At 45.4% G+C, this 71,640-nt stretch overlaps 2 protein-coding genes across 3 annotated transcripts in view; both read left to right on the top strand.

The window, feature by feature from the left end:
* The first annotated feature begins 30,011 nt into the window (after window positions 1-30,011).
* MEDAG (mesenteric estrogen dependent adipogenesis) lies at window positions 30,012-48,100 on the top strand. The gene is made up of 5 exons (XM_027557481.1): window positions 30,012-30,401; window positions 40,926-41,035; window positions 42,959-43,071; window positions 43,515-43,800; window positions 46,275-48,100. Exons 1-5 carry the CDS (start codon window positions 30,124-30,126, stop codon window positions 46,397-46,399), a joined length of 912 nt encoding a protein of 303 aa, XP_027413282.1. The 5' UTR covers window positions 30,012-30,123; the 3' UTR covers window positions 46,400-48,100.
* A 5,553-nt stretch (window positions 48,101-53,653) lies between these two features.
* TEX26 (testis expressed 26) overlaps window positions 53,654-71,640 on the top strand; it is a 24,041-nt gene continuing 6,054 nt past the window's right edge. Inside the window, exons 1-4 of one of the 2 annotated variants that reach the window (XM_027557479.1) lie at window positions 53,654-54,011; window positions 58,295-58,379; window positions 63,750-63,915; window positions 66,405-66,555. In XM_027557479.1, the coding sequence (XP_027413280.1) occupies window positions 53,834-54,011; window positions 58,295-58,379; window positions 63,750-63,915; window positions 66,405-66,555 (580 nt within the window). In that variant the 5' untranslated portion in view covers window positions 53,654-53,833. The remainder of the gene's footprint in view (window positions 54,012-58,294; window positions 58,380-63,749; window positions 63,916-66,404; window positions 66,556-71,640) is intronic. The other variant, XM_027557480.1, reaches the window with a different exon arrangement.

Raw genomic sequence — 71,640 nt, 5'->3', positions numbered from 1 at the left:
TCACATTGCAAATACGAGCAGCAGAGCCGGGGATTTAAAAGTCTGTCCTGATGGGAATTTGAACTGAAATATTCTGCCCACTGCCACTTTATAAGCTGGGAATCATCAAGCCGCTACAAATACCTTGAGGGGGCCTTGCAGTTGCTCAACATAAATCAGCAGAATGACAGGCAATTGACTTTGAAGACAGCTCTCACATGGCTGAGTGGCTGGAGCTGCTGGAGACCGATGAGGGCATTTTCCTGTAAACATGACTGTGATTAGCACCGGAGTAAATAGCCAAACGGGCTCTGTCAGACCCCAGCCTCCTGCTCTGGATTTTTCATTAGGCAGAAATCATCGAGTGATCCTGTGTAGCCAAGTTGGTGATTCTGAGAAAGAAGCTTGTGCTTTAATACCTGATGAAACCTTTTGATTTCCCCGGAAGGTAGGTAAGATCACTTGATCTAGCTGTGTTTTTCTGGAGCAATAAAATGTGTGTGTGTGTGTGGTGTGTGTGTGGTGTGTGTTCAGTTGCTCAGTCATGTCTGGTTCTTTGCAACCCCAGGGAATGCAGCCCACTGGGCTCCTCTGTCCATGGAATTTTCCAGGCAAGAATACTGCAAGTGAGTTGCCATTTCCTTCTCTAGGACATCTTCCTAAACCAGAGATTGAACCTGCGTCTCCTTCATCTCATGCATTGGCAGGCGGATTCCGTACTACTGAGCCACCTGGGAAGCCTGGAGGGAAAAAATAGGAGTATGGAAACCAGACCCTTCACGGCAAAAGGAATTCGGCTTGCGGTCCACACTCCACCTAACAAAGTTCGGCACAGCTCAGATTTTGGGCAAGTGGAAAGTGCCCCTTTGAAAGTCTGGCCTTCCTACTGCCACCTGAGGTCACCTACTCACAGCCCTGGGGAGGTCAGGAAGATGACATCAGTAGCTAAGCTGGCTGGGGGCCGAGGCCACCTGCAGTGTGCAGGACCCTCCCAGGGAGGCCGGCTGACCCTGCTCCAGCCAGGCTTTTGCCAGTGGAGGCAGAGAGCCTGGGGTTGGCATACCAACTGATTTTTCAAAAGAAGCCAGAAATCGGGATTTTCATGAAACACTATGTGTGCCAAGGCAAATATGCCTACAGGCCAACAGCAACCTCTGGTGAAAAGGGAAACCCTCCTACACTGTCAGTAGGAATGCAAATCGCTGCAGCCACTGTAGAAAACAGTGTGAAGGGTACTCAGAAAACTACACGGAGTTGCCACACGGGTCCAGCAATGCCACGCCGTGCATATACCTGGGCCAAGCTATGACTCGAAAGATACACGCACCCCTGCGTTCATAGCAACACTATTCACAATAGCCAAGACGTAGGTGCAACCTAAATGTCCATCAATAGATGCATGGGTAAAGAAGATGGGGTATATACACAAAATGGAATACTGCTAAGTCACTTCGGTCGTGTCCGACTCTGTGCAACCCCATAGACGGCAGCCCACCAGGCTCCCCCGCCCCTGGGATTCTCCAGGCAAGAACACTGGAGTGGGCTGCCATTTCCTTCTCCAATAAATGGAGAGGGGAGAAGGGACCATGAGAGGACTGAGCCCCCAGACCAGAGGCCCAGTGGAAGGGGGGACTGGGAAGAGACCTGACAGGGTGCATCTCAGAGAGGTGGTGGGAGGAGCCCACAGAAGGAGTTTCCTGGGAGCCATCAGAGAAACAGAGGACGTGGTTCTGTCCTCGAGAGGTTTCCAGTGTGATGAAAAAGCCTAAAGAAGCACTGGCAACAACCCAAGGACTTCAAGACGGTGGGTCCAGAGAGGGTCCAGAGAGGAGTGTCACTAGAGCCCGGACACGACGCCAGTAGGTGCTCCTGGGGGCTGAGCGCGGTCTGAGGTCATGGAGGTGAGAACAGTGACAGCAGAAGTTTGGGGAGTCCACACAGCTCAGTGGCCCACACTGTCGGGGGGGCGGTCTGGGAGGGGGCCCTGGGGGGCTCTTTGGGGTGGAGTCGTGCATGTGCCTTCTGTCTCAAGGGCACTCCAGGGTGGCATTTGCTTGCTCCCTGCTGATCACTCTGGGGCCCAAATGGTGAACAAAGTCTATAGACCCCCATCTCCCAGGAAGGCAGCAGTCTCTCTCTGCCTGTTTAAGACTGACAGCAGCTGCCACGGAGGCTGAAGGGTGGTGGGGAGCCCAAGCGCTGGGAGGAGAGCTGGGGCCTTGGCGTCACTGCTTGGTGCTCCGTGATGGTGCAGGGGCCGGGGCAGGGGCCAGGACTGGCGGGAGCTGAGGACCCCGGCATATGGATGAAGGAACACGGGGAGGGATGGAAAACACCAGAAAACGAAGAGAGATGTTTCAGAGGGGAGGTAATATCTCGTCACAGGAGGCAGTCGTTACATTTTTGCTGAAAGGGAGAGGAACCCACTAGAAGCGGCCCTGAGCCTGCCCTGGCCCTTCACTCTGTGCGGCTGGGACCCTGCCTCCCTGGGGAAGTGGCAGCTGGGGGACACCGTGCTTTTGGGAAAATCTAGGGGTCTTGCATGGGCACACTGGATGGAGACACAGGCCGGAACCGCGTGGCAGGGACCTGCCCTCCCTGAGTGTCGGCCACACCCACGGAGGTCCTGCCAGGCAACCCCCATCCTTCCCAGGCTGCAGTGAGGTCCCAGGTGGGGAGGCTCCCCAACCAGCCTCTGTTCTGTGTCTCCCTTTGAACTTGAACCCCACAAAGGCAGAGCCACAAGGACACGGCAAAAGGAGCATGTGCCACTGCAAAGGGCAGGGGACAGGCCCCCCGGCTCTTCTTGCCAGGCCACCCGTCACGTCTGAAGCAGCCGTCTTTGTTCTGCACGTCCTGTCTCCCTTCTCCCACATGAAACTGCTCAGGAGCCACGTCAGCTCCCAGTTCCGACTCGGAAAATATAGCAGCACACAATATGTTGTTTTGGCAGAAAGCTATGAATCTGAGTATGGAATGTCTGTCACGGGGGCCCATCCAATTAACTCACTTGTCGGGAAATCAGAATAAATCGTTGAGAGGAGTCTCTGCTCAGACCTGTATTTCTTCCTCATTCTCCTGGTTCAGCAGGTGTGGTCCCCCAGGCCAGGGCGATTCAGGGCGGAGGAGGACAAATACACATCTTCCCTGTGGTTTTCCGCTTCGAGGGAAGAAAGGGGCACTGTTTCCTTGCATCTCAGACCCTGGAATTCTGGTGAACGGTTTATGACCGTGGTGGGGGCAACCCGAGTCCCAGGCTCACTGCTTTTGCTCAGTCTGAGACAAGGCCTGGGCCTGACCCCAGGAGGTTTTCTCCCTCCTTAGTTTTCCCTCCGTGGCTGGTGGTCTTGGCTGTAACCAGAGAGGAGGGTGGGATGGAGGGGACGGCCAGCCTGACCAATGTGCCTGCAGGGGCTGGGACCCCTGGATGTTCCCTTGAAGGGGACACTGGTCCCACCCCCACCCCCCAGTTTGGGAACTGATGTGGCCCCCAGGATGGGTTTCTCAAGTGGCTCAGTGGGGAAGAACCTACCTGCCAATGCAGGAAATGCCAGAGATGTGGGTTCGATCCCTGGGTTGGGAAGATCCCCTGGAGGAGGAAATGGCAACCCACTTTAGTATTCTTGCCTGGAGAATCCAAAGAAGAAGATCCTGGCGGGCTACAGTCCTTGGGGTCGCAGAGTCAGGCACAACTGAACGCACACGTCTCATGTGACCCCAGGGTAGCCTTTTTTTGCAAGAGGATCTGCTACACAGGCAAGGAAGCTCTTGAGAGAGAAGGCCTCTGAGCGCATGCAGGTCATTCTGTGTGGGTTCCCCAGAACCCCGGGCCGGTGCTTTCCCAGTGCCACGGTTGCCCCGAGGTGATTTCAGGGTGTTCAGCAGACATAACTCTGCACATAGACCGGCTTCCTTTGAGCTTCCTCCCAGGGCTCTTTGTCTTTACATCCTTGCTAAGGTGGAGGTGAAGTCCAAGGCCGCTCAGCCTGGCGCCTGCATCCCTGAGTTCTGAAGAACCTAACGTGATCGAGTGTCCCACAGCCACGGGGGCAGCCCTGGAACCAAGCTTCAGCAGCCTCACGGCGCCTGCACTACCTGTCCCCAACCTGGAGCTTCTGAAAAGCGCCCTGCCACCATCCTGGGCCACCTGTCCCTGGCTTCAGCCCCCCGCACGGCAGCCTTGCCTTCCCAGCATTCACACACTCGGGTTTTACATCCCTGCTCCCCCCACAGTGGTGCCAAAGCCCCATCCCAGGCAACCAGGCGAAAGTATTTTCTTGACCTTTGCTCTTGGAGGCAAGAACCCTCCCCCACCCCCCACCATACTGAGGACCCAGAAGAAGCAAAGGGCATCTTGTCAGCAGCGCTGCAGCCCAAATTCCGCATTCTGGGCATCAGTCAGAAGTCAAAGGCTCCTTCTTCAAGGGCTGCAGACTAAGTTAGCCTTTGTGCTGCGGTGTTGCTTCCATTTCAAAGTCTCCACCAGCGAATCGCGTGAGTCATTCCTGGAACCTTCAGGAGTCTCCATGGTGACAGGCTTGAGTGGGCCCAGGGAAGCCAGCATTCACTCCACTTTCCAACTAGTTCCTCTTCTCTGATTTTTTTTTCTTCTTTTCTGTTCTTTTTCAATAGAGACTGTGGCTGAGGCTTTAGCTTTTTTGTTTCTTAAGCAAATCATAAAATGGGAACTCTCAAAGGTCCTTTTCTATTTTGTCAAAAAACGTTCTGTATAAATATGTATTCTTGTCTCTACCTGCCTTTGTTGAGGCCATAAAAAAAAAAACAAAACAAAAACTATACATTTATGGGTTTTTTGCTTTTTTTTTTGTCTAGTGTTTTAAGAAAGGGTCTGATTTTCCTGTTTATCTCAATGAAAAAAGGCTCTGGACAAACCTGGAACAGAGAGGCTAGCAGCATCAGCCCCAATGGGTAGAATGCCTTCTTAGTCCATAGGCCACACAGCAGAGGTCGACCAGAAGTCTGAAAATACCACCTAATCATGGTTTCTAGAGATGTGCTTCCAGTTCTTCTTCCGTGATGCTCAGGGCAAACGGTACTGTAGGCCCATTAGGGAATAAGCATGGACATCACTATCTTGGTCATAAGAATTTTAGCAGGAATCTAGGGGATTTCTTTTTTTCAAAAATGACTAAGCATTAAAACTTATCCCCAGTGTAATGAGCACTGATCAACCTAAATATATTCATATAATTTTGTGGGGTGCAAATCCTGTGTCATAGCAGTATGTCACCTGAACACAATCACATCTGCAGGTGGCCATGAGTTTGCAGCACACGACCGCCGGAATATGGGCACCTGAATGCTGCTGCCTCCATCGTCCCCTCGGCTGTGGCAGGACACTCAGCCCCCTGAAGCTCTCCCACCATCTCTGGGGTCTCCAGGGCCATCGCCTGTGTGCTCTGCTCTGTAGGTGCAGCCAGTTTCTGTAGCGGTTACCAAAGGCTCGGTATGCCAAACCTTTGTAGGATGCTTGGCAGGGGGGGATGGACAATGGCCTTCCCTGCTGCATCGGCCCGACGGGGTCCTGAAGCGAGGCCACTCGGACCTCCACATGCCAGCCTTCCAGTCACTGCTTGGCCTTCTCCCATCACTTTGAACCCAACCTTGACTCCCGGAGCCCCGCTGAGTAGAAGCTGTGTCTTTGGAACTAGAATTTCTCTGACCGTTGAGGCTGTTCTCATGGGTCTTGCTGACTAAGTCTTCCTCTGGTTTCTTACATTTGGGGTTGGGGGGAGGGGGGGCATGGTCACAGAGACTTTCCAAAGGGTAGTATCAATAATAAGCCCTGAACTCTGTCTCAGAACTGTGCGTGCACACATGCAGCGTTTCATAGACAAACTCTGAAGTTTACAGATGTGGGAAGTCAATGCCTGGGCCTCTGGGTAAAAATCCTGCCGAAGGAGGAATTTTCTAGCAAGAATTTTCATAGCACTGCTTTGGTCTCTGGTCCAATCCAACTCACCAGTGTGCCAGACACCCCCAGTGCAGCTGAACCCCTGCTGTGGGTGCACCCAGGCCTTCGCTGAGGATCTTCACACATGCACATGAATTTCCAAGTCCCTTATTCCACATATGCTGTCTATAAATAAGCATGTACAAGAAAGCATTTCCTACTCAAGCCTACTCTTCAGGGCCTCTTGTAAAGATGCGTCTGGCTCTGTGTGGAAAGGCAGAAAATCCAGGCTGCATGCCAAGCCCAACAGCCCAGGACTCCAGCATTTGGGGTTGGAGGATCCAAAAGATACATGTGTGGGTCCTGAACTGGCTTGGATTTTTTTTTTTTAATCACACACACAATTAATTTTTCTATTTTTCTGCCTGTTATTTTCTTTGCCGTGAAAAAGCTATTTCTAAAGTAAATTTTTTCTATCCTCTCCCTGCCCTGAGTGGACTTCCCTGGTGGCTCAGACGGTAAAAGCATCTGCCTACAATGTGGGAGACCCGGGTTCGATCCCTGGGTCAGGAAGATCCCCTGGAGAAGGAAATGGCAACCCACTCCAGTATTCTTGCCTGGAAAATCCCGTGGATGGAGAAGCCTGGTAGGCTACAGTCTGTGGGGTCACAAAGAGTCGGACATGACTGAGTGACTTCACTTTCACTTTCCCTGCCCTGAAATTTGTCCTCAAGCTCCAAATGTTGGGAGGGTGCTTGTATCCATCTCCCAGGACTGCTATAACAATGACCACAAACTTGATGGCTTGAAACAACATTTATCCCCTCACAGTTCCAGAGGGCAGACATCCAAAATGGAAGAGCTGGCATGGTCGCAGTCCTGCGGGAGGCTTCAAAGAATATCCCTTTCTTCTTCCAACTTCTGGTGGCTCCAGATGTTCCCAGACTCCAGTCTCTGCCTCCATCTTTCCATGCCTTCTCCTTCTTGCTGCCTATCTCTCCTCTGTGTTTCTCTCTCTCTTTTTAAAGTTTATCATTTCAGTTTTTTAAAAATATCTATTGATTTGGGTGTGTTTACTCTTAGCTACAGCACGCAGGATCTTGGTTGGGTCATGTGGGATCCATCATCGCAGAGCACAGATTGTCTAGATGTGGCACACAGGGTCCAGAGGGCACTGGCTTAGCTGCCCCAGTGCATTCAGGATCTTAGTTTCCTGACCAGGGATCGAACCCAAGTCCCCTGCCTTGCCAGGTGGATTCTTAACTACCAGACCACCAGAGAAGTCCCTGTGTGTTGCTTATAAAATCATTTACCACTGGATTTAGGGAACACCTAGCTAATCCAGCAGGCTACAGTCCTTGGGGTTGCGGAGTCAGACACAACTAAGCAATTAAGCACAAGCACAAGCTAATCCAAGATGACCTCATCTAAAGATCCCCATCATAATTACTGATTACCTTTGCAAAGACCGTTCTTCCAGAAAAGATCCTATCCGATCCCTTTGGGGCCACCACTCTAGCCCCTATGGTATGGTTCATTAACATACCCAGGATCTCACGGTACCTGGCCCATGGTCATAGCCCAGGCATCTATGCATTTGTGTTTGATGGTCTGGAATTGAACTTGGCACCCAGGTATTCTATCTGTCTGATCCTGAATAAAGATGGTTTGTGCTGGGATGAAGCTTAGCGTCTTCAGCCTTCCTTGACTATGAAAATAGCTACTGAATGAATTAGAGCATATACTTTCTTGCTTTCCCTGAGTGATTTCTGACAGAGTATTTGATGCCATTGTTTGCACCTACTACATTTAACATGTGCAGGAATTATCTGGGAATAAAATAAGTTTGCAAGCCTTTTTTTTTCCTCCCCTGAGGGTCTTCTCAGATCCTTAGCATCTGAAAATAAGTTGAATTTTATTTATGAGAGAACCTTTTCTGCATATATTTAATAACATTTATTAGGATAAAAGAGCTACTCATTTAGAAGAGTGGAACTGTATATTTTCATGTAGCTGATCTCATTGGTCATCTGGCATTTCACTGACACCTAATATTTGAGTTCGTTTAGATAATACACATAAAAAGGAAGTGATCAGCCTTTTCTTTCCTTAAAAATACATAATATATGCCATAACAGAGCATAAATGAATATATGATTTCCCCCTACCCTGGAGAGTCAAATTTTAGGTTTCAAATATACCTTGACGTCTCGCCAACCTCCCTACCTGGAATGGTTTTATTTGACAAGGTTAAAGTTGGCGGTGAGAAGTCTGGCTTTGCCAGCAGGAACTGTTGAAAACAACGTCTCCCTATGAATATAATTCCCACAGTACATACCCTGTGATTTCACGCGGCTGGTCATATTTTATGAAATGTTTGGAATCTGGAATCCAAAATTAGGGCAGGTCCAAAGTCATTGTTCCCTACTCATAGTGTAAATGAGTTCAAGTTGCTTTATTTGTGGTTTTGGTTACACGTTCTTTTAAATATAAGACTTTAAGGGGGGCTTTATTAATATTTTTGTTATCATTTACTCACCTTTCAATGAACAAACAACCAAAGAATCAGAAGAGAGACGGAGAGAAAGCGGGTTCATTGCCTCAGTTGTCACATCACGTGCTTGGGGAACAACAGAAACACACAAGCCAGACGGCCACCCGATCAAAGCACACTGCCCCGCACAGTCAAGTTTAAAACAGGAGTGTTTGTGGTGAGGCTTGAAGTTTAAGATGCATTAACATCAAGCCTTTCAACTTCACATAGTAATAAACCCCAGCAACAACACAGCATCAATCAACTAAATAAGGCTAAAAAAAAAGCTCACACGTACCCCCAAGGGAATCCCTGTAGACAGATTCCATGTCCAAGTTGAAAGGACGATTAGAATTGCCCCCTCCTTGTCCTGCCCTCTGCTCTGTGAACACTCTGCAATTTTCTTTCTTTCCTGAAAGTGTTTTAGCTCATCTACAAATAGTCTGGCTCCTCTGCAAAAACTGGCCAACTTGTCTACCACAATTAGTAAGTCTCATTGTTTCAAAGTTACTGTGTGTTTGATTTTTAAGCTCCCTGACAACTCTATGTGGTTTCAATTAACTTCTTGGAATACAGTTGTTTTAAGCTCAAAGGTTTCTGGATAAAAGTTAGCACTATCAGATTGTGCCAATATGTGTTATAAGCCTTTGGTAAGCTTTTTCCTTGCTCTAACTGGCTGCGGATAGACAGAAGGCTATTTATTTATCAAAGCCTGGCTTTTCCTGTATATCTTTCTGATAGATACCAACTGAGATTATTTTGTATTAAGTTGGGCCCAGACCAAATAAGGTGTAGGAAGAACAACTGACTCTAGCTTTCAAAACTATTTTTGGTTGCAATCACTTACAAGTTTGATATCTGAGACCCATCTTCTTTACAATGCTTAGCTAGTGTTTGTGACACAGGTTTTTAAAAAACACAGTTTCTTGAGCACTTTCAATGCACCAAAGTGTTGGGCCCTACCTGTAGGCTCTTTGAACTTGCCAGATACAGAGTAGCCATATGATTCTTTGTCCATGAAAGTGGATGGGAGGTGGGATGCCAAGATAGCTGGTGTAAACCAGGACATCCTGACAAACAGATACACAGGGTGCCTGCAGACAGATTGAAGTAGACCCCCGCTGGGTCACTACCAAGGGCTTTTGAAGGCCCTGTGTGGGCTAGAAACATTGCCAACCTTCACCTGCTGGTCATTCTCATAAATCCAGGCATCTTCTCTTCTGGAATCATCCATTACTTCCTCCTTGGTCCATGGGTCTCAGTAACCACTTCTGGATCCCAGGACACTTGCACCAGAAGCCCTCCTTCTCCAGAGAGTGTTCCCAGACATCTTTCCTGTCTCCATCCATGGAGATACTAGATCCTAGTGATTGTTTGAGACCTAACTCAGTGTTGTCTCCTGTGGGCAGAAGCAGGCAGGGAGTGTTGTGTTACCTAAGCCCCCACAGGGCTGTATTTGTGTCCTTCTCGGCAATGGCACCCCACTCCAGTACTCTTGCCTGGAAAATCCCATGGACGGAGGAGCCTGGTAGGTTGCAGTCCATGGGATTGCAAAGAGTCGGACACGACTGAGAGACTTCACTTTGACTTTTCACTTTCATGCATTGGAGAAGGAAATGGCAACCCACTCCACAGTTCTTGCCTGGAGAATCCCAAGGACGGGGGAGCCTGGTGGGCTGCCATCTATGGGGTTGCACAGAGTCAGACACGACTGAAGTGACTTAGCAGCAGCAGTAGGACACTTGTCTCTTCAATTTTGTTACAATTTATGCGCAGTATAGCATTCTCTGATGAACCAAAAGGAGGGACCAATCAGAAAACCTGAACTCTGCATCCCTCCCTGGATTTGAGTCCCTCCTCTTAGCTGCTTCTCATCTTAATTCTGATCTTTTTGGTGTATTCTTTTCTAAAGTGAGATAAAAAGCAAGCATACAAGAAGGTTGAAAGCTTTGTTGAACTTGGCATTTGCAAGGAATAGACTCCCATTATTGCTGGATTTGAATGCTGGCTTCTCCAAGAAGAGCTGTGCAATCTTGGGCCAGTCACTTAACCTCTCTGTGCCTATAAAATGGGAATAATAATGGTTCCTACTTCCTAGGGCTGTAATGAGGACTGAGTCCTCACAGAACAGAAAATGATGATATTAAATACCCAGTATGTTGCAGGAAGGGGGACCCTTTCCAGGGCCTGACAGCGGGCTCTTATCTAACATTTCAAAATGAATTGTCCAAGGAAATGCACATACTGACAAAGCAAAAGACTATATTGGGGCACCCAAATGGACTGCAGGAGGGTGAGGGAACCCAGGAGGACTGCTCTGCCATGTGGCTCGCAGTCTCAGGTTTTATGGTGATGGGGTTAGTTTCCAGGTTGTCTCTGACCAATCATCTTGCTTCATCCATATTGATCTGACTCAGGGTCCTTCCTGGTGGCACATGCACTGTTCAATCATGATGGACACTGGCGCAAAGGATTCTGGGAGGTTAGTAGGACATATAATTGGCTGGTGCCTCCTCCCTCCTTCCAGCTTCTCCTGCATTCTCCCGGTGAGTTTCAGCACTGTGTTCCTTATCGGGACCTCCTGTTGTGAGATAACTCATGCACGTGGTTATCATCATGCCTGGCCAAGGCAAGTGGTTTCAGTCAACGGTTCCCTAACAACTATCTCAGCTTTTGTTATTGCTCAGATTGCATCTTCTATTTCTTGAGTCTTCATTCATATTTTCTTAATTGCATTGTAACTGAAAGAAAATCAAAGCTATCAACACATGTAATATAATGAAGTCTGATGTCCACTGGAGAATCATGGCCTTAATAACCCAAGGGCACCTGATGTGACATAACAGTGAAACTGAGGGTTGGTTACAACAATGAAGCAAAAGCAGACCAGGCCACCTCCTACCCTGTCACCTTGAGGTCAGAGAGTTGAGGTGCTGGGTGTCTGCCAACATGTAGAGTAGGAACATGACAGTTCCTACCTCACAGGCTTGAAGCAAAGGTCAACTGAGTTAATGCATGTAAAGCGGTTGGCAGGGCATCTAGTGCATAAAGGCACTCGGTATAGATTGGTTATTGTTCCCAGCATCTGTCCTGGAACTCAAGGTGACTATTGTTTGGAGACGTGTCAGGAGAAAGTGTGCTCATATACATCCTTCAACCGTGGGAGAACCTGTGTATCTCCACCAGGAGAAATTTGACCAGAAACTGAGAAAGCAGAGCCCCTCTTTTTATTACAAACACTCAGCATCTCCTCCTCTGTGAACATCCCCTGAAGGGATGCCAACATCGATGGCTGGAGAGCCATCAGGTTGAGACAGATACAGGAGTGATCATCAGCAACACAAGAGGGGACAGATTAAGGCCGATAAGTCACAGGCTGGAAACAGACACGAAATCTGAATTAATCACAAGGAGAAGATGTGACCTCTCAGAGACTCTGCTAGGAGGAAGGAGGTCAGAGCTCCCACAGTGTGTCTGGGTTGGGGGCTGAGAGCCAGTGGGTTGCCTCTAGCATGGTTCCTGCATCCCGCATCCCTAGATTGACTCAGACTCTAGTGGTCCAGAGAACTAGGGGTTATGCACAACACAGAATCACATTCTCTGGGAAGAAAACCGTTTCCACGTGCATCTGTACCTAACTCATACATCTGTCCTGTTCTAAGAATCCCTATGGAAGGGAAGGCCATCATTTTTTCTTGCCATTCCATGCCAATAATTAGCATTTTTTCTTTCTGTTTATTCTTATAAATGCCTTTTCCTTCCTCATCTATACTCATGGACAGAGAGATAGCTAAGAGGGTTTGCATTCTTCTACAGCCAAGCACAACTCAGAGAATTCAAAAGGCACAGTTGCCCTCAGCTAATTTTCACTTGGATCGTAACCTCTCAGTCTATCTCACTTAGACTCTGGATATTAAAGTACAAATAAAGCTTTGTGACCTTTAAGCAAGGCAGCAGCTGCTCCTCCACCCTTTCCCCTGTGGTTTTGTCCATTTCTGCAATATCCTTATTTCTGGACTTCAAACCTCTTCCCTAGCAGGGAGGTGACTAATGTTAAAAGCCACAAATTACACCATGGTTTGCTAGGCACACCAAATGCTCCCTTTGAGACATCCTTTCAAATGGAAATATCTGTCCTCGGAATCAAGGTTAAATTTAGTTAAAGACCGAGGTCCCGACTTGGTCCAGATCCCTCTTCAATCCTGGCCCCTTCCCCTCCCCAAGGATGTGACGAGAAAGATTCCAGAGGTGAGCAGGCTGGTGGGTCTCAGTTCCATGCAGAGGGAATTCCAACAAGGGTGGAGACTCTGATGCAAGTGTGGCAGAGGCATGGGCTTACAGCTCTTGAGGGAGTTCTGCATAGCATCATTTCTGCTCTGATGAAGTAGATTTCAAGGGCAGCATAGGGAGGGGCTGCAGTGGGAGGTGGGGAAGCAGTTGCTGTTCAGTTGCTCATTCATGTTCAACCCTTCGCAACCCCGTGGACTGCAGCACGCCGGGCTTCCCTGTCCTGCTCTAATGAGGAGGCAGTAATGAGAACTTTCATTCTTGTTCTCCAGATTTCTCAAACCAAACTCTACTCTGTGCTATCATCTCCCCCTACCCTGCACCCTCCCATCCTCCCCAACACACAGCGGTCTGAGTGATAGCTCAGGCACTGAGGCTGTCATGATTCCCAAGTTGATGACCTGGAGGAGGCCAAGGGATGAAGGGAGTTCAGGGCGGGTATAATCACGGTGTGGAGACAGCGTTCATAGCCTCCACCCCCTCAGCCCACCGAACACTCCTGACTTAGCCCTGCCTGGCACTGCCCGTGTGTGCTGTGTTAAGTTGCTTCAGTCATGTCCGACTCTTTGCAACGCTATGGACTGTAGCCCTGTGGACTGTAGTCTGTCTGATGAACAGGCAGAATCCCATCTGTCCATGGGATTCTCTAGGCAAGAATACTGGAGTGGGTTGCCGTGCCCTCCTCAGAAGGGTTGGCTACTGACTTTACAGGCTTCTGTTGTGAAGCTGGAATCCTGGCGTCCTGACTGGTGGGTTGTGGGTGGGGAACTTCCCCTCCCTGTGTCTTCCGAGGTTTCTGTCCTTGGCCACGGGAAATAGGAGGCACCATGAAGAGCATACTAAAGTTTAATATCCTTTTTACAACCAATTTTTGTTGCTGACACCTTCCTCTCAGAACAAGACATTGATTCATGACTGAACAAGCCCTACACAGAGAGAGAGAGAAAAAAAAAACCTCCTTGGAGTCTCTCAGTTGATTTCTGTTTACAAGAATGGATGGTTTCCAAAGGCTCTTCAGAAAATGGCTGAAAGAAGTCGGAGCAAAAAAGTTAATGTTTTTATTTCTGTCTCTTTCTCCACGGAGGAGTTTAAAATTCTTGCTTTGGGCCATATGGAGTGGATATTCCAGAAGGAAATTATATACAGCTCTCTGTTTCTGCTCAAATGCTTTTCACTTTGTCAAGTGGACCCTTTGAAGCAGCCTTCTACTTACCTCAGATTTTGACTTGAATAATTGTTTAATTGCCTTTCAGTCTACCCGAGATAAGGAAGCCTGTCTCAAAATTGTATAATTCTCTTAACCAAACAATAGGCGAACCACCCAGAGCAGTTTTCAAAGAAAGAGAAGAATTCCTTACATATGTTAAGCATTTTATTCTTTGCAAAGTGCTTCGCTCTGGAGTGTTTTGTTAAATTGGATAATGGTATGAAGCGCTGTGTAAAGTGTATCACGTAACAAAAAAGATTTTATAACTATATGACTGTTATTTGGAGTAAAATAGTGAACTATGTCACTGAATCTATTAATTATCTTACTTATCAGAGTCCTATTTATGTTTCTATAACTTTATATACATCATACACTTTATTCATGCCTCTCGTTTTTTCCAAATATTGGGTTTTTTTGGGTTTTTTTAGTTCACCTGGGACTATAAAATGGATTTCAGGCAGCATTGTTGACTGACTCTTGCTTCACATTCAGCTAGCAGAGCAGTTAGTTGGCTGCATATTCATCATCCATTTCCCTCCATTTTCATTCTCTCTTTTACCGGGGGAATCCATGAAGTTTGGAGTAAGTCAATTTCACATCCAGCTTCAGGTTTGGGGCGAGCAGTCTAAAGCCAATCGGTGCCTTCCATCCCTCTGGACACAGAGTGGGCATGTGACACAAGGAGGCCCAATCAGAATGAATCTGATTTTTACAGAGTGGGCATGTGACATGAGGCCCAATCAGAATGAATCTGATTTTTACAGAGTGGGCATGTGACATAAGGAGGCCCAATCAGAATGAATCTGATTTTTACAGAGTGGGCATGTGACACAAGGAGGCCCAATCAGAATGAATCTTATTTTTATTTTTTGGAAAGGCTCGGCAGGGATGCTTTCTCTTCTCTTTGAACCAGAATGAGGAAGTACCATGCCTGAGAGCTCCTGGAACCTACGGGAGACCATCAAGGGAGTAAGCCTTAGAATTTGACACGAAAAAGGGCAAAGTGAAGAACTGGAAAGAAACTGGATGTGACATTGTTGAGCTACTGGATCAAACCTTGTGTGAAGCTGATATTACCTCTAATATTTTCAGTTACTTGAGCTAACAAATTTCCTTGGTGGTTTAAGCCATTTTGAGTGAGATCTTCTGTTACTTGCATTCTGATAGCATTTATTGATGATATATTAATAGACAACTAAACAGTTTACGAATCATCTTATCCTGCTTCATTCTCACAACATATTCAGAGAAGCTGTAATTCTTCTCATCTTATATGAAGAAAGGACCACGAAAGCATTGCCCTAGGTTAAACAGATGGTTAAGTTAAAAACTTATGTTAGGACAGGCAGTGTGCTGTATTCTCAGCATCTTTTACCATACTTGTCAACTGGGTAGAATAAATGTTGAATAAATAAATTGAAGAACAAAACTGAAATAGTATAAAGAGTAATAATCTTTGTTCAAGGGTGATATGGGGAGAGGTGGGAGGGAGGCTCAAGAGGGAGAGGACATATATACCTATGGCTGAACCATGTTGATTGTACAGCAGAAACCAACACAATATTGTAAAGCAATTATCCTTCAATTAAAAATAAATTTTAAAAAAGAGTAATAATCTTTGTCTTAATTATTCATTCCTTTCCCCCCAAAAATATTTATCAAATGCCTACTATGTACCAGTCATGAGGATACACGTTCAAATGAAATACTCTTTGTGCCAGCATCTCCCACGTGAAAAAAAAGAGAAAATCGTTGAAGTCTTTCTTATTCTTTTTCAAAAATTTCAAATTGTTAAGAGATTATTTAAAAGCCTGCAATGATTTGCTAGAGATGAATCTTTGTGTTTTAAAATCTCTTTTCTGTAGCTCATATCCATGGTTTCTGCCTCATTGAACTCAGGAGTACATACCTCTCGGGTAGAAAGAAACGTCAGTGGTTGTATGTTGTAAGAGCTCTGTGCAGCTGAAGATTTCACAAATACTGAATTACAGTCTCCTCAAAGTCTGAGTCTCTTTCTGACAGTTTGTTAGAATGTCCGTTCATACAACTCTCCGGGGAACCATGAAGACGGACTTTTCCTATTTTAGTGTATGTCATAGTAGATCAGCAGTCCATACTTAATGGGAGAAGGCAATACATGGATTTGAAATTCTGTTAGATTTTAGAGTAACAAGAAAGTAGAAGGAAGATTACCCTGCGGAAATGAGGCATTCACCAAGTAGTCAGGAAAACAGCCTGAACTGTAATTCCCCAAGGACAGAATGTGGAACAGAAAAAAGGCACAACCAAGAAATGTAATTCCTTAATATCTAATAGAAACCTCAGAGCATTAAATCACAGAATCGATGATGAAAATCGTTTCATGATTTAAAGACTCAGCAAGGTTTTTTTCCCCTTTTCCTGTCCTGCATGAGAGTGGAGAAAAGAGAAAGCTGTCTGTTAAATGCCATTTCGTAGGTCAAGTTTAGGAAAGTCAGCCCTAAGTAGTGAGTGGAAAGAGAAAACCCTTTAGAGGGAGATTGGGTTCAAATCCCCTGACAATTCAGGCTGGTTACTTAATCCTTCTGAAATTCCTTTCCTCACCTAGAAAACAGTGATAATATTTACCTTAACAGGGTGTGTGGCAGTCAGATGTGAAGTGAAGTGAAGTCACTCAGTCATGTCCAACTGTTTGCAACCCCATGAACTGTAGCCTGCCAGGCTCCTCTGTCCATGGGATTTTCCAGGTAAGAATATTGGAGTGGGTTGCCGTTTCCTTCTCCAGGGGATCTTCCTAACCCAGAGATCAAACCCCGGTCTCCTGCATTGCAGTCAGACTCCTTACCGGTGTATACCAGGCATGCAGGAAATGGTAGCTGGTTTTTTTTTTTGTTTTTTTGTACTTTTTATATAAGGAGGACAAACTCGGGCTCATTAAAAAAGTGTTGTCACACTTCTTGCTTTTCTTATCAGAAAAAGATTTCAGAAAAGTGTTCAATAGCACAGAAAGGAAAAAGCAAATGAAGAACGTGTGGTACTTTCCAAAGCACCAAAATTTCTTACCCCAAATTCAATCACAGCTGCATAATGAGGGTGCAACACAGCCCTCGTGTACCTCTTATTGCTAAATTTACTACCTCCATCTGAGAAAATGAGAGAGCCTTAGTTCACATCCTTGAAAACCACCCGAAGTGCCTCATGTTTCTGGTAGTGTTCTGCAGGAACCTGAGCAAACGAACGATAAAATAGATGGATGACTGAGGATTATTCACTGGGTTCTCGGAAGCCTTTCAGAAACGCTGAAAATGGTTTTGTAACTATTTACTCATGAACTTGTGCTGTTTCCCCTTGGGTAATGTGTCTCTGAAGCTGAGTCCACGTCAGCTGTCCATGGCATGATTTATTCCTGTTAAGGACCAAGGATAAAGCAGAAGGGTGGGTGGCTGTGGGCTCACCCTCCCCCACTCCTCCCACATTACTCCCTCCCCCTTTCTCTGAGGATGAATCCTGGTGCAAAGTTACCAGGTGTGGGTGGAAGCTCTGAACAGAGCCCAGAACACGGAGGCTGAAAGGGATGGCCCCACCAACCACTTCTGACCTATCCCTTATCTGCACTATTCTGATTTGGAGAAGGAAATGGCAACCCACTCTAATATTCTTGCCTGGAGAATTCCATGGACAGAGGGGCCTGGCAGGCTGCAGTCCATGGGGTCGCCAAAAGTCAGACATGGCTGAGCGACTGAGCATACATATCCTGATTTAGAGAAAATAACAAGGTGAGAGTTTGCAAACATTGAGCAACAAAAGTGACAGTCTTGCATAACACTAATAAATTTGCCATGAGGTTTATGGAGAATCAAATGGAAGTTTTTTGGTTTTTTTGGTGTGTGTGTGTGTTTTAGCTGAAATATGTAATAATAAGAAAGTGAAAAGTGTTAGTCACTCAGTCATGTCTGACTCTTTGTGACCCCATGGACTATAGTCCACCAGGCTCCTCTGTCCATGGGATTTTCCAGGCAAGATACTGGAGTGGGCTGCCATTTCCTTCTTGGAGCATCTTCCCGACCCAGGGATGGAACCTGGGTCTCTTGCATTGCAGGCAGATTCTTTACCATCTGAGCCACCATGGAAGCCCATGTAATAATAACTACTTCTAATTCTTTAAATTATAAAACTTGAATTTTGTTTGTTTGCTTTTAGACAGCATATAAAGTCAGTTCTGTGATATCTAAAGGCATAAAGTGTCAATTCACATATTTAAGCCATATATTTATGCTATAAAATCCCAAATGCCTCCCTGCTCTGGGCTTTTGTAAGCTTATTGGTCATTCAGAATTAGGGAATCTTAGACTTGAAGATGTCTCACTTCCCAAAGTCTTGAGAGAAATTCTCAAACCTTTCTTCTGTGTCTCACGCCTTTCGCATCTTCAAGTTGAATTCGGTTATAATTATGTACACCGCTGTGTCACTTAATACTTTTCAAAATACATACAATCTCAATCACAAACAGAGGCTATTTCATCATTTTCAGTTTTTGGAAGAGAACACTGATGTTCAAAACAATCAAGCACGTTGGATGATGATCGGTCTATCTAATTACTGAATCTGCAGGAGAAACCATACATATTAGCTGCAAGTTGCTTGATATAAACTTAATTTTCAAATGTAAAAATGAAATTGTAAGTATTTTGGGAGAAAATAGATTGTTGTAACTTGAGAGATGATAGTAGAGAAGGATTTATAACAATGACTTTTAGGACAAAAATCATAGTGGAAAATATTGCTGGATTTGAGTACTTAAAATATACATGCATACAAAAAACTTCTCAATGATAAAAAATATACTTGGATATGCTTTGGGAAGGGGATGACAGAGGATGAGATGGCTGGATGGCATCACTGACTCGATGGACGTGAGTCTCAGTGAACACCGGGAGTTGGTGATGGACAGGGAGGCCTGGCGTGCTGTGATTCATGGGGTCGCAAAGAGTCAGACACGACTAAGCGACTGATCTGATCTGATCTGAAAGACAGATAATAAACTTAAAAATATAAGGAACATTTTGAATATATAAAGAGTGGTTACAAACCAATAAGAATACATATGTTAACATGGACATAAATAGCAAATTTCCAAGGGAAAAATGAAGTAGCCAATAAATATAAACAAAAATGTTTAACCTTCCTGTTAACAAAATAAATAAAAATTAAAACAATAAAACTCCCCAACCTTATGGGGGGAAAAAAATGGAATAGGATGAAAGTATCCAGTACTTTCAAGAATTTAGGAAAAAAAGTCACCTTCATACTATGCTACTGGAAATTTAAAGTGGTAAAACCTGTTGTAGAATAATTCAGCATTATGTATCAAAATCCTTTTAAAAAGGCATAGCATCTGACTCAGTTTCAAGCAATGAATTCTAGGCAATATTAGACAAGTTGCCAAAGATTTAAGTGCAAAAACTTGGCAGTACCTTTTTTTTTAATAATAGTGAGAAATGAGAAACAACTTAAAATACTGACAATAATTATAATATCGTCATTATAATTAACCCGTAAAAAGAAGGGCTACCAAATGCCATGAATAGTTTGATGTAATTTTATTTAAGATAAATGCGTGTATATATTAATGAATACGCGCACACACAGCAGTGCTAGTTCCTGTCTTAATTCTTTACATATAATAACTCATTTAATCCTCGCTATGGGTTTTCCAGGTGGCTCAGTGGGTAAAGAATCTGCCTGCAAATCAGGAGATGCAGGAGATGTGGGTTCAGTCCCTAGGTGGAGAAGATCCCCAGGAGGAGGGCATAGCAACCCACTCCAGTATTCTTGCCTGGAGAATCCCATGGACAGAGGAGCGTGGCGGGATACAATCCATAGTGTTGCAAAGAGTCGGAAACGACTGAAGCGACTGAGCACACACACCACACGCAGTCCTCAGTACAACCCTGTCAAGTGGGTGCTGTAAAGAACTCTGCTTCACGAAAGAGGAAACTGAGGCAGAGAATGAGGAAACTGAGGCAGAAAGAGGGGAGCACATGCCTGAAGCCACACAGCTGGTGAGGGCAGAGCCTGATTCCAGACCAGGTCGTGGGGCCTCAGGGAGCCTGGTCCACGCATTCATTGGCACTTGGCACATTAGCTTAACTACCCGTGCAGCTACACTGGGTGAAAAAGTGTGTTTTACACACTCCCTTTACACAGGAGAAAGAAAGGCGTCACACATTGACCAGTGCTTACCTCTGGATGGGGGAAATTCCAGAGGGGAGACTTCGTGTATTAATTTTAAAAATCAGATGAATGTCTTCTGATTTTTCCGCGTTTAGCACACATCGCTTACTGGTAATGGAATTACAAGTTTTTCAAAGCTGTGGAGTTGTCCAAAGTGATAAGGAAGTAGCCATTCTCCCCCTCCTTGGGCTGTTCTGGTAATTTACAGGTCAAAACAGGATTAAGGAAGGGCAAGTTTTCCTAACCCCCGCCTCTGCTAAGCCCTTGATTGTAAAGCCTCCCAAAGACACAAAATGTCTTGTTTTTTTTGTTGTTGTTTGTTAAATTTCACTTCTTTCTGAACATTCTGTGCTGGGCCTTTTTTTTTTTCTTCTTCTTTGAAAAGGATTACTGCACTAGGGCCCAGCATTCCAGAGGCCTGACGTTGGGACTGGCAGCTGGGTCCCTCTTCCCACTGCTGTCAGCCCAGCATTGCCAAGATCCTTATTATTTCTGCTCCGCATTTTCTCAGAATCCCAGAGGTGAGTGGTGAGAGGAAAATTCTCATTTTTTGTTGTTGACTCAAATCATTTTGGCTCTTGAGATTGTAACAAATACCAAGGGGCCTGGAAATAGTGCAGTGTTTTCCAGTATTAAATTTTTTAAAAAGGGAAAACACACCCGGGGTTGTTTTCTCTAAATCTGTGTTGGCTTTATCAACGCGGAGGTGTGGCTGGCTGGATTCTCTGGTCTCTGGAGATGGAGATGACAGTTCTCTGGGGTGGGGCTTGTGCGCCTCTCCCCCACCCCACCCCACCACTCCCCCACCCCACTTCCCACCCCATGCCATCCCCCACCTCCCACTCCTGCCGCCCTGTGCAAAGGGCTATGCACAGAAATGAGAAGGGGTTAAAGTGACTCCACTCTTTCACTATCTCAGGGCTGGCTCATTTAGTTACTTTCACGCAGGCAGAGTTCACAAGGGTCCGAATCAGGGTCTTAACCCAGGTCTACCCAAGTGCCAAGTCTGTGCCTTGACCATTCAGATCAGAGTCTAAGACTGGAGGTAACTATTGACTCTGTGGAGGGTGAAGGTCTACTTCTCACTCTCTCCCCCAACCCTAGAAAGCACCAGGGCCAAGGGGCTCAAGCCGTGTTTATGGGATGAATGAATGACTGGGTGAATGAATGCGTGGACCAAACTACCAAAGAAGGCGAAAGTGGCCATGAAGTCAGGTTACTTTTTTTAATTTGAGAGAAGTGTTTGGGGGGTTGAGGGTTTGGGTTTGGGGGCTAGCTTTTATTCTCTAGTGGTCTGGAGTCTTTTCCATGGCTGAGGGGTGGTGGGTAGCTCTGGAGAGATTGTGGGAGAGGTGGGGGGCAGAGAGTTGCCTCCAGGAGAGGGAGGTGCCCTGGTGAGGGAAACTCACTCCAGACCCCAGTCTGGACCCCAAGCAGAGACTGGCATGTGTTCTCTGTAAAGGGCCAGGCAGTAAATATTTTATTATGTTCTAAAAATAAATATTTCTTTTTAATTGAGGTAATGCTGGTTTACAACATTACGTAAGCTGCATATGTACAGCATTATATTCCCACGTCGGATGTAAATATTTTAGGCTTTGAATACTCAGAATTGGCTTGGTTCCAGATCCCTGGAAGCAGGGAACAGGTCTTAGGCGTCTTTGCCTCCCAAGCACCTAACCCAGGCAAGCCTTCAATCAGCGTCTGTAGAACTGAATTGGCCCTCTGTTCTCACACTTGGTTCTCATCAACACAGTGCTCTTCTCCAGTCATCTCCCTTCCTCCAGCCTCTCTCCTGTGCTAGATGCTTCCGGCTGCCACATCCTAACCCACATTTGCCTCATTGCCCACATCACTGAGTGCCCCACCAGCAATTAAAGAGGTTTTAACCAAAGCTCCAAAGAACGTAACGGGATGAACCAACTGGCCTGGGTAGGCTTGCCTGTGAACTCTGCCGTGGAAAGGGAGTGTTTATTTGGGCAGACAGTGAGCTCAGAGATGAACACAGTCAGAGCCCAGTGAGGTCAGCACACAGTGAAGGAGGTAAAATTTTCCATTCTGGCTCAGCCATGACTAAAGTTGTCGAGAATCAGTGCAATAACTACGAGTTTGAACTGCTTTGCATGAGTAAATCTCTTTGCAAATCTGGGCTTTTATTTTCCCATATGTTCTTAGTTTAGCTCTCATAAGACTTCAACAGATACAATAGAAGAAAAAGTGATTCAAAGCATGCTCAGCAATTTTTTGTCCATTTATTGAGCAAACACTCAATAGCACGTATTCAGAGTCAGGTACCATTCTGAGAACTTTATGTATAATGACATGACGCTGCCTTTCATTCACTTATTCATTCATTCAATAAAAATAAATTGGATGTGTTCTGTGAAACCACACTGTGCTAGGAATGAAAAAGGCATTGGATACAGTTTTTTGGGGGTTTTTTCCTCTCTCTCTCTCATGGGTTTAGTGGAAGAGACAGACAAGGAAATCAGTGGCACGATGCCTGGCCTAGGGGCACGCACAGCGGGTATCATTTGTCCTGGGGATGAGGAGGAAGCACACGTAACCTGCCCTGAGGAGGTGATATTTAAGCCTGAGCTCAGCATTGATGGAAAGCCAGCCTGTGCTCTGGGGAGCAGCAAGCTCAACCCCACCAGCCTAGAGCAGGGGGCCCAGACCTGAGGCTGAGGTGGGGTCTCAGTCTGCTCGGGTTGCCCTACAAGATCCCACGGACCGGGGGAGCTGAAACAACAGACATTGGTTTTTCTCACAGTTCTTTAGTCCAAGGTCAAGGTGTCACAGTTTAGTTACCTCCTGTGTTCTCTCTTGGGCTTATAGATGTTACCCTCTTGCTCTGTCCTCACACAGCCATCCTTCTGGGGGACACCATTCCCATTGGATGGGGGCCCCTCCCTAATGTAGGGGAAGCAACACAATTCATCTGAATGCCATAAGGTGGAGGTGGGATGGGGGCTGAGGCCAGCGTGGCAGTTACTCAACTAGTCCAGGGGAGAGTGATACAAAGTGAAGTGAACAACTGCAGTAGGCCTGGGGAGAAAACAGGAGATTCCTGGGATTTGCAGCAGAGCCTGCAGGCGGAGGCAGCCAGTTGGCGGGGAGGATGGGGCAGAGGGACAGTGTGGGAGGGTGTGTGGGAAGGAAGGAAGCAAGAGGGTGGGATGACTCTGAAGTCTTGAACTGAAGGATGGTGATGCTTCCTGGAATGAGGAACAGGGGAGAAAGAGCAGGTCTGGAGCGGGGAAGGAAGTTGATGAGTTAGAAGTGCCAGTAGAAACCCCCCGGGAGAGTTTAGTAAGGAGTTGGGGATGTTGGTCAGAGAATCTGAAAACGAGGCTGGTCTGGAGCTAGAGATTCGAGAATCATCAGTGAAGTTGGGGCTGAGGATCTGGAGCCAGGATTTAAACCAGGTCTCCTAGGTAAAGAGAAGGTGGCCAGGGACAGAACCCTGGGACTCCGGAAAGAAGTGGCCCGAGTAGCGGGAGGAAGACCAGCAGACGACGGGGAGCTGGCATGACCATCCGTGCTCTGCTAACAGATGCGATGACAGCATCTCATGTGACTCTTACAGAAGTCTCCTCTTATAGGCATAAAGCAAACTCTTAAAGGGCACTTATTGAAGGCCAGGCACTGTTGAGAAGACTTGGCGGTAGTTCATCGAACCCTCACAAAGTCCCACCATTTACAGAGGAGGAAACTGGAGCAGAGAGGAGCCAGATGCTCAAGATCACAGCTGGACATGGAACTGGAATCCAGGTGATAAGGCGGCAACAGCTGAGCTAGGAGTCACGTGACTGTTCTGCCTTCTCCTACCTTGCATGGATTTTAAGAATGAGGAAGTCAAGCACCAGAGAGGTGAAGATGACAGGGCCAATAAGGGTCAGCACTGAGTTTTAAACTAAAACCTAGCACTATGCACTGTCTGTGCAACTTCTTCACAAGCTAAGGGAGGGAAGAATTTCAGCAAAAGTGTTGTCTAGTGAGATTAGGACAGAAAGCATCTGTTAGATTTGGCAGCATGGAGATCACTGGGGAGTCAGGAAGGTCAGTTACAGTGGTGTGATAGGGTGGAGGTCTGGTGGTAAAGTCTTGAAGAGTGAATGGTAGGCAGGAGTTTAGATGGTCCTTTCAGGAAGTTTGTCTAAAGAGGGAAAGTGAGAGATGGGAGAGCAGCTAAAAGGAGAGAGATAAAAATGCTCAAAAATTATTTGTTTGTTAAGAGGGGAAAACTTGCATGTCTTTGCATGCTGACAGGAAATCCAAGGATGGGGGTTATGCTGGTGGAGAACTGGCTTTCAGTCTGCTGAGTTTGGTTAATTGGAGTCAAGCTCTCTGGGTCTGGATGACTTGAACCTCCAAACCTTAGGAACTGAGCCTGTGAGCCGGTGACGTCACCCCAAAGGGAGCATATGGGGATGGCAAGATCTTGATTATCTTGCTTGAACTGCAAACATAGCCACAGACTCACCCATGGGTTATTGTTCTGCTATGAACAGTCTTCTAAATTTGAATGATAACATCACATCGAAACTTTTATCTTCATTTGTAATCTAAGAACTACAAATATAGATAGCTGAGGTATCAAACCCCTAGGACCAAATATTGGAAACCATGAGAATTTACAGCTGGTGAGAAGACAATTGGGTACAATTCTTTTGGAAAACAATGGTACATGTTTCAAGAGCCTTGTGTATTGTCATATCACTTATCTCAATAATTCCATTTCTGAGAGTTTGGATTAAAAACTTAATGTGCAAGGATGTTCATTGCAGCATTGTTTATAATAAGAAAAAACTGGAAATAACATAAGAGATTAAGAGCAAAGAAATGTCGAGACAAACTATAATATATCCACTTGATGAAAAAAACAGTGGCTTAAAATAATACTTACAAAAACAATTTCTGAAACATTATATATATATATATATATATATATACACACATATACATATCAGTTCAGTTCAGTTCAATCACTCAGTCGTGTCCGATTCTTTTCGACCCCATGAATTGCAGCATGCCAGGCCTCCCTGTCCATCACCAACTCCCGGAGTTCACTCAAACTCACGTCCATTGAGTTGGTGATGCCATCCAGCCATCTCATCCTCTGTCATCCCCTTCTCCTCCTGCCCCCAATCCCTCCCAGCATCAGAGTCTTTTCCAATGAGTCAACTCTTTGCATGAGGTGGCCAAAGTACTGGAGTTTCAGCTTTAGCATCATTCCTTCCAAAGAACACCCAGGGCTGATCTCCTTTAGAATGGACTGGTTGGATCTCCTTGCAGTCCAAGGGACTCTCAAGTCTTCTCCAACACCACATATACATATAAATGGTCTTAAACAAGAAAAGCAGAATGAAAACTCTACTGTATGAACACAACTGTGTAAACAAGCCAACAATATAAAAAAGACTGAAGATATCTTTGCTAGACTTGATTATGTTTGCCTGGTTAATACTTTTTAATGAAAAGGAAACAACACATGAAAAGATCTAACTCTCCACTAGTTAGCAATGTTTGGTATTACAATGAATGCTATTCTTTTCTGTTCACTTTTTGATGTCTTTCTCTGGCATTCTGATAGTGCGTAAATTATCCATTAAGAAATGCAGGTGTTTGAAAATGCATGAAATGAAGCCTCTAGATAACACATCAGGAAAGTCTCTTTAAAATATTTTTATTGTGTCCCACATCATTATTCTGTGCAAAACAATATATACTCATTTGGAAAATACAAAAAATTGGAAAATCAGAGAACTATGGAAAAACAAAGAAAAATCTCATTGAATTCTTCTTTTCAGGTAATAAGTTGTTGATATTTTACTGCAACACATTTTGATGGACTCCCTGGGCTGTAACCTGCCAGGCTTCTCTGTCCATAGGATTTCCCAGGCAAGAATACTGGAGTGGGTGCTATTTCCTTCTCCAGGGGATGTTCCTGACCTAGGGATTGAACCCAGGTGTCCTGAATTGCAGGCAGATTCTTTACCACTGAGCCACTTGGAAAGCTGGGAGAGCTGCTATGTTCATCTTAACCAAATGCATACAACCCTGACACATAACACTTTGCCTCTCAACAAAGCCAAACCATTCGTAGAGAGTAAAAGTTGAAGGGTGATCAGTAGTACTGAACTTGGTCCATGTGGGGCTGGATGGAGCTCTGCCCTAGACATGCTCTCATTGACCTGATAATTGGGAAAGCAACTTTTGGAGTTGTTATTGCTGTTGCTGCATCAGAGACCTGCTACAAGCAAAATAAATAACTGGGCTTCAGCAACAAGTCTGGACATGGCGGCAGAAAATGAGCTGTGCCGATCCCTACGTTTCTTTATGACTGGAGGAAAGGGCCCTCCTCTATTTATTCACCTTGGAATCGTCAGCAAACCGCTGGCCCTGGAACATAGCAGGTGCTCAACACACATTTGTGGAAGTGAGCTAAAGGCTTGGGTTCAAATTCCTACCTTCTCACTTATTGGTAGATGTTCCTAACCACTGTTCCGGCTTTGATCCCTGTCCTTGAGCTAATGGCTTTCAGATTTCAATCATTAACAATGTCTTCTCTCCAAAACTCCAGAGCCCCCTGCTAACTGCTTACTGGACTTGTCTAGGTGGTTGTTCCATAAGTAGCCCCAATAAGGATGTTTCCTCCTGTACTCATCAGTTCCTGCTGCTGTTGTTCAGCTACCCAGTTGTGTCTGACTCTTTGCCACCCCATGGTCTGCAGCACGCCAGGCCTCCCTGTTTCTCACCATCTCCCGAAGTTTGCCCAAGTTCAGGTCCATTGCATCGGTTATGCCATCCAGCCATCTCATCCTCTGATGCCCCTTTCTCCTTCTGCCCTCATTCTTTCCCAGCATCAGGACTTTCCAATGAGACAGCTGTTTGCATTAGATGACCAATATACTGGAGTTTCAGCTTCAGCATCAGTCCTTCCAAAGAGTATTCAGGGTTGATTTTCCTTAAAATTGACTGGTTTGATTTTCCTGCTGTCCAAGGGACTCTCAGGAGTCTTCTCTAGCATCATAGTTCGAAGGCATCGATTCTTTGGTGCTCCGCCCTTTTTACTGTCCAGCTCTCACACCTGTACATACTGATCGGATTCCCTCCCAAATCTGCTCCTTCTCCCACAACCTCTGACCTCATTACTGTTATCACCCTCGAGGTACCCAAGTGAGAAACTAAAAGCATCTTTCTACTCCTTTGCCTCGCACTTTCGTCTTCTGTAGATTAGCTCATGAAATCCTGCTGACTCTAGTTAAAAAATGTCCCCAACTCATCCTGGCATTTCTGCTATGTCTGACATCCTGCTATGTCAGACCTTCATTAAATCTTACCTAGACTACTACATCAATCTCCTGGTCTCTTTGCCTCCAATCTTCCTGTTTCAAAACCTCTTCTGTGTGGTCATAACCGAAAGCATCTATTTAAACTCAGGCATAATTATGCCACTTCCCTCCTTCAAAGCACTGAAAGGCTCCTCAGTACCCTAAGAATCCTAATTCTTAGACAATTCAGACAACCTATTGTTATCTGGCTCCACTTTCCCTTTCTGGTCTCATCCCTTACAAAACTCACCTTCTCACCCTAAATCCTGGAGGCGAAAACGGCAACCCACTCCAGTTTTCTTGCCTGGAAATCCCCATGGACAGAGGAGCCGGGTGGGCTACAGTCCATGGGGTCACAAAAAGTCAGACACAACAACTGAATAACAAAAACAGCACCCTAAATAGGTATCAGCTTCTTTGGTCACACAATTTTCTACTCTCCCCCTAATTTCTCCTTTGCATACGGTTGGTCCAGGATCTTCTAACTTCTTATTAATGATGCTCTGATCCTGTATTCAGAGTCCAGGCCTTTGGTCACCTCCTCTGAGAACCCTTCCTGGGCCCTGCCAGGTAGAATCAACCCCTCTCTTGATCTTGCCCTCATCCTTGGTCCATACATCTAGTACAGCTCTCACCTTCATCAAGTCCTTTTTTTTTGGTGCCTGGTGGGCAGCAGTAACTACAGCAGTGTTTGGGGTGAGAATGAATGAACACCTGAGTAGGGTGTGGTGGGTCTACTCCCGGTGCCACCTCTCTGTCTGTGAACACAATCCCAGGCTCTGGGTCTCACCTAACAGCCTCAGCCTCCCCATACCTACCTCCTGCGCAGTGATCCCCAGGCTTCACCCTGTGAAAGAACACCCTCAGGTGCTTGTTTCCCAGGCAGATGCCCCCTTCCTCCTGCAGAAGATTGATTCGGTATCAATGCCTGCTGGACAAATTAGATTTGCTCAGGAAGACACAGCCATAAGGACAGATTATAGGGACTCTTGTCTGCAGGAAGGAGTGAATGGAGCTTATTTATATTCTAAGATTCAATGAGATGTGACAGAAAGACCTTATTTCACATGATTAAACCTATGCAGGGTCCTGGTGGGGGCACATAAAGACGAGTTAAAGATATTTTCTAAGTTCTACTCAAACTTTGGGAAATGGCTGAGAGTCAGTCCTAAATTACAGTACTTAGGAAGTCTTCCAGCATCTCAGCACTAGACTGGACTCTCTTCCCATAAATTCAGGCTTATCCTCAACAGAGATTTTCATTCAGTGTCCTAGGATTGCTGGAATGCTTGCTTGTCCACCTCTCTATTAGTAAGTTGAGGCTAGTGGTAAAGAACCTGCCTGCCAATGCAGGAGACATAAGAGATGAGGGTTCGATCCCTGGGTCCAGAAGATCCCCTGGCGAAGGAAATGGCAACCCACTCCAGTATTCTTCCCTGGAGAATCCCATGGACAGAGGAGCCTGGTGGGCTACAGTCCACAGGGTTCCAAAGAGTCGGATTCGACTGAAGGACACACACACGCTAGGAAAGCGCGGGGCTTATGTTTATTCATTCTACTTTTCTCAGAATTTAGCTTTCTTCCTGTCCGCTAGTATATGTTTTGGCAATAGTTGTACAGTTAAACTGAATGGGAAAGCCCTCCTTTCATGCCTTGCACAAAACGAGCCACACCTAACTCTCAAATATATCTCCACATTGAACACCCGGAGATGTTCCAGGACTCGAGGGGCTCAGCCTCTGGGGAGGCAGGGGAGGAGAGGGCCTCTGGGTCCCTTCGGTTCCCCACCTCCACCCCCGCTCTGGACACACTGCTCCCCGTGGTCTGCCGTGCCAGAGAAGCAAGGAGAACAAAGCGATGGAATCCACGGGGGATTCACGAAGCCATTGTGGGAAAGTGACACGATGACCAGTGGGATTTCCACATAGAAGGGAATCCAGGCGAAGCAAAAGCTGAGCAGGGGAGATTCACGGAATGATCTAGAAGGGAAAAAACAGCAAGGATAGGAGACGGTGGTTGGCATCTGACTCCTGCTTGGGGGCGGGACATGGGAGTAGAGATCAGAGATCCGGCACTGCCCCAGGCCCCAGGGCCCCAGGGCCCCAGGTGGGGAGCCGGGAGAGGGATGCATGCCTCGCTCCAACCCGTGCGCGGAGGTGTGGTGCCTTGGGTGAGCTGCGCGCCCTGGCTCCCACCCCGGGCCTGACCCCGCAGCCTCGGTGGACGTTTCCCTCCCTCCTGGCACTGTCCCCGTGGAGTGTCCCCTGGCAGTGTGTGTCCCTACCCCCACCCCCTTCGCCGACAGTGTCCAGGCAGGGGCGGGCCCAGCCCCAGGCGTGGAGCGGCGGACCCCAGGGCGATGAGTAAACCCTTGGCCGCGAGCGGGCGCGGCCGGGAGGGAGCGTGCCAAGTCCTGAGATGCTGTGACGCGCCCGCCCGGAGCGTCTGGGGTCGTGCCCTAGGGCCGGGAGGGGCGCGGCGCGGGATAAAAGGGCCGCGCGGCGCCGGGGCCGTTTTCTCGGCACGGTAGCCGCAGCTCTGCGCTCCTCGCCGGCGGGAACCTGAGCGGCGTCCCGGGGTCCCTGGCGGACCGAGTCGGGGCACCAGCGCCTCCCCGGGGGCCATCAACAGCGAGAGCACGAGCCCGGCCATGGCGGGGCTGGAGAGCGCCCCCGCGGCCAGGCCGAGCCTGACATCCATCTCGTCGGGGGAGCTGCGCAGCCTGTGGACGTGCGACTGCGAGCTGGCCCTGCTGCCCCTGGGCCAGCTGCTGCGGCTGCAGCCCGGCGCTTTCCAGCTGCGCGGCGACCAGCTCGTGGTGCCCGCGCCCGCGGAGCCCGCCTCCGCGCGCGGGGGCTTCAACGTCTTCGGAGACGGTTTCGTGCGCCTCGACGGGCAGCTCTACCGCCTGAGCAGCTACATGAGGAGGTGGGTGGCCTCGCCGCGCACCCCAGCCCGCCTCCTGGTTCCCGCCGAGGCCTCCACGCTACCCACCCCCATCCCCATCCCCATCCCCATGCCTCACTTCCAGAGATCCAGCCTGGACCCCCACCCCCCATCACACTTATAGATTTTTCTCATTGTTAACATCACCCAGAGGTGCGGAGCTCCCCCTGCCCTGGCTTTTTCTGCCTTTTGCACCGACATTTCACAGCTGTCCAAGCCGCCCATAAGGGTGGTAGAGGGTGGGCAGGGAGGGGAGCTCGGAACTGGCTGATGATTCTTCCTTTCTGGCTCCTTAACCCGGTCAAATAAGCTCAAAGTAGAGGCACACCCTTGCTAAGCAGAGACTCACACCCTCGCTTTAGCCTGAGGGGGAGGGGCGGGGAGAGGTTGTTCTCTTCTGCGCTATCAGCTGGATCCAGAGGGGAGACCCGGTGAGAGCAAGCGGAAGTTTACAGTTTCCCATCTTTAGCCTCACTGCCTTTTCAAAAAAAGAAATTAATAAACCGTGTCTGAGAAGGAACCAAAGCCTGTGAAGTCCAACCCAGGGACCATGTGGGCTGTTGAGCGGGCAGTTGGCTGTCGAGTGGGCAGTTCCATTCTGGGAAGATGAGTGCAGTGTGGCTTCCGGGAGCAGAGCTGGGGCCAAAACAACTTGGTGGAGGGTCACAGAATGTTTAAGTGCGGTGGCAAAGTGCCTGAAGCACTTCCTAGGGGACTTGAAAGCAGCAGGATTGAAGCCCATCTGAGGCGGGCTTTGGGAGGGCAAAGGAGGACGAGTTTCACCCTGGGATCTGCTGGGGTCTCTTGCTTCCAGAGGTTACCCGGTGGCTCCAGTTTCACCTGCGGGGTGGGGAGCTTGCTTTTGTGCTGTGGAGCTGGGTATCAGGAAGCGGGACAGGTTGATTCTGAGATGAGTAAGCAGACATCTATTAAGCTAGAAAGCCTTTGCTCCAGGGAGAGACAGCAGCCCCGGGCACCCTATGTGTGGAATAAAGTCAAGAGGGGCCAGCAAACCAAAGGAGATATTTAAAATGCCTTCTTCAAAGCTGCTGGGGAACACCTTGCTTTTCCACTCAAAAGATAGTGAGGGCTTTCACTGAGCGCCTGATACAGGATTCCCCAGCAAAAATCTCTCCCTTTCTGAGCGAATTGAAAATTCCAAGCCATAAGCAGGGGATGGTGGTAGGAACTGAGCTAGAAATCAGATTTGCAGAGATTTTAAAAAAGAAGATAAGCATTGTATTTGAGAACAGAGTGTGAAAAATAAAAATGTCCAGAGTTAATTGAAGCTACAGGTTAGGTCTTAGGCAGTCCTTACTCCCCTGATCTCAGCCAACAGCGCTGCAAAACTTGAACTGGTATTGAAATCTGGTTGTTAAACTCTTGCTTTGAACACCTCCTCCATAAGGGAAAATTAAAATTCCCCCGGCAGTTTGGAGTCCAGAATAAACAATGACGAGGTAACAGAGACCAGGGTGCAAAGAAGAATCAGCAAATACAAGGTTCTTATGGGCTAAGCAATAGCACAAGGGCTTTTGTACCTGGGAATGGCAAGGTGTATCTGAGAATAATTCGGGAGGTGGAACAACCTGCCTTCCTCTTGGGGGACAGACCGTGGCAGGTGGATGTGCAGTCCTGAAAGAGGACTGGGAGGGAACCTGGTCTGAACAGAGGGAGCCTTCTAGAAAGAAGGGGAAGACAGTTGCGGGCGGCAGTGAGAGGTTTTGCCCTCATGGATCAGGCGTGAGAGGCACAGTCAAAATTCAGGTGTCTGAAGTTGCTGCTTCTCAAACTGGCACAGATTTACCCAGTTGTCTTTGGTTTGAAGATAGATGCAGCTTCCTGTCTCAAAATAGTTGCTCTTGAGCTATCGTTCACTTCTTCCTTTCTTCTTTCCTTCGGTGATCTCTAGCCAACTTAACTGAAGAGGAATTTGCATGATTTACTCTTTCCCAGTAAGTTCTAGCACACTTCTAAAGATCCCAGAATCAAGCGCAGAATTCCCACCCATGTTACAAATGAAATTTGCTCAGGGTACCAGGTGTAAATTACCATTAACTATCACACACGCATACACACAGCTTTCCCTTTTTTTTTTTCCTATAATGCAGCCTGTTAGTGGGATGTAATGGCCAATGTTTGACAAAGAGGAGCTCTAATCCCTTATTTTCAGTAGTCCTCTAGCATGTAAGAGGCTGCTTGAGAAAAAAGCAAATACATTTTTCTTTAATGTTTACTTGAGTCTCAGCATTGGTGCCAAGTATTTCACAGCTATTGTCTCACAAAAGCTGGCAAAGTTGGTGCCATTGTTTGTTTCTCATTTTTACAGATGAGAAAATTAGGACTCAGATTAAGTAATTTCCCTGGGTGAGATGCCGGTGAACTGCAGGGCCAAGGCCTCTCAGCAGAGTTGTCTAACTCTACAGCCCAGGCTGTCAGCTAGCTGCTTCCAACCTGGAATAATTCTGACTTCCTCTGGGACACAGCAGCACGCTCATAGATTTCCTGAACCTCAAATAAATGACTGGGATTACATCAGCCAGTACACATATAATCAGCCTAAAAGAGAAAGTAAGTCCAGCGGTATGAAGGAAGCCGCTGAAAGTAGTGCTGTGACCTGCTTCTGCTCAGATCTGAGCATCTCTTAGCTGAGTGATGGTCTCAACCCCCTTGAGGTGAGCCGCCTGGGGCAGGAAGTGCAGGGGAGGCAGGGAGGAGACTCATGGGGGTAAAGTCAGGGTTGGATCATACTTAGATTGTCACTGCGGGGAGTGTCAGCTCCATCCACGGTGGGTGGGAGGTGCCTGGGCTCTGTCTGCGGCCCAGGCCCACTTCTCAGAAGCATCTCCGCATGGAGCCTGGCCACCCTTACTGTTGTGCTCAGTGGGCTCCTGACACGACCAATCCTCTGCTCTGGCCCCAGGTCTGAGTCTTGGATTTAATGACCTGCCCAGGATAGCAGCCCCTTATACAGGATGCATAGTGGTATTGATGAAGTAATAACCTCTCATGTGTTGAACTATGGTTTTTATGGAATTCAGTTTAGGGTAAATGTGGACACCTGATGCAAAGAGCCCGCTCATTAGAACAGACCCTGATGCTGGGAAAGATTGAAGGCAGGAGGAGAAGGGGGTGATAGAGGACGAGATGGTTGGATGGCATCACTGACTCAGTGGATGTGAGTTTCAGCAAACTCCAGGAGATAGTGAAGGACAGGGAAGCCTGCTGTGCTGCAGTCCATGGTGTCACAAAGAGTCAGACACAACTGAGCGACCGAACAACAACAACAAAGTGTGGATAAGCATGAGTGCTGGGCCAGGCTGCCTTGGTTTGTACCCTGGTCCCGCTGCTTACTAGCCGAGTGACTGGGGAAAGTGACTTCATCTCTGTGACTCAGTCTCCTCAGCTGTAAACTGGGAATAATAATGCCACCAACTTTATAAGTTGTTCAGAATTAAAATCTGTTAAGCCCTCAAGATAGTCAGTGGCACATCTTCATCACGGGACCAATGTCAGCTTATGTTCTCATCAAGCAGCCCCAACGCCAAATGCTTCACATGCTATTTAATCTTTCAGCCTCCTCATGGGGCACCTCTTGTCTGCCAGATTTTATAGGTGAGAATATGCATCTCAACAAGGTTAAAATATTTGCTGAAGTCACAGAGGCAGAAATCAAACCCATATGGGGTGATTCAAAAGCCATGAGCCACAGAACTTCCCTGGTGGTCCAGTGACTAAGACTCTGAGCTCCCAATGCAGGGGGCCTGGGTTCGATCCCTGGTCAGAGAACTAGATCCCGTGTGCCTCAACTAAGGGTATGCATGCTGCAATACTTTTTAAGATCGGGTGCAATTAAAAAAAAAAAAGCCACGAGCCATTGCTGCTTTCTTCCTTGGGAGCCTAGCTTTGTCCTTCCAGCCACACTCCAGTCCTTGCAAACACACACCTGCAGGCCTGGATGCAGCTACCCACAGTCCCCAAGGCTTAGCTAAGCCGTGACTCCCTGCCCCGACTGGGGCTCCCATCTCCTGCTTCTGCCCACCCATTGGCAGTCTATTTGGCCTGACAGAACAACCCTTCTGCTATACCTGACTCAGCTCAGTAAATGATTCTAACTTCAGGCTCTTGGCTTTGCTTCTTCTTATTTACATCGCTAGGACATAGCCCTGTGGACACAATAAGCAGGGCACTGTGCAGTCCTCTGGTCTGTGTGTGTTTGAATGATTAATTAGTTTGTAAGCCTCTGAATAACAGGGGTTGTGTCCTAGGCCAAAGCTTCTCAAACTTTTAATAAGCTTGCAAGTCTCCTGAGGAGCTTGTTAAAACAGATTGTAGATCAGATACAACTGGAGAGGGACCCAGAATTTTGCAGTTTTACAAGCTCCCCTGTGATGTCAGTGCTGTAGGTCCAATAATCAGACTATAAGCAATGAGGTCTTAGTTGTGAATCTTTTCATATTGAAATGGTACCTTTTTTTAGCCCTCTCCTAAGGGCTTCTGTATGCTTCTAGAAAGCAAGACTATTTTCTTTGTTAGGGCCCCAGTGCCAAGCACATAGTAGGTGCTTTGTTGTTCAGTCACCAAGTTGTGTCCAACTCTTCTCAACCCTGTGGACTGCGGTATGCCAGGCTTCATTGTCCCTCACCATCTCCTGGAGTTTGCTCAAACTCATGTCCATTGAATTGGTGATGCCATCCAACAATCTCATCTATTGCCCTCTTCTTCTGCTGTCAATCTTTCCCAGCATCAGGATCTTTTCCAATGAGTCAGCTCTTTGCATCAGGAGCAAAAGTATCAGAGCTTCAGACTCAGGATCAGTCCTTCCAAAGAGTATTCAGGGTTGATTTCCTTTAAGACTGACTGCTTAATTTGCTTGCAGTCCAAGGGACTCTCAAGAGTCTTCTCCAGCACCACGGTTCAGAAGCATCAATTCTTCAGCACTCTGCCTTCTTTACTGTCCAGCTCTCACATCTGTACATGACTACTGGAAAGACCATAGCCTTGACTATATGGACCTTTGTTGTCAAAGTGATGTCTTTGCTTTTGAACACACTGTCTAGGTTTGTCCTAACATTTGCTTAGTCATTGTTTATTGCAGAAATGAATGATTGAACATGCATATCAATGATTAGAGCCACAGACATTAGAGTGATGAATTGGAAATTTTTGTTTATTTCACAAGAGTCGGGCAGAAGAAGAAGGTGAGATGATGAACCAAAGGAACTGTTTTGAGTGTGTAGGGGAGGTTTTGCATAAAACTAACAAGTTGACACTGGAAAGAATGTCCTTGTAAGCTTTTGCTTAGTCACAGCAAAGAATTGTGGAAGATATTAGCAATCTCTGGGCCTTTTACACAAGGACTATCCAATATATTCCTCTTTTTCTCTATTCCTCCCTACATATTTTAGAAATGAACACACACACACAGATGTGAGCGTGCATTTGAATTTCTATTTGTCTTTGAGTATTAACAACAAATTGTCAGTTGTTGTTTAGTTGCTAAGTTGTGTCCAAATCTTTGTGATCCCATGGACTGTAGCCCACCAGGCTCCTCTGTCCACGGGATTCACTAGGCAAGAACACTGGAGTGGTTTGCTGTTTCCTTTCCCAGGGGATCTTCCCGACCCAGGGATTGAACCCAAGTCTTCTACATTAGCAGGCGGATTCTTTACTGCTGAGCCATGAGGGAAGCCAGTTTAAATATTCAGGGGCCAGGAAAATTTGGAGTGACTTTTGAATCATTCCAAGATGATGTAAAATCTGAAGGAAACTGGAGAAGAATAGGTATCTTTGGGGTGGGTGATCTTAGCTATCCCTGATTTGCTAGAAGCAAAAATTCTATGTTCTTTCTTGGTCCCATCTTTCAGATATTGCCTTCATTAAGCAGTTCCCTTTAGCTTTCCAAACTAAAAAGATGAGGAAAGAAATTGGATCAAGGAAGGGGAAACTCTTACTTATTTATTTTTCAGAAACTTATACATAGTCTTCTTTTCCTGGTAACTTGAATGAACACAGCCCTGGCTGTGCATCAGAAGCTTACAGAATTTCACCCTAGGGTCAGCGGAGTTGGCCAGAATTAAAGACACTAATAATGTTTGTTGAGCATCTACTATGAGCCCACGTCTGTATGTCTATGTTATTGGCACTTCATTACATCATCAAATGGACGGTGATTCTATTATATCCCTTTTGTAGATGAGGGGACCGGGTCAGATGGGTTAAGTAACTCACTCAAGGTCATGATGAGCTGTGGCTCTGGGACTGAGTTCACATAGCCAGTTAATCAGGATACAAATTAAATCTTCTTATTTTGAATCACTATGCTTTCCACTGCGGCTTCCCTCATAGTTCAGGTGGTAAAGAATCTGCCTGCAATGCAGGAAACTTGGGTTCAACCCCTGGGTTGGGAGGATCCCCTGGAGAAGGAAATGGCAACGCACTCCAGTATTCTTGCCTGAAGAATCCCAAGGACAGAGGAGCCTGGTGGGCTACATACAGTCCATAGCGTCGCAAGAGCGGGACATGACTTAGCGACTAAACCACCACCACCACCATGCTTTCCCATCACAGTGGATGAAAGCCAGGTGTAGGAAGTTCCAACCTAGGAGCATTCTGGGGCCAGGGTAAAAGCACTGAAGAAATCAGAGTTTAAAGCAGCTCTCGTCAACTGCTTCTCTTCCCTAGGGATAACTTCAGCAAATATAATAAATATCCAGGACACAGGAGCAATATCTGCATTAGCAGTTCAGAAATATGCATAATGAAAGATGAGATAGCTAGTCTCATCAGACTAAGGTAGTCTAGTCAGGCTCATCTTAAAACTGTTAGCTGAATGTCGGGTACTTGAAGACCTGTGAGATTTAACAATGAGGTCCTCAGTCTGTTTTGTATCTTAGTGACTTGCATATCCAAATTTCATACCAGCAGGCCTCTGAAGGGCAGTGTCTGTGCATATGTCTGAATTCAAAAGGGATGTTCCCATTTATTTATTCCACTGTGATTCTGAGGTGTTTAACAATTGGACCATATCTGGGAGGCTGGGAATGGATTAACGTAAGGGGATATTTCTTCTTTGCAACCTGGTTTCAATAGAGCGTTAAGCAGGGATCTTGCCACAATCTCGTCTGTAAATTCTGTTATCAGAGCTCTCGCGTGAGCAGCATTTTCTCACATCTGTGGTACAGCGATAACTGGCACTGCTCTGTGATGTGTTGACAGCCCGGGTAAGATCCTAAAAGTGTCTCTATATCATCAAAGGAAGATTAAATGATGTTGAGAGTCATCTTATTATTCAGGATATCTTATTAAATTCAGGCTCCAGAAGAAGTGACTCATGTTTAAGTTATGCATTTAACTCAACATGTGACTCTCCAGAAGACCCCCCTTCCCCTCCCTCCTCCCAGTCCCTCGACTTTGATCAGGGTTAGTAGCATTCAGAAAAAGCCTCTTCCGCGGAATTCTGGAGGAAACCAATTATTTTCCCAACCGGTGATTGTTTCCAAGTTGAGATTTTTATCTTTTCCCTGCCAACGATACCTCCAATGAGACAATCGATTTTAGGCAGAGGCAAGTGGAGCACTGTCATTTGGGTAAGTCCAGGCTGCAGGCTTTCTCAGTGTATTACACACGCATGCACGCACGCACGCACATGCACGCACGCCCTAGAGAGTGACCGTAAGACTGGCTACTGAGCGCAGAGGAATCACCTTGAGGGAAACATTAAGTGCTTAACTGACTATCGGAGAAGGCGATGGCACCCCACTCCAGTACTCTTGCCTGGAAAATCCCATGGACAGAGGAGCCTGGTAGGCTGCAGTCCATGGGGTCGTGAAGAGTCGGACACGACTGAGTGACTTCACTTTCACTTTTCACTTTCATGCATTGGAGAAGGAAATGGCAACCCACTCCAGTGTTCTTGCCTGGAGAATCCCAGGGACGGGGGAGCCTGGTGGGCTGCCGTCTATGGGGTCGCACAGAGTCGGAGACGACTGAAGCGACTTAGCAGCAGTAGCAGTAACTGACTATGAATTCACTTCATGATAATCAAGGTGGGGAGAGTGTGAAAATTGCTTTGGATGGATCACAGGTGGTACTCCCAGCCCAGCATCGTGCATCTGTCTCTCTGATGTTTACTCCAGTCAGACTTGGTCTTTGCTTCTTTTGCTATAAGCTTTTCCTCTTCTTTCTCCCTCTACCCTGTCTCACACCCTCTGAAATCACAGACCTCACTGGCTGGCCTCTCCTCACCTGCTTCCCTGGTCACTCTCACCTGCCTGTGTTAGGTCCTTGACAGCCAAATAGATGGATGGCAGAGGGGGTGGGGAGCACAGGGGGACCCCTGTACTGCTGCCCTGCGACCCCACCCCCACTTCCTGGGCCCTGAGCACCTCAGCTGCGTAAGGCACAGGTCAGCACCCAGGCTTAGTGAATGAATGAATGAGAGAGAAGGAACCCAGCAAGGGGCATTCCCTTCTTCCTTCCTTCTCCTTTGCTTCCTTTCTCCAGGACCTTTTGGCAGTTGGTCAGCTGGGACAAAGAAGAACGGTGACATTGCCCTTCAGGGGCCCGCTTACCCCATGCTCTCTCCACCCTGTTCTGCCCAGGAAGGGTGGCGGTGGGGGCAGGGGGTGGGGAGTGGGGTGGGGGGCGGGCGGGGAGGCATGGAGGAAAAGCCATGCAGATCCCAGTCTGCATCTGTGTTCTCTCACCCAGTCCATTCCATGGCTCCCTCCTTCTCCACCCCAACCCTCCTCTCCCCAACTCCTGTCCCCTCGCATCCATACCCCTGAACAGGGACACCAGCCCCCCCCTCTCGTTGCCTGGATGCACCAGCCTGTGTCCCCCTCACCCATCACGGGAGCACCCCCCTAAACACCATCCCCACCTCCATGCCCAGGGTTGGGAGGTGGAGGCTTCATTAAAAGCCTGGTGAAATAGAAGGCAGGAAGCATTCCAGGTGCTCCATCGGGGGTCAGGTTTTAAAAGCTCTCAATATCAGATCTGACAATCCCAGAAAAAAAGATGATGACACAGATTTCTAAGAGACAGAGCTGGAGGCAGACGAGCGGAAGCTGTGTTTTCCTGACTCGGGGGTAGATAAATTCTCCCACTGCTCTTGACCCAGGCTTTGGTCTGGGTCTCCAGCTCCAGCCCCTCTAAGCAGGTTGATGGGGAAGGAGGCTTCGGACTGTGTGGCCAGAGCCCCCCAGCTGCAGGTGGTCCCAAGGCGGTGATTTTTCAGGTCAGGTTCTGGAAGGACCACAAACCAGAAATGCAGGAGCGGTCTCTGCCTGGGACTAGAAGCCAACACACAGCCCTATAGCAAAAGCCCCCCATTCACCCCACGCAGACCTCATAGCGATGCCCATCAGTGGGGAGGCCACCCTGTCTTGAAGAGGGCTCAGGGCAGATGCATCCCCCAGCCCGCTGGGTACCTCTCAGCCCACCCGTGTCCACGCCGCTTCTGAACTTGGGTTTGGCTAGAAAATTAGCCATCTTCTTGAAAGAAGCCAATTTACATCTGTCTTCTTTTAAATCAACAATGCAGGTAGAGACACAGAAAGGCGGCTTGGAAAATGTGTAGAGTAGGGAGAGGAAACTGACATGCTGGAAGACACAGTCAAAAAGCAAAAAGATCTTCCTGGGTTGAAATAATGAACTAAGACCAAGGAGGCTAAATTGAATAGGGCCCTGGGCAGAAATCCTACATTAGTTTTTTAAAACTGTACAAGCTCACAATCGGGGGAGACGTGAAGTAGTTCATGTGAATATTGCATCTCTGGAGGGGGCTGGGTTTATCTCAGGATTAGAAAAAGGAAGAGAAAAAGAGAAGGAAAGGAAAATTTCAGATCCATCAGTTAGGATGACTGCACTGGAGAAGACCTTGAGAAGTCCACTTATGAAGGATAATTCATTCTCAATTCAGGGATACATAGTGCTCTGGTAGCACTATCTTAGGGGCTTCCCAGGTGGCTAGTGGTAAAGAATCCAGTTGCCAACACAAGAGATGAGGGTTTGATCCTTGGATCGGGAAGATACACTGGAGAAGGGCATGGCAACCCACTCTGGTATTTTTGCCTAGAAAAATCCCACAGGTAGAGGAGCCTAGTGGGCTACAATCCATGGGGTCACAGAGATTCAGACACGACTGAGTGGGCACGCGTGCACACACACACACACACACACACACACACACACACTGCTGTCTTACAGCCCAAAAAGATGGTAGTGGTCATCATTTGGTAAAGGCTGCCCCTGAGAGCTGAATGCTGGTGCCAGGCTCCCCCAGCCCCAGGCCACCTTTGGGTGGCATGTTGATCTGTCTGTCAACCAGGGGAGGGGGAATTACTTATTTGATATAAGATATGACTGCCTCCCCAAGAATACATTTTAGAGGACTTCCCTTGGAGGGTCTGTGGATATAGCAGACGCGTGTCCAGTACATGCCTGTCCTGACTTCAGTGGAAGGCTACATAGCATTTGTAATCATCTCTGCTTTTTTCACAGATATGTGGAACTGACCAACTACTGCGATTATAAAGACTACAGGGAAACTATATTGAGCAAACCAATGCTCTTCTTTGTTCATGTACAGACCAAAAAAGACTCCTTGAAAGGTAGGTGTATAAAGTTTGGGTTTGGTTCTGCCTTTCTGGGCTGTGGACTGTGGCCTGTTGATGAGGCAGAAGTTGGACGTGGAGAAAGCAGAGAGGGTGTCAGCTTGTGCAAGGCTGGAAGCTAGATGGGTTAGGCCATCAGCGGAGGCCTGCAGAGCATACCTCTAAATGACCCTGCGGCAGAAGCCATCTGTCTCTGAGTTTTCTTTTGTACTTCCTGTCTTGGCAGGAAGTGATCTCTGAGCCTGAAGGGGTTGCAAAAATGACTGGAGTGATGATGATGATGATGTATCATACTGTCTGCTGCTGCTGCTAAGTCACTTCAGTCGTGTCCGACTCTGTGCGACCCCATGGACGGCAGCCCACTAGGCTCCCCCGTCCCTGGGATTCTCCCGGCAAGAACACTGGAGTGGGTTGCCATTTCCTTCTCCAGTGCATGAAAGTGAAAAGTGAAAGTGAAGTCGCTCAGTGGTGTCCAACTCTAGCAACCCCATGGACTGCAGCCTACCAGGCTTCTCCATCCATGGGATTTTCCAGGCAAAAGTACTGGAGTGGGATGCCCACCCCGTATCAAATACTCCTGTGAGGAATGAGCTAATGTCAATAATTGGGCAAAAACCCTGTGGGGCATGTCATCCAAAGGAGAACATTTTTGAACCTGAAAACAGGAATTGTAATAATTATGCTGGGACAAAGGTATAAACTAGAACTGACTCAGGCATAACTAGGATGCCTGGTCATCCTGCCTATGTGGTACTTATACCACCCCCATTTTATAGATGAGATAGTGATAGTGAAAGTCACTCTGCTGCTGCTGCCGCTAAGTCACTTCAGTCATGTCCGACTCTTTGCGACTCCATGGACTATACAGTCCATGGAATTCTCCAGGACAGGATGCTGGAGTGGGTAGCCTTTCCCTTCTCCAGGGGATCTTCCCAACCCAGGGATTGAAGCCAGGTCTTCCGCATTGCAGGTGGGTTCTTACAGATGAGAATCCTAGTTTTCTCTCTCTGTCTCTCACAGATGAGAAAACTGGGATAAAGGAAATAAATGTTATTTGCAAAGCTTGGTCTGGACACCAAGGGGGGAAAGGGGGGGTGGCATGAATTGGGAGATTGGGATGGATGTATATATACTATTGATATTATATATAAAATAGATAACTAATGAGAACCTACTGTATAGCTCAGGGAATTCTACTCAGTGCTCTGTGGTGGCCTAAATGGGAAGGAAATCCAAAAAAGAGGGGAGATATATATACGTGTAGTTGACTGACTCTGCTGTACAATAGAAACTAACATAACACTATTAAGCAATTATTCTAAAATAAACTTAATTTTAAAGAAAATAAAAATGCTTGTAGATGCTTTCATGTTTCATGCTGTGGCCTTCAAATTTCAAAGATATCCCTTTATTGTTTCTTCCAGGAAATCAAACTGATAGCGACTAAATTAACTCAAATTCCTATATAAAAATATCTCCATTTGCCCGTCTTCCTCCTGCTCAAAGTAGTATGTGGAGAGTCACGAGCATAAGTTCTGTGAAAGCGTTAGAATTTCTTAAACTTACTTCTAAAATGTTCTTATTTAAAAATGAGTCCAAGAGAGTAAGAATGGGCCTACAAATTCCAAAGAGACTTCCTCAAACACGCCCTTCCTCATTCAGATTCTTAGAGCTGATTCTCTGCTCATCTTGTTCGGAGTCATTCAGATCCCCTGCTCACTTCATAATTCAAAGTCAAGATGCCCTTCTCTGCAGGAGAGGCCAGGAACAGATCACAGTGTAACAAGGAATGCTTGTTAGCGCATCTGAGCCCTTGATGTCATTTGGCTTGCTGGTGACCGGAAAGCCAACAATTCTCTAAGAAGTAGGTCTAGGTCACAAGTGCGCCCTTGTTTTTGACTTGTGCTTCCTCATTTCTAGAAAGGACATACGCGTTTCTTGTGAACACAAGGCACCCCAAGATAAGAAGACAGATAGAGCAGGGGATGGACATGGTCATTTCCTCAGTGATTGGAGAAAGCTACCGGCTCCAGGTGAGTTGGCCTGTGTTAATCCACGGCTGCCAACACAGAAGGGGGTCTGGACATTGCAAGCCAGGATGGAGTCCCTAAAGCTTAACTCTCACTTAACTGAATCCAGACTGACATTTTCTATTGCTGCATTATCACTACCAATAAGGTGAACTTAGTTTCTAGCAACTTCTGAGAAATGGGGTAAGAATAAATATCAGTTTGACCAAGCAGTTCAAGGTTTTTACCTTGAACTTGATGGAACTTATGCAAAGGTAAAGATTTGTTTGTTTGTTTTTAAATAAAGACACCTATTTAAAATTATGTCAGAAAGAGAAATAAAGGGTGTGATATTTTGGACATTTGGACAGCTGTTAATTCTATAATATAACTATGGTAATGTATGTCTATAATATAATGTTATAGTTATATCCATGTAATTAATTAAATGCTTCTTTCTCTTTCAGTTTGATTTTCAAGAAGTAGTAAAGAATTTTTTCCCTCCAGGAAACAAGGTTGTTAACGGAGAAGATTTGAGCTTTGCGTATGAATTCAAAGCCGATGCATTGTTTGATTTCTTCTATTGGTTTGGGCTCAGCAATTCCACTGTAAAAGTGAATGGAAAAGTTCTAAATTTGTCAAGTACAAGTCCAGAAAAGAAGGAGACCATTAAATTATTCCTGGAAAAAATGAGTGAACCTTTAATCCGAAGGAGCAGTTTTTCTGATCGAAAATTCAGCGTAACTTCTAGAGGTATGTTAAAAATTCTCAAGTTGGGGCTTCTCTGGTGGTCCAGTGGTTAAGATTCTGCACTTCCACTGCAGGGAGAGAGGTTCAGTCCCTGATCAGGGGACTAAGATCCCCCATGCCATGTGGAGGGGCCAGAAAATTTTTTTAAAGGAAAAAATAAATCTGACCTTTAAAAAAAGTTTTCAAGTACCCCCAGAATGATAGTTGAAGGGTAGAATAATATCATGGGAGAAAAGAATCAATTAATGGAAAAGGAAAGGCCTCTTGATAAAGGGGAAATATAATATCACATTTTTCAGAAAGAAGTGAGAAACATTTACTACCAAAAGGAAATATAGTAAACTAACACAACACTGTAAATCAACTGCACTCCAATAAATTTTTTAAAAAAGAATATAATGACTTTTCCTTTTAGGCTCCTTAAGGTTTTCTCTCAGTGGTTTCACTGTGCAGCATACTCAGAAAATAATTTTAAAATATATTGTTAACATAAATACATGTTAATGCTCATTGAAGTATTTTTAACAATAATTTAACTAAAGAAGAATGATGTTTTCCTGATGTGCATATTCAGGGCAACAGAATGTTAGGGAAACGTGTTGGTTAAGGGAGGAAGACACTTGGTCGAGACATCCATCTTTAAAAATGTTTGAGGGCAAAAAAAAAAAAAAAATGTTTGAGGGCTTCCCTGGTGGCTCAGTGGTAAAGAATCTGCCTGCCAATGCAGGAGGCACGGACTCCACTCCTGGTCTGGGAAGATCCCACATACCTCAGAGTAAGCCCTTGCGCCACAATATTGAGCCTGTGCTCGGCAACAAGAAAAACCACTACAATGAGAAGCCCTCCCGTCATAACTAGAGAGTAGCCCGCACTCACCACTAGAGAAAAGCCCATGCAGCAACAAAGACTTAGCACAGCCAGAAAATAAATAAAATCAATAAAATTATAAAAAATATATTTGGAAGGTTCTCCAGGGCTTCTAAGACTACTAAAGAATAACCCTTGAGACTTCTTCTCTTAACAAACTGCAGGTCATATCTGGTGCGTTCTGGATTTTCTATCCAGTAGCTCCTCCCCAGGATTTGGCAAGACTTTTCAGGTAGTGTGGCTAAGGCAGTGACACCAGTCAAGTCTTGTCTGGATTTGTCTTCTGCTGAGCCTGCCCTCTGTCCCAGGCTAGTCTGTGCTGAAAGGCAACTTCCTTGAACCAGTACTCTTGCAGCTAATTGCCAACAAAGAAAAACACTCCAACAAGCCAAAAAATCCACCAGTCTCTATGAACTGCAGTTAAAAATTTTTTTAAAGAATACAGATGCTTCACTAATTGTTTTCCATGACAGTTGCTTTCTTCCTGTGTTTCTCGAAAAAATGCTTGAAGTGTGTATTAATTGTTTAGTCACGTCTAACTCTTTGCAACCCTGAAGACTGTAGCCTGCCAGGCTCCTCTGTCTGTGGAATTCTCCAGGCAAGAACACTGGAGTGGGCTGCCATTGCCTTCTCTAGGATCTTCCTGACGTAGGGATCGAACCCAGGTCTCCTGCATTGCAGGCGGATTGTTTACCGTTTGAGCCACCAGGGAAGCTTCAGATCAGATCAGATCAGATCAGTCGCTTACTCCTGGTTATTTCTTATCCTGGAAGCAGCTTCCCTCTGTCTCTGTGTCCCTCTCCCTCCTGCCTTCCCCGCTCCTCCCCTTCTCCCTTCCCCGTGTTGCTTTATGTTCTCTGTCTGGGTGTTCCTTACAAAGATGCCTTTATGTTCTGTCCCATCGCAGCCATGTGTGGTGGTGGGGAGCAGGGTTTATATGCTCATCCTTTTGGGGAAGGTTACCTTGCCTGGTTGTGCCCACACCAGATGCCCGGTCCTCCCTTGGACGCCCTCCAGCCTCACCCCCTGGCCAGGGCAGCCTGGGCAGGCTTTCTCTGTTTCACCATCACTCTCTGTCCTGCAGGCTGCATCCACTGGTTATCCCAGGGACACCGAGGGGCATGTGAAGTTGGATAGTGCTTCCTTGCAAGTTTACTCTGACCCAGCCCTGAGGCCCCCTTCCACTCCAGAGCGGGGGAGGGAGGATTCCTCAAGGCTCATTTGAGCCATAATTATGCACCTTAGGTGGTCTAGCCACAACACATCAGTGGCCAGGCAGGCATCTCCACTGGCTCTGCCCTGGTGATCAGTTAGTCTCCTTCTCAGAAACTGACCTTTGTCCTTGGCATCTGGTCCCCACCTGTGGGCCTTCTGTCATCAAGTGAGAAACAGTACCTGCATGCCCAGTTTATGGAGAGGCAGGTGACCATCCGCGTCCTCTTGGTGAACAGCAAGTAGCATGTTTCTGTCTTTTGAGTTTTTCTGGGGAAGCCAGGATTCTCTGTTCACATTGAAATGTTTACATTGGATGTTGTGTGGGTTTTAAGTACTGTTGGGTTTTGGTTTACCAGAGATGGTAATAATGCAGGCCCTTTTTACTTTTTTTTCAGGTTCAATAGATGAAGTTTTTAATTGCAATCTGTCACCCAGATCATCTCTGATGGAGCCTCTTGTGGCAGAATTGCCATTTCCATGCGTTCTGGAATCTGAGGAGACACCAAACCCATTTATCTGATTGGGCTGGATGTTCCGCAGTTCCTCCTACACCCCAGGCCTGTGCCAGCATCGAGGGCTAAGGGGACGTGAGAGAGTAGGGAGGCGGGTACCTCCATATCCTCTCCTCTGACAGGCCCCTTCCTTGCATTTCCAAGGGTGATGCCTTGGCAGTCTGATGCAGCTGACTTCAGGATGGGAGGCTTTGGCCCCACGGCTGGAAGGTTTCTCTTCTTCGAACGCTTCTGCAAAGAGCCAGAGGGAAGCAGCAGGCATCATACCCTGGCATACCCTGGCACCACATACCCTGGCATCCTGGGGGCTTCCCAGGCGGAGCCATCTTACCCAGGTTTTGCCCCAAGATGCTTCCTATTTCCAGGTTTGGCCCTCTGCTTGGGGACATCCCTGTCTGAACCTAAACCCAGCAAGTGTGAGGTTAGCAGTGCCACTGTCTTGCAAACCTGGCTCAGCAAAAAGTCCAGGACATCTTTCTCCAGAAGTCAAGTCTGTCTTTCATCCTGCTGGTGGGATGAAACCTTAGGACAAACAGCGGAGGTGAGGCTTGACGGAGGGCTGGCCAGGCTGGTAGGATTGCAAGCCTGCCCCCGCTGCCTGAAATCTGAACTCCTGTGGCCTCCCTCTTAACAGAGTGGCCTGTGCAGAGAGAGGCCAGGTGATGCGATACCACACATGACGGGAGAAGGATAATGTATGTGGCCGTGTCCTCTCTAATAAAAGCACATAATGTCAGCTGGGTATTTTATAAGCTTTTAGCAATCCTAACACTAAAAGCAAAATAGAAGAAAGCTATATATTATCATAATACATTGTAGTCACATCAATAACATTTTTCATCTCATAGCTACAGTGGAGTTCTTCAAAAAGAAAAAAAAATCATCCTATCTACATATAAAAACCTTCATGAATGAATTGCTACATAGGCTTCTAATGAGAAAGATTTGTGGGTCCCAAGTATAATTTTCTTATCCTTTTAAAGAATGTTCCTGTATGATGCATTTTGATAGCACCACCAATTGTCCTTTCGTTTGTATTTGAAATGGTATGTGCCATATTCGTGAAATTAAATGTTTCCTTAGCATTCAACATAGAATTGATTAAATTTGTGACCAAGGTGTGTGACCATTCCATCATGCTATGCAGGTGGTATGTTGGCCTTGTAACTTACTAACTTACAGTAAGAATTGTGGTTTTATAGCTACTTTCTCAGGAAGAGCCTTTTGGGGGACTTCCCCAGTGGTCCAGTGGTTAAGACTCTGTGCTTCCAATGCAGGGGGCGCAGGTTTGATCTCTGGTCAGGTAACAAGGATCACGCATGCTGCAGGGCACACCCAAAAATAAACAAAAATTTTTAAAAAGAAGAGCCTTTTTTGAATAACAAGTCTATGAAGTATTTGGAGGAAAAAAAGTGATACTGATGTTTCAGAAAATGGGAATCTTCCTTAATAACAGAAAATGATAAATGTTTATTATTCAAATTCAGTGCAAAATGAAGAATATTAACAATCAAATAAGTTTTATACCAGAGCAAATAAACCTTAGGTGGATATCCAATAGTATATACTTCCCAAAGGGAATAGAAACTCTATTCACAAAAATTGACAAAGTCCATTTTTTGAAAAGCCATCAGTCATCACTCCAGGAATGGACTAAAGATCTAAAAGTTTTCTTTTATCATTAAAATTTGTTATCATTTGACTCGGAACCAAGTGCATTCACTCATTCGATATTCACTTAGCAAAGTTCTATCCACGGCCTTTAAGGAAATACGTATGTGTGCTTAGCTGGTCAGTTGTGTCTGACTCTTTGAAACCCCATGGACTTAGCCTGCCAGGCTCCTCTGTCCATGGAATTCTCTGGGCAAGAATACTGGAGGGGGTTGCCATGCCCTCCTCGAGGGGATCTTCCCATCCTAGGAATTGAACCCAGGTCTCCCACATTATAGGTGGATTCTTTACCATCTGAGCCACCAGGGAAGCCGAGGGCTGGTGAGTAATGGTGCCTAAAACATAGCCCTTGCTTTCAAGGAGTGTCCAGTCTTGTAACAGACAGGTGCTCAGCTAGTAAGAACAATAGTATCAGTGCTCAGGGACACATTCAAAATTGAAAGCATCTAAAATGCTTATGATCCAGTTTTGGTGATAAAATTAATGACGGTAAGTGTAAAATTTAGTTTTAAAATAAACATGTAATGATTGATTTATCCAAGTGACAGATTACAGAAGCTCTCAGTGAAAGAGTCACTTTAAGCTATTTTGTTCCAAAAGAATGCAAATCCGGACATTATCTACAGGAGGGAATTTTTATCTTATTACCTCATGGTTAGAGTTTGAATTTTGGCCAAAGGATAACACTGCCTAACTCGATTGCTTACCTTAATTATCAGCTCAAACGTCTTCTGTTTCAAGTACTCTTATCTTCAAAGAGCAAAGTTATACCCATATTTAAGAAATTCAAAAGAATGTGCATCAATTTCTGAACAGAGTTTCTAATGCATTTCAAAGATGCTTTAAGCAATAGCAGTGTCATTATAATAAATGATTACTTTGAAGAAGAGAACATTCATTTGGAAGGATAAATGCTGGTCCAACAGATTTTAAATGAATGTTCACACTTGATACTCATGGCTTGAATAAACTTGAGAGAACCAACAGTGTAAGGCATGAATAATTACTCTTAAGAGTTCAGAGAAGACAAAAACTCAAGAATCAGAAGACAAGAGAGATGGCCCAGGAGGGAGGTGACATGTATGTACTATTGACAAGGTTTTGATAGAATCAAAGGTCTGAACTTGCTGTTACGGCTTTATTTGAATAAAATGTGAGTTTGGTGAGTGGCAAGTTAGAAGCAGAGCTTAGAATTTACCCTGTTAAACTGGACTGTCCTAATAGAGACTAGTACGGGATTTTCTTTTCTGGATTTTTCAATGGAAGGATAGCAGTCATTCTTGGATTGCTTAACCACAACCCCTGTTGGTGGCAGATAGGAACCAGGTGACCTCAGGAAGACCTGGACCTCATTCTGCCCCAGGCCATCCTGGGCCTCTGGCTTGCTGGCCTACTTTGCAGATTTAGGAATTGCCAGGCCCCACAAGTGTGGGAGCCAATTCCTTAAACTAAGTCTCTCTCTCTGTACACACACACACTATTGGTTCTGTTTCTCTAGAGAACCCTTAATAACACAGAGTCCATCACAGAAACTGAGGAAATGTTTTACAAGGCAATCAATCAGCTAAAAGAGAAATGGCAGTATTTTTTTTTTTTTTACATGAAAAGACTTGAATAAAAATAAAAGCACTGCATACCACATAGTAACTGGAAGTCTTTTGCCCAAATACAACAAGCAAGTCAGAAAAACCCCACTCATCATATTGGTACCCAAAGCACTTGGCATCGCTGAAGAATATCTGTGACCTTTTCTGGGCTTTTGGAAGCAGCCACCAGCCGAGTCTCCCACCAACTCTTTCCCACTCCCTCTCCAAGCTTGCATCTCGTGTCAACCGAAGCAGAGCTCCTCAGGCTGGAATGTGCCCTGGAATCTCTTGAGGGTGAGGCTGCAGATCCTGATCCAGGAGGTCTGGATGGAGCCTGAGCGTCTGTGTTTCTAACAAGCTCCCAGGTGATGCCAAGGCTGCTGGTCCCGGGACACGGTTCTAGATCTATCCATCTCAAATGTCGTGAATCACCTGCGGGTCTTGTTAGAAAAGCAGAATCTTACCCTCTCCCCACCCTCTGCCCTGACTTACTGACTCAGAACCTGTGTCCTCACCAGATGCCCAGGTTGTGGCAGACATGCTCAGTTTGGGGATCACTTCCTGGCACATCTACTTCCTCCAGGCTGGGGCCCCATCCACCCTCCCTGGAGGGTCAAGTTCTCTCTTGTGGCTCCTTAGCCTTGGCCTATGAACTTGGTTACTCTTCTCTCCTTTCAGGTAATAACCCTCTACCTGACCCATTCCCTCTTCCCCCACTAGACTCTCTTCTCTTACATGGGCAAAATTCAAGTGTTCGTTCCTTGCTGTCTCCTCCCTCCACCACCCACCCCTGTCCTTACTTCTTCATCTCATGCTTCTTCTGGCCATGTGCATGGCAGACATTGATTGTAATCATTTAAATTGGTAATAACCAATTAACATTTAACCCATCCGATGCAGCTACTCTCAACTGGTTTTGTGTGTGTGCCAAGTCCCTTCAGTCGTGTCTGACTCTTTGTGACCCCATGGACTGCAGCCAGGGAGAATCCTCCGTCCGTGGGATTCTCTAGGGAAGAGTACTGGAGTGGGTTGCCATTTCCTTCTCCAGGGGATCTTCCTGACCCAGGGAACGAACCTGCCTCTCTTATGTCTCCCGCATTGATAGGTGGGTTCTTTACCACTAGAGCCACTTGGGAAGCCCCCATTTGGTTTTGATCAATTCAAAACTCTTTCAAAGGCGTATTGGAAGACTCAGTGTCTTAGTTTCTGTGTGATTGACTCACTTTGGCAGGGGATATGGAACCTTGCCTCTCTTACTCCTGGAAAAGAGGATTTACTTAAACTGATCCTTCACACTGTTGCCTAATCCACTTCATTCTCCTCACATTCAGGTGGAGCCCAAGTTTCCCAGAGTGGCTGCTGGGCCTTCTGCTAGGCTCTCTCCATCCTCTTTCGTAGAATGGCAACACCAGGTTCTCAGGGGTTTTGAAGGACACAGGCCAGTCCCCGCTTCTGGGGCCTCACTCAGCCTTTGGGCGCCACTCCCTCTTCACCTGGTTGCCTTCTGAGTGCCCTTGGAAGCTTATTCAGTCGCTCACTTGTGTCTGACTCTTTGCAACACCATGGACTGCAGCACACCAGGCTTCCCTGTCTCCTGGAGTTTGCTCAGACTCATGTCCATTGAATCAGTGGTGCCATCCAACCATCTCACCCTCTGTCGCCCCTTCTCCTCCTGCCTTCAATCTTTCCTAGCACCAGGGTCTTTTCCAGTGAGTCAGCTCTTTGCATCAGGTGGCCAAAGTATTGGAGCTTCAGCCTCAGCATCAGTCCTTCCAGTGAATATTCAGGGTTGATTTCCTTTAGGATGGACTGGTTTGATCTTACTCTCCAAGGGAGCTCAGCTCAGTCAATCCTTTTAGGTTGCTTTCACTGCCTCCCCCCCACCCCCCCTACCCCAAAGCTCAAGTAATAACCCTTAATGCCTCTAACATACATCATACGGCTCACTTCTGGTGCTTAGTATCTATTATGGGAAAGAAGAAAGGGAAACATTTCTACTTAATCCTTGAATGGAGTTGCCTCAAGTGAAAGTGAAAGTGAAGTCGCTCAGTTGTGTCCGACTCTTTGTGACCCTATGGACTGTAGCCTACCTGGCTCCTCCGTCCATGGGATTTTCCAGGCAAGAATACTGGAATGGGTTACCATTTCCTTCTCCAGGAGATCTTCCCGACCCAGGGTTTGAACCAGGGTCTCCCGCATTGTTGGCAGATGCTTTACTGTCTGAGCCACCAGGGAAATCTCTAGTTGCCTCAAGGAACCCAAATTCAAAGGCAAGAAGAGCACTGTACTGCTCATGATGAAATGGACCTGTAAGAACCATCCATTTTGAAGCAGAAATGAAAGACTACAAAAAGGAATGAAGATCAGAAGAGCAATAAGACAAAAGAGCAATACCATAGGTGTGTATGGTTTTATGATTTATCAAGTATTGTTAGAATTATTCGTTTCTACAGCCCAGTGAGGTGGGTAGTCGTATATTTACTTTACAGATAAGAAAGCTGAGACTTGGAACTGTATCTGCTTTGTGCCCAAGGCCCCCAGGTAAAAACTGACAGATCTTCTGGCTCTCAGTTCAGCGTGTACCCAACCCACCCCACCCCTTGCCCATTTCACAGCCTGCCTGGAGAAGTCAAATATAAGATATTAATAAAAATTCACTTTTAAAATTCTATATACTCACTCCTCTATTTTTAAAATATACCTCTTTTAAATTATACTATGCTAATGAGCTCTACTATTTCCAGACAGTAATCTGTTATTGGGTGTTATTTGCTTAATTTAGACTTCACTACTAAATCTTAATTTAGATGCATTCCTTCTAATACCATAGAAGTCTGTGTGTCCCACCATTCATTGCAACAAATTTCAGAGTCTAAATGTGTTATATTCATTCCATTACATGGATGGGACTCTACTCTCAGAAAATTCTTATTTAGCACTTCATTTTTAGGCTAAAAATGAAGAACTTTTTTAGCACTAGCATGTAAACATGTTTATCTAAGGTCTGTGTTAGAATAACTCCTTGAAAGGATAAGGGATTGTTGTAAATTGCTTTTTAAACGTGGAGCTGGCAGTCTCCAATGCATATTTACTGTTTTCTCTTTGCACCGAAGTGGGTAACCCATGCTAAGTCACTTCAGTCACATCTGACTCTTTGCGACCCCTGGATTGTAGCCTTCCAGGCTCCTCCATCCATGGACTCCTCCAGGCGACAATATTGGAGTGGGTAGTCTTTGGCATCTCCTGTATTGGCAGTCAGGTTCTTTACCACTAGCGCCACCTGGGAAGCCCTAAGTGGGTAATGATAGAGAAAGTTGCTCAGTCATGTCTGACTCCTTTCCACCCCATGGACTATACAGTCCACGGAGTTCTCCAGGCCAGAATACTGGAGTGGGTAGTCTTTCCCTTCTCCAGGGGATCTTCCCAACCCAGGGATAGAACACAGATCTCCCTCATTGCAGGCAGATTCTTTATCAGCTAAGGAAGTAGGTAATAGCTGTATCCTAACTTGGAGACATTCAATATTACTAAACTGCTAGTATGTACCAGATTACCAGGTAGCTACCAATAATATAAAACCCTCTACATTCTGTGAAAATGCTAACGTACCTGGGGGAGAGAGACACAGTCCAATCTGTGGGGACAGAAGAACAGTTAAATCAACAAGTACAAAACACAGTTTTTGGTGCCAGGAACATGGCCTGGAGAGGAAAATGGGGTCCCGCACATCCCTGCTCAGTCCTCTTTCCAAGCACACTTTCCACCTTCCCACTGTCCCCTAATTCCTGTGCTGGGGTCACCCGTTTGATAGCATGGACCTATCTCAGAGACTCTGGCTCTAGTTCCACTGGCACACATGACTTGTGATTTTGTCTTCTTGCTTGATTCCTACTTCCTCTTGCTCAGATCCTGCAAGATCCCTGACAATTTAGCCTTCATTCGCTTAAGCTGAAAACTGCGCAAAGATGAACATCTGCAGTTAAAGCCGGACAATATTACTTTCTTCAGTCTAATCCCCTTTTGCTCCTCTTCCCAAATGTATGACAGTGCTCAGGAAAGCTTATTGCATGAATTACACAAATACACAAAAGTAGGGTATCCATGGCACTAGAAACACATCTTTTTACCATCGCACAGTGTCCTCAGCCGGCCTGGTGAAGCGCTCAGCACCTCGGTGCACCGGAGATGAGCTGTCGGGACCCTCCTGCGTCTCCATGGCGACGCGTCACAAAACAGCCTCCACCGCAGCACCCAGTCGAGCTGGTGGAAAGCGCCCCGCGACGACGGCCTCTTGGAGCAAGAATGGCAGAGCCTGGGCCGGAAGATGCGTGCCCTTCTCAATATGGCAACAAGAGACGGCCAAGTAAGCCTGCGGATCCTGCCACCTGGCCCGGCGAGGTTCGGGGGCGGGGTCTCTCCTGGAGCTGGGGTACCTAGGGCGAAGGCTGCCCAGGTCTTCAAGATACCGCGATCTTATGGATGGAACTCAATTTAAATAGAGGCTGGGAATTCAGGGAGAATGAAAGGGCCTTCATGACCTTGCCTCTCCCCAGCCCTTCGCCCTAACTCCTGCCAAACCCCTCCCTAAAACGCTCAGTTGTTTAAACGCCCCGTGAAATGCCCAGGAGGGTACAAGGGAAAGGGAGGACTGACACCTTTGGGAGAACAAGGCTAAAGACAAAGACGAAACGGTGGTGGGGAGCTCTGAAGAGAGCAGACCCAGGGGGAACCCTGACCCCAGGCAGGATCTGAGAAACAGCCCAGAAAGGGGGGCAGGGCTGAAGAATGCAGAGACGCGACCCCCAGGCGCATAGGCAGCAGAGGCTGGGAACTAGAGCCTTTGGTACTGGCTTCTAATCTTCGCATCCCTTTCTTTCAAAGGGATCTTGTATCTAACAGAGGCAGTGCTTTTAATACTAACTCTGCATGCAAATGCTGCGGGTTTCCTAACTCAGCTTTTTGTGTCGCTGGAGGGAGAGCCACTCTAGCTGTGAGGCTAGTGGCGTGGTTACTGTGTAGTCAGCTCCATCCTGGCCTTTCTCATGGCAATAATAACCCACTGCAGCCCTCTAGCTGGGTAATTGTGGTTCCCTGGTGGCTCCAGAGCAGTGGGGATTGTTCAACTGTAAATTCCCTAGGATTGCAGTCCCGGGAGAATGAATGAAATGTATACTTTCATCCCATTCATCCCTTTGTAAATTACAAATAGCAGATGAAAAAAAAAATAATACAAAAATATTTACAACACCGAGTTTCTCTGTGGTGTCCAGGCAAACAGGAGAGGCAGAGGAAGGTGCATGTGTGTGTGTGTGTGTGGGGGGTGCTCCTCACCAGGATCTCCCCCTTCGCATTCCCCTTGAATCTCATCTCCCTATCTAGCCATGCTGTCTTGGTTTCTTTCACTGTCTGCTCTCCCCTCTCTTGTCTGGGAATGTTGCGATCCTCCAAGGTGTATCCCTCTTGGTTTACATACTCTGAGTGGCCACATCCTGCCACAGGGCTTCAAGTGCCAATTCATGGCTCTCTAATCTTTAGCTCATAAACTCCTCCTCAATCTCAGACCAAAATATTCATCTGTCTACCACAGGCCATTGGATGTCACAGGAGAGCCTCAGACTCATGTACAAAATTACACTCCTTGTCCTCCTAGACACAGAAGTGCAGTGAGGAGGATCCCAGCTGCTCAAAGTAGAGGGGAGGGCGCTGACACCTCAAGGTCATCACCAGGTCTCGTTGATTCTGCCTCCAAAGTGCCTCTTCCCCTGGGGGAGTTTGCCCCTTCACACCCAGTCCCAAGTGTCTAACAGTCACTCCATGCTGCTCCATCCTCCACTGATGGAAGGGTCACCCTCCAAAAGGTGGGTCTGATGTGTCACTGCCCAGGTCTGGTCTCAAAATAGGATGAGGTCGATGATGACCACCGTGGGCTTATTGCTATCGAACTCTTACTATCGACTGGGCTCTTAAGTGCTGTATTCGTTCCAAAGGCTATCATAAATTAACATGAACGGGTCGCTGAAAACAACCGAAATTAATTTTCTTACATTTTGGAGACCAGAAGCCTGAAATCAAGCTATTGACATGGCTGCACCCCCTCTGGTGGCTTCCGGGGAGAGTCCTGCCTTGCGTCTTCCAGCTTCTGGTGGCTGTCGGCACTCTTGACCTGTGGCCCCATCACTCCAGTCTCAGCCTGCATGCTCACAATGGCCTCCTCAACCTCCCTCTGCCTCTCTCTTATGAGGATGTTGAAATTGCATTTAGGGTCCAACAGATAATCCAGGATGTTCCTCACCTCACATCCTTCCTTGCGTCTGCCAAGAGTGATGGGGCCTAGGTTGGTGTTGCTTGCTTAGAAAAAACTTCCTGATTTCTCTGTCAAACTCAGAGCTTCAGGCTCAGTGATGGTTCTTTAGAGAGCAGCACCGCCTCACAGTTTTTCCCCACTTACTTGTCTATGCTTGAAATTCTCTCAACAAAGAGCATTAATTCTGCAATTGGAATAAAATGCTTTAAAGTGTAAAGTGAAGCAGGAGAATCAAAGGATAATGTCATTTCTAGTATGACGGGATCAGAGAGTAGACAGGAGTCTGCAAGCAGAGGGACAGAGCATGACAGGAAGGGGCTAAGCCTTTCATTAGATTAGGGGAGCCTCAGGTGGAGGTGAAACTCACCAAATGTGAAGAGATCATTTCACCCCGGTGTTAGTGAAATGTAAAAAGCCACAGGTAACTGCCAAGCTATGAAGGAGCAAATGACCACTAAATTAAAATTTAAAACTATATTCCCAAGTAATTTGGTGGTACTCTGTTGGCAATGAGAGGTTGGGCAGATCAGTTCTAGGGTCTGCCAATGCAGGAGACCTGGCTTTGATATCTGGGTTGGGAAGATCTCTTGGAGGAGGGCATGGCAACCCACTCTAGTATTCTTGCATGGAGAATCCCATGGACAGAGGAGCCTGACAGGCTATAGTACATAGGGTTGAAAAGAATCAGACATGACTAAGTGACTAAGCACAGCAGTGAATTCTCTGTCCACACTCTCCTGGGTCTGCCAGGGGCATTTGCCTTGTAGGTGGTCCCTCCCTCCTCCTGGAACCTCCTTTTTCCTTCCGCCATCCACAGCCTCCTGGTTCTCTGCTCATCTTACACTCTTCTCAGCTTCCTTCTCCAGCTGCTCCTCATCTCCCAAACCTCTTGACATTGGACAGGCCTGGGTTTCAGCCTTCGGACATCAGCTCTTCTAATGACACTCCGTCCCTTGCTGAGCTCACCCACTCTCACAGCTTTACAGAACATCTATACCATACAATGGGATTCCCTGGTGGCTCAGCTGGTAAAGAGTCTGCCTGCAATGTGGAAGACTCTAGCTCGATCCCTGGGTCACGAAGATCCCCTGGAGAAGGAAATGGCAACCCACTCCAGTATTCTTGCCTGGAAAATCCCATGGACAGAGGAGCCTAGTGGGCTACAGTCCATGGGGTCGCAAAGAGTGGGACACAACTGAGTGACTTCACCATACTATACAATCTTGCGCAGTCATTACAAAGAACGAATTGGAGCTGCAGCAGACGAGGGATTTTCATATCATGCTATTAAGTGACAGATAGAAGAGATACATGAAGGTTACTTTGTGTAGGATGAGCCTGTTTTGTAAAACGAAATAGGACTAAAGCCCAATACATTGGGATTTCCCTCGCAGTCCAGTGGTTAAGACTCCACACTTCCAAGGCAGGAGGCATGGGTTTGATTCCTGGCCAGGGAACTAGATTCCACATGCCATGTCATATAGCCAAAAAATTAAAAATAAATAAAGAATAGGGGAAATTTAAAAAATATTTTACAAACCAGTTTATTACCGAATTGATGTACATATATATCAATCTGTATATGATTATGTCTGCTGGTCTGAAAGTCTGGAAAGAAACAGGCACAACTGTTAACCTGGGAGGAGGGATGGATGGAGGGTGAGGACAGCATGAGCAGGAAGGAGTACGGAGAAGGGCTCCAGGAGAGAACCTGACTTGCAAACTATGACCCCCTTTGTGTAAAATCAGTTCATGCCTTTACAGATGTATCCAATATGATGCATGAAAAGTCAGGCATTAAAACAGTGATAGTGAGTGCATTACGATGATAGAATTTCAGGTGAACTCCCTTTATATTTTTATGTATTGCTCAAATTCTTGAAAACAGCCAATGTGAATTCTCAAGGAAAACAATAGACTTATTCGAGTAACTTAAAGGAGGGCTTCCCTGGTGGCTCGGTGGTAAAGTATCTGCCTGCCAATGTGGGCGACATGGGTTGGATCCCTGGGTCGGGAAGATCCCCTGGAGATGGAAATGGCAAACTACTCCAGTATTCTTGCCCAGGAAATCCTATGGACAGAGGAGTCTGGCGGGCTACAGTCCATGGGGTCTCAAAGGATCAGACACGGCTGAACACAGTTTTATTTAGGGGGGAAACTCAGATGATTAAATTGAGCTTCCCTTCTTCCCTGGTGGAGCTCACAAGTTGGCCTTCATTCCTTTAGACTCTACATTACCACCCAAAATGTTTGTCTCTTGCAAAATTGTGTTAAGTATTGAAATAACATTTGATCAAACTATGCTGTCTGCCACATTTAAAACCAGTTTATTGTGCTCTTAGCAGGTGATACCAGTTGGGATTCTTATGCCACCACGATGAGGACTGCATTCACACCTAAGACAGGAACAGCACCTGCTTTGTTTCGGTACCTCCCTGTTCGTGCCACATTGATGTACACACTTGAACTTGTTCACCTGTCTTTTATTATTCAGAGTCCAAAACTGATAAAGAGTAGTCAGAGAAGGCTTATAGAAAATGCATTCAGATAAGACCCGATGCACACACAGGTCTCCTCCAAGCGTCAGAGAGGGTTTTCACCTTAAAACAGTATCCCAAGCCCCTATAGGGAGATTTAGAAATTTAATACACGGATCCTTCATAAAGCCACTGTGTGTCATGCTTTACAACAGAGTCAGTATATAGTTAATATAATTGTGCTACCCAAACATGGAGCATGAATTGAGTCTGTTACCTGGTTTATAGGAGGTAGGCAATAACAACTGAATGAATGGACAAGTGAGGAATTGTTAGCACTTCCAGCCAACTGTAGTCTCAGAAGGTCGAACAAGGTCAAGGTCCGCTTACCTTTACCTTCACCCCTCCAACTATTGGTTCCTAAAGCAATATTGCCTTGCAGCTTCTCCCCAGCTCCACCTGAACCGAGGGTGGTGGGAATTTCTCTCCATCAGCTGCCCCTCTAAGCTCGCTGGTGGGTGAGCAAGGGTGGGGCTGCCATCTTTCATGGCATCAGTGATTAATGGGAAATCAGCATGGAGGACCCTCCCTTGCCCGTATTTACTCTGTAGATTGCTTCCAATGTAGAGGATCTTTTCACCTTAGAAGTGCACGTTGTTGAGAAGTCCAATGGAATACTGGCCAGACTGCAGCAGTGCAGTCAGGCAGAAATGGGTTCTGAGCTGAACCTCAGCACCCTGTTCTAATTAGCCCTTATTTTCTCTGCTACCTTAGACAAGTAACAAGCCCAGTTTTACTTCGGCTAAAAGTTTTAAGGTTGGCAAAGTGGGAATGATGACTCCTGACTAACGTGTTTGTTCTGAGGACAAGTTGAACACACTAGTCTCCTGGCTAGCATGAAGAAGTTACCCCCCAGATTTCTGTTCATTTTCCCCCAGCCTAATATTTATGACAGACTTCCATAAAGCACAGGGCTGCAAGGCTCTTGATTTCCGAGTTGCTTGCTATCCCACTGAGTCACATTATGTCCCCTACGGGGAGATTTACCATCTGACAGTAACGGTTGTCTGAAGAGGAAACATTTGGGATGAAAGCCAGAACCAAATGGGTACTTACGGAGTCTAGATTAGTGGTCTTCAAATTCACGTCTTTTTAAAGTTCACAGGAAAGTTCTCATCATAAATTAAAATAGCTGTAAAACATAAAACTTCCAACCCATCCTGAATATTGACATTTTAAAACAAGACCATTAAATCGTTTCTTTACATATAACCAGTGAGTAATCTAACCATCTTAGCAAATTGATGCTCTCTGACCCTTTAAAAAATATATACAAACAAGCTCTTCTTTAATAGATTATTTATTTCGTTCTCTTTCCTTCTTGAACTCTTACTCCCAGTCCACTTCCTCCATAGAATTTTACCCTGCTCTAATATATTTTGTGTTTGAAGGCAATTTATTGATCACTCCATTATGCCTCTTTGCAACTGTTTCAGTATATTAATTGAAATTAATTTTTAAACATGTTATATGACTCCAAGTATTGAGTTATCACATTATTTTTAGTACAGAATTGCTGAAAGCAATCAACACATTACAAATTGTTGATAATTACTAAACACAAAAAGTAAATTTTTTGGAATTGCATCTTAATGAGATAAATGGGGATGTTTTGTTTTCAATTACTTTATGTCTCCATATTTGAGTGTTATTATTTTTGGAATAAGACCACACTCAGCATCAATTTTTCCTGCTTACTTTTTTTATTTATAAATGCTCATATTGAGAAGACTTGTTCTCATAATTAAGTAGATGTGAATGAAAGGAGTTTTAGTGAAGCATTGCCATTCAATACTCTGAACTCTTAATGGGTTTTATGGCAAAATCACAGGTGATTTTTAATGATTGATTGGCTGACAGCTTGGTTGGGTACTCCTTCACTTTTATTGAAAGCAAATAATTAGATGATTTGTCATCCAGTTATTGAGTTATTCCCTATCTCATTTTCTGAGACATGAAAAGGCATGTCTTAACAAATGATTATTAAATTACGTCTGTTACTCCTTCACTTGGAAGAAACTTATTTCATATTATATACTCAAAAAGGACTTGGAAAATAAGAACATTAATTTCAGTAAATGTTTTCCAATATGATATTTTTTTTTATCATTACATACTTTAAATCTATTTTTATCCAAAACTTTGAGCTGAAGATTTAACTCATGTAATTTACACCAGGCTTACCTAGCTGGTAAAATCAGTCATTGTCCAACCAGCAAGTGAAATTAGGTTACCTCCTGTCAAAATAAAACCTGGCTACACTTATAGTTCAAATAAATGTTAAAATATGTTTTGAGAAATATTATGAAAACTACTGATAAATTATGGAATGCATATTTTAGTGAAGATTATTAAAAGTAGACAGGGGAAGTGTAAAGTGATTTAAGTCTAATATGATTAATTATATCCAAGTAATAAAAATAATACAGTGAAATGTATAGCTATATATGTAAGCTATCTTTGAAGTGAGGAGTATGAAAAAAAAAATGAGGTTTCTTAGTTAAATATGTTCTCATGTGTGCAGAACTCTGGTGCTTGACTTCGGCAAATAATTAAATAATACCATGCATAAAAATCAGAAACAATTTAATTGATTTCTTTAGATACCAAACAAATATTTACTATGCATTTAATGAAAGAAAAAGTTATATAGGTTAGCATATAGTTATACTTGTAAAGGAGAAGGCAATGGCACCCCACTCCAGTACTCTTGCCTGGAAAATCCCATGGATGGAGGGCCTGGTGGGCTGTAGTCCATGGGGTTGCTAAGAGTCAGACACAACTGAGCGACTTCACTTTCACTTTTCACTTTCATGCATTGGAGAAGGAAATGGCAACCCACTCCAGTGTTCTCGCCTGGAGAATCCCAGGGATGGGGGAGCCTGGTGGGCTGCCGTCTATGGGGTTGCACAGAGTCAGACATGACTGAAGCGCCTTAGCAGCAGCAGCAGCATACATGTAAAATTAATAGTATGACAAGCTAGCATATACTTTCATGTATTAAATATTTTACATAATAAAATAAAATGAGGATTGGCTATATTGAAGTAAATGTTTTATAATACATATGGGTTAAAAAAGTAGATTTAAGTATCTTATTGAATGACGAATAAAAAAAATCTGAAAAAAGATCACAAGATTTTCATGTACCAGTTTTATACAGTAAATCTTTAAAAATGTGATAGTCTCAGAAAGATTCCAGTTACACTGAAAAGAATCAGCATTGACATCCTGTACTGTTTCATCTTCACAGAGATGCTCTTCTTTCCTGCTATCGACATATCCTAGGGACTTTTTTAAAAGCTGGAAAAATGCTTACATTTAAAGATGTGAGTGAAAGAGCCATTTTCAGCAATCTATATTCTCTGCTCTCTTAGAAGCTCTCCTTAGAGAGGGATGAACATTTGATAGTTGTTAGGAAAGGGAAAACTAGCTGTTACTCTCAGCCACACCATCTACAGCATACCTACATACAGGACATCCCCACACAGGCCAGAATACTCTGGTTATAGTCCCACCCTTTACTCTTGACCTAGAACAGCAAGTCCTGGGTAAGTGTATGAAATTTGGGTTACAAGAGGGTTCCCTGAAAGCACTATAATGAAGTTTCCCTTTGCCAGGCACCCTTCTCATGGTTGGCAGCTTACACCCCGAAGTATAGTGATGAAGAAGAATGCAGGGAGCAAGAGATGGGAGATGCGGGAAAGACCCACATAGATATGCAGATTTGTACTTGGGGAGACACATTAGGAAAGAGTATACTGAGAAATGCAGATGTGCAAATTGATTCCTTTAAAGTAATCTGTTCTGTGTTCCCTTTGCAAAAATCTTCATGTACCTTTGATGACTTCGGTTTGATTTAGGACCACAGTCATGCTTGCATCTGCTCATCTGAATGACAAGTGAAACAGTCCAGCATCCAGATGGATCCCACTTTCCAGATGTTTGGTTTCTTGCAAACATAACCTGAATCTAACCCATTCCTCTTTTTTTTTTTTTCTTAAGTCAACATGAAATATTTTAGACATAGAAAAAGGAATATACAATAAATTCCCAATTATCATCCAGCTATAATAATCAACAACACATGGACATTTTTAATGTATATCCTCCACTTAGCCTTCCCACTCAATAATACTGAAGCAAAATCCAGGCATTATATCATGCTAATTCTAAATATTTGGGCTTCCCTGATAGCTCAGATGGTGAAGAGTCTGCCTGCAATGCAGGAGACCCAGGTTTGATCCCTGGGTCAGGAAGATACCCTGGAGAAGGGAATGGGAACACACTCCAGTATTCTTGTCTAGAGAATCCCAAAGACAGAGGAGCCTGGTGAGCTACAGTCCATGGGGTTGCAGATAGTTGGACACAACTGAGTGACCAACACACACACAATTCTAAATATGTTTTTATGTCTCTCTGAAAGATAAAGACTCTTTAAAAATATGTAACAATACCATTATGTCACCTAAAACAATTCCTTAATCTCAAATAGCCAATCAGCAATAAAATTTCCCCCAATTGTCTCATAATTAAAAAAAAAAAAAAAGTTGGCTAGAAATTGAATCCAGACAAGGTCTATGCATTGTATTATCTTTATTCACTTAATCTACAGGTTTCTCTACTTTTCTTTCTTTTTTTTTTTTTTTTTGAGAATTTCTTTGTCAAAGAAGCAAGTTATTCTTCTGGATTTTTCTGACTCCACCCTCATCATGTCATTTAAAAACATCCTCTTTTTCATATATTTCCTGTAATCTGATATTCCAAAGACTTCATCTGATTCAGGTTGGGTATTTTAACAAAAATATTTAATAGGTGTTTTTTTGTGTGTATATTCACAGTGGCAACTACTGATCATTTCATTATTTCAGTAGGGACTTGAAAACCATTGGTATCCTAATTCTTATATTTCTTCCTTTTATTAACTGGAATACTTTTCATAGAAACTTTTCTTTACCAAGTATCTGGTTACACTGAACTACTTGTTTATACAGAAGAGTACTCAGTTCTTTAAAAAAAAAATTAATTTAAAACTTTAATGAATTTCAGATTATTCTTTTAAATTTCATATTAGGCCTCCCATACTTTTGTTAAGGGCCATCCTAAGATACAGGATTGCTTTGTTCAGGGAAACCTAGATATTGAATTATTTCTGGCATCAAGCCTTAAGCTAGCCAATCTTTGAAAAATTATTTGACACGTGTACTGTTGTGAAATTTGTTATGTAAATCTTAGTTTGGTTTCTACTCTTTTCTTATAGTCAGAAAAGTACCAGAAGGCTAGGATATACATATTCACTTGGTGATCCTATTCCTAATCAAACACAGTACAATGATGAGTATGTCTGGAAACCATATTCTAAAGAGGATTCGATCAATGTTGGGACTTCAAGAGGAATCAAGAACCACAGATCTTACCCTAGTCAGGTAAGATACTATCTACATATCTTTTGACTTTAATATTATATCCATAATCCATAAGAATGAGAGTTTGGATATATCCCAAATATCCTTCATCATCTACAGCTGTGGTCCTTCTTAGACTATTTTTTGCTCACTTTCTCACAATTATTTCTAACTACTTCTCCCTTATCCCCCTAAATAAGAAATATTTTTTAATTAAAGTGGAATTCATGTAGCATGAAATTAACCATTTTCATGTAAACAAATCACTGGCAATTGCTATTCATAATGTTATACAACCACCATCTCTATCACATTTCAAAATATTTTCATAATCCCAAGAGGAAACCCTGTACCCATTAAGAAATTACTTCCTATTTCTCTCTCCCCTTGTCTCTGGCAACTATCAATCTGCTTTCTGTCTCTATGGCTGATATTCTAGATATTTTATATGTGGACTCATACCATATATGACCTTTGTGTCTGGCTTCACACTTAGCATTGTTTAAAAACATCATTTTCAAAGTTCACTCACATTGTCGCATCTATCAGCACTTCATTCCTTTTTGTGGTTGAATAATATTCTATTGTATGTATATACCACAATTTGTTTATCCATTTATCTATTGATTGACATTTGGGTTGTTGCCACCTTTTGGCTGCAGACTCCGCCTGCACTGCAGGAGACCTCGGTTTGATTCTTGAATCAGGAAGATATGCTGGAGAAGGGATAGGCTACCCACTCCAGTATTCTTGGTCTTCCCTGATGGCTCAGCTGCTAAACAATCTGCCTGGAATGTGGGAGACCTGGGTTCGATCCCGAGGTTGGGAATATCCCCTGGAGAAGGGAACAGCTACCCACTCCAGTATTCTGGCTTGGAGAATTCCATGGACATGTAGTCCATGGGGTCACAAAGAGTTGGACATGACTGAGTGACTTTGACCTTTTGGCTATTATGAACAAAATTGCTATGAACAGGTATGTACAAGTATTTGTATTTGGTATATGCATTCTCAAACCATCACAATTTATACTATTTTGATTATCCAGAATGCTCTTCTCTTGTCCACCAAGGTAACTCATAGGCTTAGTTTAAAAAGAGCCAGCTAGAATTCCTTCTCCACTAAATGAAAGTAGCTGACCTTCTCTCTGTTTTCTAGGTACTGTGTACCCTTCTCGCATCATAAAAGGCAAAGCTCAATTGTAGCAAAGGATTTCATTTATTGGGTTTCCACATGGCATGGTGCCACCTGGGATGGAGCCACCTGGACATGTTCAATGGGTAATAAGGTAGTAGAATTTGATGGTCAGGTCAGTAGAATTTAAGGTCAGGATTTGATGACTGAAATGATGTAAAAGACAAGGTGGGCAGTGAAAGAAGGATGCTGTTTCTGTTTTTACTTGGATGGCTGGGTCTATGCTGATGCTATTTACTGAACTGGAACTTTCAGGAGGACCAGGTTTGGTGGGGAAGGTTTTAGGGGAAATGTGAGCTCAGTTGAAGGCATGTTGGGTGAGAATATGTCCAATAGGCAGTTGAATGCACAAATCTATGACTCGAATGGAAAAGGTGAGCTTTAGATGTAGACTTTGGAGTCATTAGAACACACACACATGCCCCATTTAATTTGGTTCCTCATGGCACCCACATATAATCTATTTACCTCTTGAGTATTTTCCTTAAGATTTATAATTAATGCCAAATAGTTACAATATTACACTGTATATGTATACATATGACATACATATACATACTGGACAGCATTTATTTTCCCTTTAAGTGTTATTGAAGGCTCTCAACAAATGGCAGCCAGGGTGGCAGGGTGTCCTGTGCTGTCTCAACCAATAAGAGCCAGAGTGGGAGGGTCCTGTGCTGTCTAAGCCAATGAGTGTTCCTCTGCCAGCCTGTAGACTCTCCCATCACCTAAGTTGAGAGTCTATTGCATTATTTACTCTTCTGAGGCCTCTCTGCATTTTTGGCCCATTGTTTTGCTTCACATCCCACATTCTATGCATCCAGAAACCTTATATACCTATAAAATATATTTAGAATATGATCACTTCTCCCAGCCATATTTTCTTGTCTTCCACATGAAAAATGAAAGAAATGACAAAGCTCCATGTTACAGCTGGGTCAGATGATGGCTCTGCAAGACACTGCAACTTCATCGTGGTAGCTGGGTGTAAAGAACTCAAAAGAATGTGTATACAAAAACACTTCCCAGGTGGCACTAGTGGTAAAGAACCCACCTGCCAATGCAGGAGATGTAAGAGACCTGGGTTCAATCCCTGGGTTGGGAAGATCCCCTGGAAGAGGAAATGGCAACCCACTCCAGTATTCTTGCCTGGAGAATCCTATGGACAGAGGAGTCTGGCGGGCTACAATCCATGGGGTCACAAAAGTTGAACACAACTGAAGTGACTTAGCACATACATACAAAAACACATGTGTTCTTCATTCCATAAGGTGAAACCCTGTGGATTTTCTTGAAAATTGTGTTTGTATCCATAGGACTTCTTTCTCTGGACACTACCTCAATCAACAACCTCATTAAAGAGCTACTTTCCCTGGAAAATTGCTGCATCAATGGAAGAAGTTCGGAAGGCAATAGGAAATCAGTTTATTTCCATCACAAAGAGAGATTTTGTGGACCGATCGATGGGTAAACGTTCATTTTTCTCCTTTCCCTGGTAAAATGTTAGGCACCGGAGTCTCCATGGTGAGCAACACAGATGTGGTCTCTTCCCTCAAGACACTCACAGTATAGACGTGGAGAAAGGCAATTTTGCAAACAAGAGTTGACCTAGTGAGCACCTATAAAAAGGTGCATGTTGTGGGAAATGCGGGGTTCTGTGGGTGCACAGTAGGACATCAGCCTAACACTGGAGGAAGAGGTCAGGAAAGGCTTCTTGTGTCCAAAGGACAAGGATGAGCCAGGAGAAGATGATGGGGTTGAGTTAAGCCTTCTGTCTTCAATTATTTACTGCTGGTTTACCATTTTAAAAACTCTTATGTTAAAATTCCTTTTATTAAACTGATATGTGCATAGAGTGAAATCTAATAGTTACCTACAGGTTCACAGTGAAATAGCAATTCCCTGACCCCTCCCCCATCCACTCTCGGTCCTACTCCCACTGACTATCAATTTCCATCCTTTCAACTATTTATTCTTATGGGATCCTCTGTATTTTAAAATCATATCCTCGCACTACTCTTTCTGATTCATCAGTCTTAGGCATTATGATGGACTTCAGTTATAGTAACTGAGGATGTGGTCCTCCTACAATTCTTTCTCATGTCCCCTCCATCCATCCTCTCAATATAAGTATATTACAAATTTGGAGTTAATGCAATTGCTAGTGTTTATATTATAATTATGATCATATGATATATTATAATTATGTTAACACTGCTTGGGCTTCCCTGGTGGCTCAGTGGTAAAGAATCCATCTGCCAAAGCAAGAGGCATGAGTTTGATCCCTGAGTCAGGAAAATCCCCCGGAGAAGGAAATGGCAGCCCACTCTAGTATCCTTGCCTGGAAATCCCATGGACAGAGGAGCCTGGCAGACTATAGTCCATGGGGTCACAAAGAGTTGGACACGACTTAGAGACTAAATAGCAGCAACAACAAACACTGCTGAGCCAAATGATATTTTATGGGTATATTTCCTTTTAGTTCTCTTTTGCTTTTTTTACCATTCAGTTCAGTTCAGTTCAGTCACTCAGTCGTGTCCGACTCTTTGCGACCCCATGAATCGCAGCACGCCAGGCTCCCTGTCCATCACCAACTCCCGGAGTTCACTCAAACTCACGTCCATCGAGTCGGTGATGCCATCCAGCCATCTTATCCTCTGTCGTCCCCTTTTCCTCCTGCCCCCAATCCTTCCCAGCATCAGAGGTTTTTCCAATGAATCAACTCTTCACATGAAGTGGCCAAAGTACTGGAGTTTCAGCTTCAGCATAATTCCTTCCAAAGAACACCCAGGGCTGATCTCCTTCAGAATGGACTGATTGGATCTCCTTGCAGTCCAAGGGACTCTCGAGAGTCTTCTCCAGCACTACAGTTCAAGAGCATCAATTCTTCGGCACTCAGCTTTCTTCACAGTCCAACTCTCACATCCATACATGACCACTGGAAAAACCATAGCCTTGACTAGACGGACCTTTGTTGGCAAAGTAATGTCTCTGCTTTTGAATATGCTATCTAGGTTGGTCATAACTTTCCTTCCAAGGAGTAAGCGTCTTTTAATTTCATGGCTGCAGTCACCATCTGCAGTGATTTTAGAGCCCCCCAAAATACAGTCTGACACTGTTTGCACTGTTTCCCCATCTATTTGCCATGAAGTGATGGGACCAGGTGCCATGATCTTCATTTTCTGAATGTTGAGCTTTAAGCCAACTTTTTCACTCTCCTTTTTCACTTTCCTCAAGAGGCTTTTGAGTTCCTCTCCACTTTCTGCCATAAGGGTGGTGTCATCTGCATATCTGAGGTGATTGATATTTAATAATTAATTCTTTTAAAATGCTTAGTTTTCTATGTGCCTGTCACACTCACTAAATCCATTTTTACCTGGTCCAACATCTCAGTACATCACCTTCTGCTGTGCCTGGTGTCCCTGAATCCAGAGCTTCTTTGGTTCAGTTTTGCTCCAAGAACCTGTCTAGGAAGGGTAATCATGTGACTACCATGAGGTCAAGAAGGTGATTCAGGGAATTCTAACCACTCTGTATCCAAGTTTTGACCAAGATCACCCATTTTCTGCCCTGAGCCTCCATACCAGCCTTCCACTGAACCAATTCCCTCTGACTTTGAGCCTGCTGCAGTTTTGCTGTGTGGATTAGCTCATGTGGATTTGCTGTGTGGATTTGCTATGTGGGTTAATTTTGTTAACCCCTTCTGCAGTCCCTTCATTTCAGCTTTCCCTACTTTGCTAACTCAATTGCTGCATCTCTATTTGGTTTCCATCTTCTAAAAATGTGTTAACCTCTCCAATCTGCTCTCAGTCTGGTCAAGTGTGGGGAGGGAGGAGTCATTTGCATGGTTGCCATCCACTGGGTTTCATAGGAAGCACTGCTAATTCTTTTACTTCCAAACCTTTCCAATCTGGTCTCTGCCCCATCTGGTCATTGAAGCTACTCTTGTCAACGTGCCCAATAATCTGGCAGCATGAAATGTTGGTGGCTGCTTGCTCCTTCTTGAAACAAGAAGGAGCAAGCGGCCTTTGAACTTCTGTGACACCATACTCTCCTGGTTTCCCCTACTTCTTTGTGTCTCTCTCTCTCTTTTTTTTTTTTGGTCTTTTTTTCTACTTGACCTCTAACAGAGTTCCTTAGGGTTCCTGGTTCCTTTATAAAAGCAACTCTCCATCATCCCGAGGATTTCTGCATTTGTATCTCTTCCTCAAGTCCTTCCTTGGGCCCCTGATTTTGTGTATTGGGGGATCAAGTAGAGGCCTCATTAGGGTTCCAAGTCATCACCTTCTTCTTCCCCTAACACTGAACTTTGTGTATCATCTACCGACCCCTGCAATTCCTTCGCCACATGGCAGCCAGAGGCTCTTTCACAGTCTAAACTGGATCGAATACCTCTGCTGCTTCTTTTCACTGTCTTCCTTTGCACTTTGAATAAAATCCCTGTTCCACTTCGTTCTCTTGGTTCACAAGGCCCTGCAAGCCTGGCCTGGCCCTTGCTTTCCTCTTCACTCCAGCCCTCTCATTCACTAGTCTCCAGCGACATGCGCCTTTTTTCAGTTCCTTTAAGATTGCAACCTCTTGCCCACCTTTGGTCAGCACTCAGCCTGTCCCCTCTGCCTGAAAGGCGCGGTTTCATTTTGTCACTCTCTCGACTCCAGCTTAAATGTCACCTTGCCTGTGAGACCTTTCCTAGATTTATCTGAAGAGGCCTGCTGTCATCTTGTTTGCCCGTCGCCTTTGCATTCTGCAGTCATGTGTTGACTGATTCTTGTTTCCTGTTGTTTGTGCTTTGCTCTTTCCTCCATGACTCAGTACGCCCCCCAAAGCTCTTATTCTCTCAGGGCCTAGTACAGCATGTAGCCTCATTCCCTGTAAATATTTGTTGAGTGATGGAGAGAATCTTTGGGAAGTATACTTTCTGAAGCTGGATGGGAACAGAATCAAAAGACCTCCATACTTGCAGATAAAGGGTCATGGAAAAACATCTGAAATGTCAGCCTTCTTAAAAGATGTCTTTAAGCTTCCAATTAGAGTTGTGCTCTCTGCAAGCACAAATTACCATTTCCCCATGTGTGGATAAATACCCCAGACCTGTCGAGACTCCCTCCTAAATCTCTCGCCTCCATCTGCTTCTTTCCCTCCCCACGGCCCCTGCCTTAATTCGGGCTATCATCATCTATCTCTTGGATAACCTCTAATCCACTCCCCTCTCCAACTTTGTCTCCTCAAGTCCATGTCCATACTAGGGTCATAGTAAGTTTCCAGATGTGCCAATTGACATCACTTTCCAGCTTAAAACCCTTCAGTTATATCCCCCTCCCCACCGTTATCCCCAGGATAAAAGCTAAGTGCCTTAAGGTGAGTGCTATATAATCTGGTCCTTGCCCACCCCCTCAGCGTCCTCCAGCCCCTATGACTGCCCCCTACCCTCCAGTTTTACAATGCCTCCTGTAACCTTGTGCCCTTTGCCCTCTGCCTCTTCTGTGTGAAGACTTCTCCCTCCTTTTATTTTTAGCCTATCTGTCCATGTGTGCTCAGTCACCAATTCGTGTCTGACTCTTTGTAACCTTATGGACTGTAGCCCCCCAGGCCCCTCTGTCCATGGGATTTCCCAGGCAAGAATACTGGAGTGGGTTGCCATTTCCTCCTCTAGGGAATCTTCCTGACCCAGGGATCAAAGCCATGTGTCCTGCGGCTCTTGCATTGGCAGAAAGTTTCTTTACTACTGAGCCACCCGGGAAGCCCTATCTCTGTCCGTATTTGAAGTCTAAATGTAAACTTCATTTCTCTCCCAGGAGACTTCTCTGATCCTCCAGATTTGGATCAGCGCCCCTCCCATGTTTTTATAGCTCCTGTTCTTTCCTCTTCCACATCATTTATCAAATAATATTGTGATTCCCTTTTATGTATCTGTTTCTCTAATACTTTAAGCTTCTGAAACACAGAGACTGTGTCTTGTCTTTGAATCCTCATTATTGAATTAAGGCCAATGAGTGAGAAGCAGTAAAAGGGGCTTGTTTACACATTCAGGCTTGAGAACTTGGCTTTGAGGAATTAGAACAGAACTAGCTTTCACCTGGCTATAGATTGAGTGCCCTTGGTCTTAGTCATTTTGAACAGTCCTTGCTGTGGATTTACAGGGGCCTTTCTGCAGCCATCATGTGCTGTGTGTGTAAGTTGCCTCAGTCATGTCCAACTCTGTGCAACTGCATGGACTGTAACCTGCCAGACTCCTCTGCCCATAGAATTCACCAGACAAGAATACTCAAGTGGGTAGTTATTTCCTTCTCCAGAGGATCTTCCCCACCTAGGGATCAAACATCATGTGCTGTGCTTAGTTGCTCAGTCATGTCTGACTCTTTGCAATTCCATGGACTATCTCAAAGGGGAAGTTTCTCCCTTTGGGCTATAACTACTCTGGTCTCACCTTTGTGGAAGTGTGAAAGAGTCGCTCAGTCATATCTGACTCTTTGTGACCCCATGGACTGTAGCCCACCAGACTCCTCTGTCCATAGAATTTTCCAGGCGGGAATACTGAAGTGGGTATTCATT

The sequence above is a fragment of the Bos indicus x Bos taurus genome, chromosome 12, assembly GCF_003369695.1.
Source record: "Bos indicus x Bos taurus breed Angus x Brahman F1 hybrid chromosome 12, Bos_hybrid_MaternalHap_v2.0, whole genome shotgun sequence".
Classification (NCBI taxonomy): Eukaryota; Metazoa; Chordata; class Mammalia; order Artiodactyla; family Bovidae; genus Bos; species Bos indicus x Bos taurus.
This window is presented reverse-complemented; position numbering and strand designations above follow the sequence as displayed.

Bases quoted from the DNA above. Each gene is read 5' to 3' on its own strand.
- MEDAG (XM_027557481.1), top strand. From the start codon at position 30,124: ATGGCGGGGCTGGAGAGCGCCCCCGCGGCCAGGCCGAGCCTGACATCC. The intron at 30,402-40,925 runs GTGGGTGGCCTC...CTTTTTTCACAG, and splicing joins CTGAGCAGCTACATGAGGAG to ATATGTGGAACTGACCAACT. The intron at 41,036-42,958 runs GTAGGTGTATAA...CCTCATTTCTAG, and splicing joins CAAAAAAGACTCCTTGAAAG to AAAGGACATACGCGTTTCTT.